The sequence below is a fragment of the Martes martes genome (assembly GCF_963455335.1).
Source record: "Martes martes genome assembly, chromosome: 10".
Taxonomy (NCBI): Eukaryota; Metazoa; Chordata; class Mammalia; order Carnivora; family Mustelidae; genus Martes; species Martes martes.
In genome coordinates, this window is record NC_137898.1 from 56869598 (window position 1) to 56941686 (window position 72089).

Sequence of the window (72089 nt, forward strand, 5' to 3'; positions counted from 1 at the left end):
CTTTGTCAGGGGAGTGGGATTCACAGCGAGAAAAGTGATAATATACTTTTTATCCATTCTTATTCAAAAGTTTCCTCAGAATGGCCATTTCAGGGGAGCCTGGGTGGCTCAGCTTCTTAACTGTCTGCCTTTGGTTCAGGTCATGATCCCAGTTTCCTGGGATCAAGCCCCATATTGGGCTTCCTTTTCAGTGGAGGGTCTGCTTCTCCTTCTGCCACTAACTCTACTTGTTGCTCTCTCTCACTCTCTCTCTCAAATAAGTAAATAAAATCTTTTAAAAAATGGTCATTTCTAAGATTCCATGTCTGAGGTCTTCCTGACAAGTTACCAGCCTAACTCAGGTACTAAAGGAATGACTTACTATTGGAAACATTGTCTTTTCAACTGTGTTCATCATGCAAATACAAAGATGTACCCCATCCCACATATGTTCCCTAAATTTTCAGCTTAATGCTGTCCCAAATGCAGTTTGGTCCCTTAGGCTGGACAAACTATGAAGCATTTTTACCTCTAGCTTTCTCAAAGGCATAAGGTTGATCTCTATAAATTGCAGAATTTTCACTAGGAAACATAAAATAATCTTAGGGAAATTCACTTTGAGTCTCTAAGACACCTACCAGGCTCCTGGGTTCTTTAACCAAGAACAAGGGTGAAAAGCCTTCAAAGTCGCCAGGTTCTGTAACTTCTCTGCTCCAGCACCATGTTGGGAATCCATATTCTTATATAGACCCTCATACTCCTCCCTAGCATAGGCATATCCTCCTGAGAATTAACAGGCACTTAATCCCCTGGCACCAAAACAAAACAAAACAAAACAAAACAAAAAAACCTATCTAACTTCATCACAGTCTGTCAATAACAGGCTCACCTAAGAAATGCAGAAAGCAGGCTCTGACTCACAAGTCCTAGATTAAATTAACTCTTGAGATCCTGTTCCTACATTAGGTACAGGATTTGAGGAGAGCCTATCTCAGACACTGGTAAGGTGGACTATACCCAACTATGTCTCCAACAATAAGTGTATGCCTTAATAGTCTCAGTCTAAGACTATCACAGACCTTATGTGGAATTCTGCCCAAGATGATAGGTTCTGTTTTGTCATCACAACATCTATTTTTAAATGTGAGTGGATTTAGGTAGGTCACAAGCTTTCAGATTTATCATTGACTCCTCTTCTTTGTTCTCTTATATCTAGTCCCCTCACATTTATTGGCCAGTGAAGGCATTTCATTTCATAAAACAGAAAGCAAGCCAGAATCACAAACATTCTGGTATCTTAGACTGTTGATGTCAGAATTACCAATTCTTATTCAGCCCTCAACTTTGAAAATTGGAAATAAAAAGTATAATTCTGGTAGTACATTCAGGAGGACATATGATTTTCAAAGACAGAATAGAAAATAAGATCTAGTTGAACACCATCAGCATGAAACAAGAAATAAATGAACCGATTTACATAAGACTATAATGATCACTTGGTCCTCAGGTTAACATAAAAGGAGATGTGCTAGAGGTGAGAGCTGGTAATCAGCATAAGTCAGGCAGAAAACTGGAGAAAAGAGGTTTATAATTTGACTGTGAAAAGTGATTTTCCATATTCTAGTATATACACATATTATAGTCAGAGCATTAAATAAAGGAATAAAAATTCTTAACCTGGATGTATTTAATCCAGCATCTGTCTAGGATCATAATGGAATTCTATGGCTCAATTATGACCATGCTACATCCTCCCAGCATTCCTTGACATATATCTGCATCATTCTGAGTTGAACATTCCTTGATCTCTAGATCCAGAAATGGCTTTAAGGTCACCAGGAGGAAAAGCAACCAGAACTATACACACAGACATACACACATACACACAAAACTGGTGTTCAGCTTTTTTTGTATTTCCAGGGAGCAAGACAGTAAGAATTGTGCTCCTAGAAGGGCTAAATTTAGATAAAAGGCAAATTCACCTAAGAAAATTAAGGGAAAAGATTAAATAAAATGTATTATCCTCTTCCTGTTTTCTTTCTCCTGTTCAAATTGCTGCCTCGGCTCCTCCTCCTCCATTTCTTCCCTTCCTTCATTCCTTTTTTTAATCTATTGTGAGTATTATAATTTTAATGTAAAAAGTACTGAATTTCACAATGACAAATACTCCTTATCAAAGGAGTTGCTCTCAGCAGCCCTCTCTGAGAACATGTCTATGTGCTTTATACGCTTATTGAACTTTCCCCATTGTCCTGAAGCTACCTCCATCTTTTCTAAAACACATGGCCCACGGAAACGTTTTCTGAACCATTTCTCCTCTATGAGGTTAAAAAAAAAAAAAAAGTGAAGAAATAGAAGTTGATAACTAAGCCACCCTAATTGATTTATGGAACTAAATGGGGAAGAAAGTTTGCACCAGAAAAGAACAAAGGTGACTGTTCAGGTCCACAGGAGAGATGGCCGAAACCTTACTTGGAGGCACCAGCCTTCTGTCAACCTATAGCCTCTCCTGGTGAGAACATCAGGGTTTGAGTTATGTCATGAATCAGCTTCATTTGAAGTGTACCACTCCAAATCTTGTGGGCTTATTGTCCAGTCAAGGTTGCAACAAACAGATGCATCACTCATTGGCTGGCTCCACAAAGGGAGAACATGGTAACCTCCTGCCTTAGGCCTGCACTGTGCTCCTCCTGCTTCTTGCCCCAGGGCTGACACTGAGGCATGACACATTCTCAGGTATTCACTTGGTATTCATACATGTGAGGAAGTATGGGGGAATGAACAACTCATAGGATAAATACTGACCAATGGTAAATGAGATCCAGTGGATTAATGGTTCCCTCCTTATTTTCCTGGATGGACTGTCATGAGATGTATTTGATAAGGCTTCAGAGTTGAGTCTGCAGGAGTGGTCCATAGTCACCCATAAAGGTGACTGGCTCATTATTGATTTACCATCTCTCAGCTCCAAATTCCTTTTTGCCTCCTCTACGATGATGGTGTTGGGACTCTGTACATATTTTCTTTTGTCAGCTGACACAATATTAAGATGTGTCAGTGGAAGGCAGTGGAGGAACACTGGAGGGAGGAGCTTTCTCTTCCTGGTTTCTGTGTGCTTTGTTGGCCAGACTCCCACAGAACATGCTATTTTTCCATTGTTTGGCACTGTGTGTTTCTTCAGTATTCAGTTCCAGCAGTGCACAGCTTCTTCCACTATAATCACTGAGCATGTTCTCTGTTCTTCACTGGGACAACAGGGACATAACCAGAGGCCCAGACAGTATGTAGCAGGTTTCCAGCTGAGGGAACATCTCCCACCTCTTCTTCTTAGCCTTGGGTATATGCATACAAATCAAGGCAGCACAGGGCTAGCCATCTAGTGAACTGGCTACCCAACTTTCATCTCAAAAGGGCAGCCTGGAGCTATTCCCATCTGAGCCTCACATGGAAATATATTATAGTCCTATAAAAGGCACTCTCTCTATATCCCAGTTTCAGCAGTGCCCAGCACTCATAAGCTTGTCTGGCACCCAGAGCTCAGAGACTTGGCACCTTTCTTGGTACTCCCAGAGGGCAGATTGGGTTTTGCAAGCTTCACCAAGAAAAACCTTAGGAACTTCACAGGCTTAAAATATACTTACAAAATCAAATGTGTCCACTTATAAATGTACTTTTTCATTGAGGAAAGGAGAATACCCAAATTCCTTGAGGACTCTTGGATATGAGATATCATCTCACACTGATAATAGGAAACCAAATATTCCATCATGTTCTTTTTTGATTAAAGTATTAGATTATTGGGGCAAGATGATTAATGGAATTATGGACAAATTTTATTTCACAGTGAAAACAATGATTTTTTACCCATAGCTAGTCTGCAGAGGCCTAAGTATATGATTGGTTACATCACACTTATGAACTGGGAAAATTTTCATGTTAGCATATCTGTGAAGTTGAAACCATTAGATAAAGTACAAAGTCCATGTAAGCCCAAATTAAGTTTGTGAAAAGTTATCCCAGAATCCCATGACATTTATCAATGTCTTATAGATGCATCCTCCATTAATTCACATTCATGGCCTCACTAAAGGTTCTGATAAGTTACTGGAAGAGAAAGAAAATATTCAGGCTTTGTTTATGGATGGATTGGTGGACAAGTTGGTACTAAGCGTTGGTACCAGACGTAGAATACAGTGGCACAACAGCCTCATACATGAATGACCATAAAGAGAAAAAAAAGTGCTCAAGGACAGTTTTCATAATGGACAGTTGTTGACTTTGTGTAGAAAGAGAGGTTGTCTAAAGTATGTGGTTACACATGGACTTCTGTACTTTGCCGAAAGGTTTGTCTAGTTGCTCAGTGAATGGAACTAGCAAACTAGAAAGAAGAGAGATAAGGAAGTCTGTAGAAGATGTATGCAAAATACATACTAAAGTGGACACAGAGGGTGAAAATCCTTGTATCTCATGCTAATATCCACAAAACTTTACCCACCTCAGAGGAGAAACAATAATAAGATAGAAAGAAACCACATGTAAACATCAGCAGGCTTTGTTATACTACTGCTGATCCAGTGGGCTCACAGACGGAGTCAAAATGGAAGAGATAGATAAAACATGAGTCAAAAGTATAAATTCCCATTTATCAAGGTTAGTTTTAGGAAAAATTGTGTAATCTTCATTTCTGGGAAATTCTGGGTAATATTATTACCCACTTTTTACATTCAGCTAACAGCAGCAGGACTGATCCTGAGCATTTGATATGGCATTTTGTATGCACATCATATATGATCCCACACATAAGAAAGGGCAAAATAACTACTTATATACAATCCAGTGTTGAACTACATTGATATGCTAGTAAGATACAATCTATAGAATGACTATTTTTAGAGTTAACCAAGAATTACAAGAAGAAAAAATTAATTAAAATGCCCTTTGGATATCATTCAGAAAAGAATTGTTTATTAACAAACTTTCCTACATTAAATCTGGACGTTTTGAATTGTATGCAGTCTGAATGAATACTTTATTCAGGTTCATACTACTTGCACATATGAATTGTTGTTTACATACATTATCTCACTTTACCTTGAAAACAAAGCATAATTTAAGTGATATTAATAGGGACTTACTGAGAAGGAACCTAAGCAAATATTATGCAATCTGTAAGTTACTTAGCTTAAGGTTGTTAGAAGAATATCTAGGTACAGAATGGGGAAAATTACCCCATTCTATGGAAGCACTCATTTACAAATGGCTTTCTCTCTATTCTGAGATAACTACTGATTAGATTTGTTGCTGCTTCTGAATTAAGACCTTGGTAATAGCCTTTCGAATCTGCTTAGTCTTCACACTGTAGATGATAGGGTTGAGCACAGGAGGAATGAGAAGGAAGACATTCGCCATGATGGTGTGGACAAATGGAGGTGCTGAATGGCCATAGCGATGGACAAGAGACAAGCTGATGAGGGGGATGTAGAAGATGGCAACAGCACTGATGTGGGATATGCAGGTGTTGAAGGCTTTTTGCCGCCCCTCTGAGGAGGCAATGCTGAGAACAGATCGGATGATCAGTACATAGGAGAGCAAGATGCAAGGGCAGTCAAACCCTGTTGTGGAGAAAAGTGCAAATAGACCAAGGATGCTGTTGATTCTATTGTCTGTGCAAGACAGCTGAATGAGATCAACATGGTAGCAGTAAGAATGTGAAAGGACCACAGCACTGCAGAAGGACAGCTTCTTAACAAAGAGCACCACTGGTAACATCACAGCAACATTCCGTACCGACATGGTCATCCCAATCTGGGCAATTCTGGCATTGGTGAGAACAGTGGTATATCTCAGTGGATTACAGATGGCTACAAAACGATCAAAGGCCATGGCCAGGAGAACCCCAGACTCCATGAAAGTAAATCCATGGAGAAAGAACATCTGGGCAATGCAGGCATTTAAGGTGATTTCTCGAGCTTCAAACCAGAAGACACCAAGGGTAGTGGAAAGGGTGCACAGGGATAAGCTCAGGTCTGTGGCTGAAAGCATAGAGAGGAAATAATACATGGGTTCATGGAGGTTTTGCTCACGGAGGACCACAAATAGGATCATGCTGTTCCCAGAGAGGGCGATGACATACAGGAGACAAAAAGGGATGGAGATCCAAACCTGGGCTGTTCTCAGGCCTGGGATGCCCGTCAGGAAGAAGGTCACAGGTTGAACATTGGTATTATTGAGGGCCAACATATTGAGGGACTGAGAAGACAGGGATATTTCAATAATCAAACATAACATGTAATAAAATCTTCCTGCCACTCTCACATTCAATGAATTACTACTGTTGATTCTCCAAGAATTTTTTTTTTTTTTTCTGAGCTTTCCAGTACTGGATGCTTCTCTCCATGCCTCTCATCACGCATTGAAAAGAGAGGATTCCCTGAGTTATGCCACATCAGATGTTCTTAGGTCTGTAATTCTCTTTGGTGATCATAAACATCACAATTAAGTCATCCTTGCATGTAAAAGTTCATAGTAGAATACTTAAACAATATGAGAAAATCGGTTTCCAGTACTCTTTTCCTGAAGTATAAATAACCTACAGTGTTGTATTAGTTTCAGATGTATGATATAATAACAATGATTTTCACTAATTTTTTAAAATAAATTATTAATCCTGAAATAAAGTTCTGAAAAATCAAGTCACATTTGAAATGTGGATATTATTAGTTATTCCTGGGCACTCAGAAGAATGCCAAAAACATCCCCAACACACAAATGTTTATAAATGTGGAGGCAAGGTGGTCCAAAGTACCACCCTAACAAAAATAATTATAACACCCATTTGTTGAAAGTTCTCTGTGCTATTGACATTTTATATGCATTATGTAATTTCATCCAAACACTAACTATAGGAGGTAGATAGTAGTATACTTTGCATATGAAAAAACAGACCTAAAAATTAATTGCCCAAGGTTAACTTTATAAAGCACTACCTAGTCCTTGAGAGAAACCATATATAACAAAAAGGTGCAGAAAGAAAAAGAGAGGGAGAGAAAGAGGGAAAGAAAGGAAAGAGGAAGGAAGGAAGACATGAAGGGAGGGGGGAGAAATTGAGAGACAGTGAGGAGAGGAAAGGAGGAAAGGAAGGAAGAAAGAGAGAAATGCAAACATTGCCATTATTTTAAAGTAGTGCAGTAAGCACTGCATTTTTTTCATTATTATTATTATTATTATTATTTATTTCTTCTCAGTGTAACAGAATTCATTGTTTATGCACCACACCCAGTGCTGCATGCAATACGTGCCCTCCATAATACTCACCACCTGGCTCCCCCGACCTCCCACCCCCCGCCCCTTAAAAACCCTCAGATTGTTTTTCAGAGTCCATAGTCTCCCATGGTTCACCTCCCCTTCCAATTTCCCTCAACTCCCTTCTCCTCTCCATCTCCCCATGTCCTCCATGTTATTTGTTATGCTCCACAAATAAGTGAAACCATATGATAATTGACTCTCTCTGTTTGACTTATTTCACTCAGCATAATCTCTTCCTGTCCCATCCATGTTGATACAAAACTTGGGTATTCATCCTTTCTGATGGAGGCATAATACTCCATTAAGGACTGCATTTTGATGTATGGTATAAGCTGCTCCTCAAACACAAAGAACCATACATAACCGCCATCATTTCTTGAACACATACCATGTGCCAGATGCAACCATCTTCATATCCCTAACCTCATCAAATCATCACAGTCGTCCAATGAAATACAAAAAGTTGTTATCCCTAATATTTTTATGAGGAAACTGAAAGTCAAAGGGATTAAGTAATTTTCCCAAATAATCAGAAAAGCTGCAGTCAGAACCTGCATATATGACTCCAACGCCTTCATTCAGTAATGCTGAAGAAACATGGGAGGAACCTCTACACCAGTCTGACAAAATGTCCCTGCCAAACATTTTTCAGATTTGTGCCTTCCAGAGACACATTTTGGTCAATGTGGCATCTCTGGAGTAGAATCTTAAGTTTCAGGGTAATTCCCTATGAATTATGTAAACACAAAGCTCCTTTGGCTTCTGGGGCAAGGAATTTTATCACTGATCGTCTCTGTGGGCAGATGGCCAGAGAATCAGGTGCCGAGTCTACACCCACTATGGAAAATAACAGCAAAATAGAATTGCCAGATTCGGTTGACTCGTTTTGTGACACATTCACACACTATGCTGAGGATACTTTCTTCCTGGAAATTTTCTCTCCTCACTTATTGGCACTAGTCTCTATTACTCCTCTCCCACCACTCAGCAATTTCTCTCTCTGGCTTCCCAACCTGCACGCAAAGAACCTTAACTTTGGAATCCTTCAGGCATCTGCCCTTTGCCCATTCTCGAGTCATTTAAATACTAATCTCACCCATTTTCACAGTTTCATCTTTCACTTATCTAATCAAAAAATTCAAATAGATATCTAAAGGCAGCTGTGGTTTCCAGGTTCTTAAAGATTAGACCTTCCTTCCAAACATTGCCATATGTGTTTCTCATGAGTAAATTAAATTCAGTATTTTAAAACCAAATTGATCATTTTCCCCTATAAGTGTTCTTACTCCTACATATTCTAAATAAAGCTTATAATTTTCATAAAAATTAACCAATTCTATAATCAGAACTCTGGGACTTGTCCTGTACATTTACATCTTTCCCAATCAATCATCAAGTCTCTCCACTCAAACTCTACTGACTTTCTTCTTCCACCTCTTCTTTATTTAAGCACAAACTAGTCTCTTTCAGATCATCATACTGTATACCCTAGTCTACTAATTAACCTACAAATAATAATAATGTATTATAAATACAAAATGACAAGGGCTTCAAAGCAATAACAACATCCATTTACTAAGCATCTTCTCTATGCCAGAAAAATAAAAATGAGAAAAACAATTCTTTAAACTGAATAAAAATGAGGTAACCACATATGAGAATCTCCAGGGCAAAATATCAGAGTGCATGTGTACTCTGAAGAATATACATTTATTAGAAAACAAGGATGTAAACTTTTTTTTTTCAATGTAAGATGCTTGGAAAATATGCACATAAATGTGAAAAGCAGTTAACAAAGATTAAGAGCACAAATGAATGAGTTAACAATGAACCAAACTTGATTACCTAAAGAGAAAATATGCGAACTTTTTCAAGAGCAGTCAAGAAAATTTTAGAAAAAGTGTCATTAACTGCATGAGAAATGCAATGGAAAACAAAAGTACGGAGAAACAAAACTTCAAATATAAAATCATAGTAGGCATAAGTACAACAATATATTTGGCAACAGATACAAAATGGGCAACTTTATAGAAAAACATCAACCACCAAACTAGTTCAAGAAAGCAAAGCCAACAGAGACGAAATGTCAATGATGAGGAAAACTCCCACAACCAAATTTGAAGAAAAATGAGGAAAAAAGAAGTAGAGTATTTCTATCCTTCAACAAATTCTAGTAGAGTGAAAAAGAGGGAATTCTGGTCCTCCAGATGCAAGGGCATTTGGCAATGCCTGGAGACAATTTTGGTTGTCACAACTGGGGAGCCAGTGCCACTGGCATCTAGTGGGTTGATGCCAGGGATGCTTACAGCCTAAAATACACAAGACGACAAAGAACTATCCAGCCCAGGATGTTAACAGGGCTGAGGTTCAAAAGCCCTATTCTCAAACATATAAACAGATGCAAAGCTAGTCATCTAATTACTTAGGATGACACATGCACACATTATAAATAACTTTTTAGCAGGTCAGATGTAACTGTGCTTTTAAAGAATACTGCACTTTGAAACAGTGGACTATGTCTTAGGAATAAAACAATTATTCCACTTAAGAAAACTATTAATCGTATGGCTGTACAAAAGATTAATGCAGGGAAAAACCCGATCGAGAAATGAGGAAAATACCAGAAAATTCAATGGCAATTCAAGATAAAATTCTTAATATTTAGGAAGGAAATGCGTTCCTGAATAAAAGACACCTTCTAGAAATTTGGAGCAAACAATATTTATTGGTGACCTATTAAAAACATTTCTATGAAAATCAGTGAAAGATAAACATATCTACTATCACAACTACTATTTGACATTCTACAGAAAAGTCTTAGTAAATGAAATGAGACAAGTAAAGTAGAGCGTTACTTTTGAAAAGAAATTTTTCAAGGACTATATTTAAGTTTTAATTGATTCTTTACCTTAAAAATGTGAAAGAATGGACTGCAAACTCTAAAAATAGAGTTCACCGAAATGATTATATAGATTAATATCATAAATTAATAGCTATTCCTGTTCAAAGAATTAACTACTGAGGAAATTTTGTAAAAATAATGGTTTATTTACAATGGCCATAAAACTATAAACCATATTGGTATACCACAATGTCTGTGTCTGGCAGGGACAGAAGAGGTCTCTAAAAATTTATGGAAGAACATACAGAAAGTCTTTTGTTTCTTTCTTGAAGATAGGAATGTTCAATAGTGAAAAGATGTGAATTCTCCCATGAATATTCTCATAAATTAAACCGTTCTCAATCAGTAACACACAAGAGTTTTTAATGCGTAGTGACAAATGCATCCTAAAATGTATTAGCTACAATAAATATGCAAATAAATTCAGTATAATATTGAAAGTGAAAAAGAGAGGTGACTTGTTCTTTGATACATTAAAATGTATTATTAAGGTATTATAATAACAAAATATAATATGGTCAAAGGTTTAAAAATATATATCCCCAGAAAAAATAACATTTCAAAAAAAATGTGTGAATGAGGATAAAAAATATGATGACAAGGGCCTCTTTCATCACTAGAAAAAAGAACTGATATGTGATACATGATGTTTGGTCAATTGGCTAACGAATTATAAAAATATTAAAATATCCCTATTTTACACAGATCTCTGTATTTGGATTAAGAACTTCAAGGTAAAACAAAAGCCTTACAATAATACGAGAATAAATAAGAGAAAAAAAATTAAAGCCATCAAGTAAAATGTGGATAAGGAACACTGCATCAAGATTTTAATGGTATTGATTGCAAAAGATGCCCGTGAACAAAATAAAAAGCATGGCATATCATACATGCATTAGAAAGCCAAAACCAAAGAATGCTGCTGCCTGCTCATCAAACTAGATTGTGTGTCTGTTGTTTGTCTGATGACAGTCTGTGGTTTGATCAATGCTGAGGGAGTTGGGAATAGCAAACATAACATTAAGTAGATTTCTGTGTCCAGAGTTTTTGGCCATGAAGGACATGGTGGACATTAGGATGTGTTATTCTGACCCAGTAGCATAAAGGTGAAACTAGGTGTCCTTACTCCTGCATTGATGGGAGGTAAGACCTTGGTGACCCATTCCCATTTACGATTCTTCATCTGTAAACCTTGAACTTTATTTAAAGCTATACCCTGATCTGCCTATTTCCCATTTGTCCGCAATAATTGGTCAAATTGTATCTGAAGTACTTCTTTCTCAATATAAATGGCTTCTGTGAAGACAGCTATTAGAAACCTCAGACTACCAGGGTCCAGTAAAAAGGTGGAGCTGATGCCAAGTAAAATAACTCAAAAAGCTTATTTTCTAGCAAACAGGGATATAGAAATCAGTCAAAAGCAAAAGCTGATTGAAACAATAAAATTTATAATAAATGTCAAATTGGGGACACACAGAATCACAATTCACTCCATTTCCTTGACCTAACTGAGTGTTTTTCTCCAGGGAGTAACTATTTGTTTGCAGACTTGTTGCTGATATCTCACTTAATTTCCTCAACAGTCAGCTTGCAGCTGCCACTCCGCACTGCTCTTCCCATTTTCTGTACTCTTGTACCTCTGATTTGCAGTCCTGTTCTTCTCAGTACCTGCCCAGCCCATGCCTCCCACTGCTCCGTTCCCTCCTGGCCCTCCAGATTAGCTCTCAACAGTCCCTCCCTCTCCCTGGGCTGCTCTTTCTGCTCCTGGCATCTTACCTGGCTCCCAGCAGAGGGAGAGTTGCCCTTCTCCCTCACTGCCCAGCCATGTATGCATGTGGATTGCTCATGGACCTGGGCTTCTATAAGGAGCTCAACATGTAAGCCAGCCCTGCTGCCAGGAGACCCCTGGGGCTTTGAGATGCTATAATCAGATGAGCAGCACGATTCTAGGCGCACGGAATAGGCTGTCCCAGGAGGCTCATCACACTAGACTGAAGCAGGTCTAAATAATATGTTTACCGTCTCTCTTGTAATTATTTTTAAAATTATTTGTAATGGGCACCTGGGTGGCTCAGTGGGTTAAGCCTCTGCCTTTGACCCAGCTCATGATCTCAGGATCCTGGGATCCAGTCCCGCATCGGGCTCTTTGCTCAGCAGGGAGCCTGCTTCCCCTCTCTCTCTGCCTATCTCTCTGCCTACTTGTGATCTCTCTCTGTCAAATAAATAAATAAAATCTTTTAAAAAATAAATAAATAAATGAAATTATTTGTAATGTTTAATTACTTACATTAACTTTTAATTATCTAAATATTTATAATATTTTCAATAAACATAAACATTCTTTTTTCTCCATTACCTGTATTTTATTTTTCATTACTATGTTCAATTAGCCAACATATAGTACATCATTAGTTTTTGATGTAGTGTTCAACAATTCGTAACACCAAGTGCTCATCACAACATGTGTCCTCCTTAACACCCATCAGCCAGTTACCCCATACCCCACCGCCCCCCTTCTCTTACCCTCAGTTCCTTTCCCAGAGTCCAGAGTCTCTCACAGTTTGTCTCCCTCTCTGATTTCTTCCTATGCAGTTTTCCCTCCTTCCCCCTATGGTTCTCTGCACTATTCCTTATGTTCCACAGATGAGTGAAACCATATGATACTTGTCTTTCTCTGCTTGACTTATTTCATTTTGCATAAGCATTACCTTTAGATCCTCTTTACTGCCATGTAGGCTGAGGGCAAGAAATACTCTCACACTTCCTCCTTCTATCCCTTCTCCATTCCCGAATTCAGTCACCTACAGCATAATCCTTGCCTGGTTAAGCTATATAAATTTACATTTATACATTTATACAGTCTTACAGCTATGAATAAATATTACCTATTCACATTTCAGTTGTTTGAACCTTAAAACAAATAAATTCTGGTTGAAAAGATTAAATACACATTATTCAACACAGAATCTAGACTACATGGTGTGACTAAAAAAGAATGGCGTAGCATCTTACATCACCAGCACATATTCATCAACATAAAATCAATTCTTTCCTTTTCCACTGATTCAGTTGCCCATAATTATGTCAAAGTTCCATTGACTTCACACCATACCATGGTTTTCTAGGACAACTTTCTGTTTCGCTGAAATTCAAATCATCTTCCATTTTGCAAGGCTTTAATACATTCTGCACTTTTTAAAGGCATATCAGATTGATGCTTTCCTGGGATTACGTTATGTGGCACCCCTGAATAATTTTCGCTTGTACTTGGTTGGCAATTGAATATTTACTTTATTTTACTGAAGTACACACTCTGGTTTTACTAAGAAAAAGGAAGGAAAAAAAGAAAAGAAAAGAATGCAGGGACACCTGGGTGGCTCAGTCAGTTAAGCCTCTGCCTTTTGCTCAGGTCATGATCCCAGGACCCTGGGATCCAGTTCTGCATTAGGCTCCCTGTTCAGTGGGGAGTCTGCTTTTCCCTCTCCCTTTGCTGCTGCTGCTCTGTCTCTCTCTGTCTCAAATAAATTAAATCTCTAAAGAAAAAAAAAAAAAAAGAAAGGGGAAAATGATAAATTTTCTTTGCTCCTGCCTGTCTAAAAAAAGTTACTTTTTGCTTTTACATTTTATTAATGTATTGGTTGTATGTAGAATTGTTAGGCTGTAATAATTTTCTCTAAACATTTTTAAGGTTTATTTTAATACAGTGAATAAAACTGGAGATAAAATTTTGGTTCTATATGCCTACAGTGTAAAAATGTAACTCCACAGCGCCTTGGTTTCTCTACCTGTAAAATGTTGATACCTATTTCATTGGGTTGTTGTATAGAATCACTAATTCAGTAGTTTTAAAACCATTAGAATACAACTTAGCATATAGAAACAATTAAACCTATCTCACCTATTCACAGATAGGCCTCTGTAAACCAAAACTGAACTTTCTTGCCTTTTTTGTAGGTCATCTTTTCTCTACTCTAATGCATTAAGCTCTACTTTTTAATTCTTGGTACCTTAAATTCCACAATGTTGTGTCTATATATACCTTTTTTGTTGTTCATTCTTTTTCCTTCTTCGCTCAGTAGTATTTAAATGGATAGAGGCAGCAAATTTGTTTAACCTCCAATTGACAGATTTGAGTTGTTTTTACATCTTAGCTATTATGTAGACAGCTACTACAAACACCCTTTGACATTTTTGGTGTGTATATAAAAAAAATAATTTGTGGTATGAAGTAGAGATGAGGTTGCTTGGCCAAAGAGATGCTCGCCTTTCTTAGAAATTGCCAAATGTTCCTGAAGTGGTTGTACTCAGTGTCTGAGTGTTCTAATTGACCCACAATTTTGCCAATACTTTTTTTTAAAAAGACTTTATTTATTTATTTGAGACAGAGAGAGAGAGAAAGAGAGAGAGAAAAGGAGTGGGGAGAGAGAAGCAGACCCCGCTGAGCAGGGAAGCCAACACAGGGCTCCATCCTAGGACCCTGAGATCATGACCTGAGCCAAAGGCAGATGTTTAACCATCTGAGCCACCCAGGCACCCCAATTTCAACACTACTTACTGTTATTAAAGTATTTGATTTTAGTTATATTAATAAGTTGGTATTGGTATCTCATTCTGATTTGATTTTTTATTTTCTCATGCAGTAAACATAGAGTACTTTTCATGTTTGTATTACCATTCATCTACTGCCTTTTGTGAAGTGATTGTGAAGTGCTTGTTTAAATCATTTGCATAAAATTTTAATGAGTTACTTGTCTTTCCATTAATTGATTGTGGAACTTTATTTTTCAGTTATATGCATCATGAATACTCTCTCCACCTCTTACTTGCCTTTTCAAATTTATAATGCTACCTTTTCAATTTGATTTTTTTACTTGGATGAAGTTCATCATTGATTTTCTTATTTTATAGTTATGATTTTTGTAGACTAAGAAATATTTGCTTTCCTCAAGTTCATGATAATATTATTCTATTTCTTCTTTTAGAATATTTATACTTTCAGTGCTCAAATTTAGGCTAATATTACAATTCAAAATAATGATTTTTCACATTGAAGTAAGAGTTCAGATTCATTATGTTTTATCCAGGCAATTAGTTTAGTGCCATGACATTTTTCTGTCCCTGAACTGCATTGATCTCCATTGAAAATTTACTGTGCTTGAAGCTATTTCTGCTTTCTTTATCATTTCTTGAATAATGTATTGATCTACCTACATAAATACAAGACCACCCCTAAGATATGCAAGACACTGTAGAATCCCTGTCTAGATAAAAAATTTATTAAAATTTTAGTTATTTATTAAAATGAGTGGGTGCTTCAGTCATTAAGCATCTGTCTTCAACTCAGGTCATGATCCCAGGGTCCTGGAATCAAGGCCCACATTGGGCTCCCTGTTTGGTGGGAAGCCTGCTTCTCCCTCTCCCATGCCCCCTGCTAGGGTTCCCTCTCTCTTTCTCTCTCTGTGTCTCTGGCAAATAAATAAAATCTTAAAAAATAAAAAAGAAAAGAAAAGAACATTATATTTAGAAATCCGTGGCTCATGTGGAATACAATTATTTACAGATGAAGACTTAAGATAAGGGATAAGAAATATATTTATTGTTGTATTAGGTTGCTAAAGCTGCCATAACAAAGTACCACAAACTGAAAAACTTAAACAACAGAAATATACTGTATCATAGTTCTGGAGCTTAGAAGGCTGGGATTGAAGTATCAGCCAGGTTGTTTTCTTCTCTTGGCTATGAAAGTGAATCTACTCAGTGCCTCTCTCCTGCCTTCTGCTGGTTTACTGGAAACTGACTTGCAGGCACATCACCTAGAGCTCTGCCTTCATGTCCTCATGGCATTCCATCTCTGCTTATGTCCCCATGTCCAAATTTGCCCTTTTTATATGGACACCAGTCATATTGGAGTAAGACCCACTCTGGGACCCTACTCCACCATGACTACATCTTAACTAACTACATCTTTAATGACCCTATTTCCAAATAAGGTCATATTCTGAGGTACTGGGGATTACAACTTCAACATATGAATTCGGAGGGGAGGGAGCAATTCAACTTTTAATAATTGTCCAGTCAGTGCACATACATTGTCTTGCTTTTTGCAGTATCTAGGACCTTCACTACCATGTTGACATCAGCAAGGTTCTCCCTGAAGTTTGAGGAAGCACAGCATACACCTAATTATTTCCCCTTTACACAGATTTGATTTCCTTATTTGAATGTGGAAATGAATCCTGCATAGTGGAGTGACTGGCAGTGAGAGCACCTTGTTCAGGTGAGTAAGAAATGAGGCAGGAAAAAGCCATCTAAAGTCAAAATAGAAGGAGGTTTCCTCTTCAGCATCATGGTGGGAAGTTCTGCTTTCTGAAGAGATGCAGAAAGTAATAAAAGGTTTTCACTATAATTAGGGGACAGCGTCTGAACAGTGTACCTAGTCAGGAAGGTCCATTATTATAGTTTCTTAACACCATGTATCAGCACAATGAAAGTGAGATAAATGTGAAAATAGTTGGATCTTTTTTGAAAGCTTAGGTAAAATCAGTCACCATGAACTTGTAATGGCTCCAATCTGATCATTTGTGTTACTCTTCTAGAGGTTGGTCAGTGGTAAGGGGGCATAGCAGGAGACAATTACACTGGGAGTAGTAGTTGTGATGGATTTATAGTTGTTGTGGTTATTCACATGAGTATGGTTGAAATGATGAACTATGAGGACTAGGTTTCACAGAAAAGAACTGTAAAGGAAAAGAGGGTTGAAAGGACTGGAAAAATATGTATATATAGGGCTTGAAGGAATTGATAATGTAAAAAACATGGAATGAATTTTTAAAAAAACTAGAAAGATATGGTGGTATAGTTAGATTGAGATTCTCAAGAATTCAGAGATTGAGTAGCTCTGAGTTGTGACAAGGTTCAGGCCATGTCCATGTGTGATTGACTGAGTATCTACAATGGAGATAAGGGCCAAAACAGTTGAGTATATAGGAGTTATGAGGTTATGAATGTGGATGAGCACTTGACATAGTAACATTGAAGTATCCCACAATTCTCATGCCAGTATCCTCAAAAACATCTTCTTCCATCAAAACTAATTTTCCAACCATTTTCTCTGTCTCTCCCCTCACAAACCTACAAAATACAAATCACATTGGTGTAGCAAGAAGACTATAGCAACTAACCTTAACTAGCTTCTCAATACAGCTCACAAATCTTTGAATGTTCTACTGGAGTCTGGGGTTAAGAGAAGAGCTGTGAACCAGGTACCCAAGTCCTTAATGCTATCCAAGCAGAGAGACCAGCTTTTGGAAGACACAAAAATGAGGAGAACTTTAGTAGGATAAATAAAGAGAGGACTGATCTGCCTCCTGCACACTCATTTCAGCAAGCCATGCCCACCTAAACTTGAAAAACAGTGTGGTTGGCCTAACAAGTAACTTCCACAAGAGCTTGGATATCATTTCTGTTTGGAGCCACCATGGCATTTGGGACTGTGGAAGATGCAAGAGAAGAGGAAACTCAGGTCTTATCCCAAGATGTCACATTTCATTTGGGGAGAAAATTCCCTCCAGTGAAGAAGGAGAAAGAGAGAGAAAGAGAGGGAGAGGAAGAGCAAGAAGGAGAAGAAGAAAGGAGAAGAGGAAGAAGAAGACAACAACGACTGTGATGATGACTAGGAGGAAGAGGAGGTAGAGAAGGGAAGGACAAGGAAGAAGAGGAAGGCAAGGGGGAGGTGGGAAAGAAAGACGGGATGGGGACAAGATGGGAAGGGGGAGAAGGAGGAAAAAGAGGGAGAAGAGGGAGAGGAGGTGAGCCTGGCACTTTTCTTCTACTTTCTTAATACCAAATGCTTAACTTACCAGAGCTAAAAGAACAAAGAAAAAGGAATTGCAGCCACAGATAAATCCAAAATTACAGTATTAACCTCATCCCCCAAATAAAACTTCGTGTCTGTAAACCTGGACTCCCTAACAAAAACAGTTCTAGCCCAGATTTTGTTATGGTGGTATCTTAAAATAAATCCTGACCTTTGTGAACATGATAATGGCAATTCACCATAAACAGATTATTGTAAACTTAATAGTCATGGTAAACTTTTGTGTAATTTGTTCCCCTATAAATGTATGTTGGTTGTGGATTCTGTGAGGCATAGCTTCTGAAGTCTGACAGCTTTAAACCCTACAAATAAATCCTTACTTTCTGTTTTCAAATACTTCATTTTCTCAAATCTTCATTTGACATGTCATATATCAAGGAAGCCTGAGGAAAAAAAAAAAAAGAGAATACCAGCAAGGACCTACATGGGGAGTGAGAGAAAGTTCTGCATAAGCTTAACTGTTCAGACTGAGTGAGGAGGGCCTTCCAGCTTCAACAAATTTCTTTTTACATTTTCTTTTTCTTTTTTTTTTTTTTTGAGTGTTAAAAAAAAATAATGATTATATTGCAGTATTTTATTTTTTAATGTGTTGTAATATTTTTTATGTTATGTTAGTCACCATACAGTACATCATTAGCTTTTGATGAGTGTTCCATGATTCACAGCTTCAACCAAATTTCAAAAACAACTGTGGCAAGACCTCAATCCAGAAGTCCTCCTGCCTCTCCTGATAAAAACTGGGAGGGCCTCAGAACCAGACCTACATAGGTACATACAAAAGCACCAACAGATTGTCAATACCTCCTCAAACCATACATTTTGCCTATACATACCCATCTATATACACACTGATGTACCATTTCAAACTATCAGCTTTGGAGCTCAACATATGCCTTCACAAAGCACATGTATGCAGTGCCCTTGTACTTACAGAGCCAAGTGACTCCAATAAATATAGATACTTAATGCAAATGGTTACTCACACCTCACAAACATGCAAGAATATACACACATACCATTCACACATACCATTCACATTCAAATCCTGTTCTTGCACACATGTATCTATTAACACATCTCTCAAATGCACACATCAACAAACATATCCACACACTTTCATGTTGTATAAAATATCTCTTCAATTGTAAATACTCTTGACTAACAAAGAATACATGCATACAGATAAGGTCACAATTGAGTATTCTTAACCACACACATTCTTGTCCATGCACTCAATTCCCCAGACTTTGCATTTGTGTATACAGAGGAGAGAGGCAAATTAGGGGTTAATGTTTCCAGCTTTAGTCTCTAGTCTCAGAGGAAACTAGAGATTGAGACAGGGGGAGCCTAGCAGTAAGAGGAGAATTATGCTTGGGGAAGGGAAAGGACAGAGTTGAACACATCTTTAAATAGGTCCTAATCCACAGGCTCTGCTAAAAGCTGAATCACAGGAGCCAGTTAGAGCTGCTCATGGTCAGAGATGAAGCAGAGCTCAAGGTGAGTGGTCTCCCTGTGCCCTACTCATCACTGCCAATCCCAGAGAACAGTAAGACTCACAGAAGCTCCAAGAAGCTGGGAGACAAGGCTATACACCGTGCAGAATCGCCTGACTCACAGGGGACTTCAGGTTCTGAGAACCCCGATGGCTGGATTTCTTTCTCAGATAGGGAGAAGTATCACTACTCACTGTATCCTCCAGGGAAATTCTAGAAAAGTAGGAAGGCTGCCTCCACACACAATCCCTCCATGAAGGACACTAGATCTGAACCCTCCATTGCTCCAGCATTATTGCTCTATGCTTAGGTTTTAGATACTCCAAAGTGAGGAAACTGTCTAAATATACCTGAAACAATTCTTATGAAGATCTCAGCCCTTTTTATACTCTCCCCTTTCGGGCTTAAATAACACAGTTAATCTGATAGACATAACTATTGTCACATAATGGTGGAGTAATTGAAGGCCAGCAGAGCCAGCAGTGAATTGAAACCCATACTCACAGATGAAAGCTGAGCCACATCAATGTGAGAACATTGGTCTTGTAATCATATTTTCTGAAAGAAAAAAAAAAAAAGCATGCCAAGTTCTCACAAGTTAGATTATACTTCAGAGAACAGAAAAATTGACTCCGATGTTCAGTGTGATCACCCTAGCTGCAACACTGAAAAAGATAACTTAATCTCTTCTTTCAATACCTAATAGTCTCACAAGAGGTCTAGTCCCTTGGAGGACAGGGACAGGGACATATTTAAAAGCAGGGAAAAGGGGATTTTTTCCCCTTGTTGGACAAGAAGGGAAATTCTATTGCTCTTTATTTTCTATTTTTGAGGGAATGCTCATATACTCTACCCACCCAGAAGGAAGATGATAACCTGTGCCACCCTCCAAAATATGATTGAAAACCTCACACACTTCACATAATGATCCAAGATTGGTTAACTCCCTGTCCATTCCACATGACTTATAACCTTCACTCTTCACAGGCTGAGTGCATAAGTCTGAGGGGTAAAGAGGCAAGGAAATTTCTGAGAGTGAGGACACCAGATGCCACGGGGTTGCAGGTATAGAAAAGAAAAAAGGCACCTGTCAAGAGCTCCCATCCCCTACATCAGACTTGGGCCCCGGGCCACCACCTGAGAAGAGTCACCACTCCAAAAGGAATATGGCGAACAGGTGAGTTCCCCATTAAGGCTCATGGGAAGAAACTTTATGAGAGTTAAAAACAATACAGTGTGAATGCTTCTGGTGTTATATTTACAAAAATAGCAATGTCTTCCACAATTGAGCAAAGAGATTATTGTGCACTTTGAGAAACTCTACGTTTAGCAGTCATCTTCACCAGTGCCCAGTACTAGAATGAGGATGATGTAAGGATGTTTTCCAGGTGCCCATGAGCCCCAGTGACCATGTCCTCACAAATGGAGAGTGACATACAGGAGGCAGAAGGGAGAGGGAAAGGAAGACTCTGGTTCAAAGAGCACATATAAGTGGAAGAACAAGCCGGGCAACAGAGGATAAAACTAGAGCCCAGGACCCCAGGTAATGTGTGGGTCTGAATTTTCACCACACCCTGGATAGGAGTATTTGTTTTAAGCAAACCTACACCTATTATCAAGGTAGGATAGTAATTTTTCCAATGCAGAGCAAGATTTATAAAGTCTGAGTCCCATTTCATAATGTTATAAAGCTTGGGAAAGTCAGGAAGAGGTTAGGTGTCTTTGGGATCTCAAAGAAACCCTTTTTAGGAACCATTAGGTCTGGTGGAATGAAACATTTGTTAGTCCCAACAGCTGATTTGTTAGGGGAGATTTGAAAAGATACTCTTCTTGTCTGTGTGTTTCTGTTATGGCAGAGACTCAAAGGCTCATCAACTGAGATGAAATAGTGAAAAGGTGGCTTTTAAGAATCAGGTAAGCATTTGTGTCATCAATCCTGGGTAGGTGTTAATCACCAGAGGGATCAAAGAAGAGCACCATGTAAAGCAAGTAGAGGCAGAGGAGGACATTCACGTCTTTCACTGGCCAGCACACCAGACGCTAGTATGAGAACTGTGTATAACTGTCTTGTGGCCATGGTGCCCAAGCAGTGTTTAAAAGGTTCCTCTAGGATTTTAAGATATGGCTAATTAGTTAAAAATCCATTGTCACTGAACAATGACATTTATTTGTTATTTGCTCCAGCAAATATTCATTAAACTCCTATCCTGTGCCAAGCACAGAGGTGCTAGGATGGTGTACTGTTCAGGGCTTACCTCATGAAAATTTACCACCAGGACAGGATTTAGAAAACTGTAGCCTGCAGACAAAATCCAGCTGGCAAGCAAAGAGAGTAATTATCGTATGGTTTCACTTACTTGTGGAGCATAAGGATTAACACGGAGGACATTAAGAGAAGGAAAGGAAAAGTGACTGTTTTTATAAATAAATTTTTTTTTATTTATAAATAAAATTTTTATAAATAAAATTGTATTGGGATGTAGTCACACTCACATATTCCTGTACTGACTGTGGCTGCTCTCAAGCTACATGGGCTAAACTGATCAGCTGTAACAGAGACTGTATAGCACACAAAGCCTAAAATGTGTATGATCTGACTTTTACAGAAATGAGTTTGCTGGCCCCTGACTAGGAGGACATACGCCAAAGATAATAGAATTAATTACAGGTGTACAATCGTCAGTCACCTATCTTCCAGCCCAGATTCTCCTGATAACTCCTAGAGTCAAACCTAACTCACCATCACACATACCTTCTTATGAGACTTTAAGCCAAAGTGTTTCCAACCTGGCTTCCTACCCTGAAAAGTCACTGAAGTGGCTTAAACAGAGGGCTGAAAAGAACCTATGGGAAGGGTTAGGTAAGTTAGTTAGTTCTGAAGAACAGAAGGGCAAGAATGACTATTACTGACATGGTTGTCAGGATAATTTTCCCTTGGCAGACTCTACGTTCATGGAAAATATTGATTCCTTGACAAAAATCAAACTTTCAGTTAGTATATGTTGATGTCATTTTGAATGATATAAATATGAATGAGAAATAAAGAGTAGCATCACTTTTTGTTGCAAAATTTTTTTTATTTAAACAGTTGAAATTCTTCCAGTTTGCCATTAAACCCTTTCACTCTATTATTAAATTGCCTTTTCTGAAAGAGTATAAATAATAATATTTATTTGATTATTATCATCTGTATAGAGTACATACCTTTTCAGGGGAGAACAACATACCCATTCTATGATGCTGGCTTCAGAGAATAGTTCTTCACAACCTGTGTTCTTCATCCTACTTGGGATCCCAGGACTTGAGAATTACCAATTTTGGATTGCCTTTCCATTTTGCGCCATGTATCTTGTGGCTACAGTTGGCAATATCATTGTTCTTCATATAGTCCGAACTGACCACACTCTTCACGAGCCCATGTACCTCTTCCTAGCCATGCTGGCTGTCACTGACCTGGCCCTGTCCTCTTCCACCCAACCTAAAATGCTGGCTATCCTCTGGTTTCATGCTCATGAGATTGAATACCATGCCTGCCTCATCCAGGTGTTCTTCATCCATGCCTTTTCTTCTGTGGAGTCTGGGTTGCTCATGGCTATGGCCTTGGACCGTTATGTGGCTATCTGCTTCCCACTCCACCACTCTACTGTCCTGACCCCAGCTGTGGTGGGTAAACTGGGGGCAGCTGTGATGATGAGAGGGTTGCTGTGGGTGAGTCCCTTTTGCTTCATGGTGTCCAGGATGCCCTTCTGCACCAACCATGTCATTCCCCAGTCATACTGTGAGCACATGGCTGTGCTAAAGCTGGTGTGTGCAGATACTAGAGTCAATCGTGCATATGGGCTCTTTGTGGCCTTCTCTGTGGTTGGCTTTGACATAATTGTCATCAGTATATCCTATGTGATGATTTTGAGAACTGTTCTGAGGTTGCCCTCTGAGGAGGCCCGACTCAAGGCTTTTGGCACGTGTGCTTCCCATATCTGTGTCATCTTGGCTTTTTATATCCCAGCCCTCTTTACCTTCCTCACCCACCGCTTTGGACATCATGTGCCCCAAGTGGTACATGTCATGTTCGCTAATCTCTATCTCCTGGTACCTCCCATGCTCAACCCCATCATCTATGGAGTTAGAACGAAGCAGATCAGGGACAGGGTTATTCAAGGATGTTGTGGAAAAGATCCCTGAGCTAAGGGTCAGGGCATCACAACCAACCCCACTGCCCCACTGATCTGGGATCATCGCATATTAGCACAAAGTCATCTCTGTGAACAAAAGGTCCTGAGATTAGCAACCCTTCAGAATAAAACAAACAATTTTCAAAATGCCCAGAACAAGAGCTCTCTGAGACATGTGATTGATCATAAATACTGACTTGATGAATCTTCATCATCACAAGGAAAGAGTAAAAAATATGTCCACCATTCAAATTAGTGAAGATTTGAACAGAATGCCATCTTCCACAAACCACTACACTGAAAATGATTTTTACCCTACCAGGAGAAGTCTAAGTTCTTATGCTTTGTTAAAAAGGAGATTAAAACTTGCCACCAAAACAGTTATAAAGTACATGTATTTTTCCCATCTTGGAACCTCTTTATAAAAATAGAATTTGTGGGGAAAAAACACAAAGAAATATGTAGATCCATTATTTATAAAAACAAAAACAGGAAAATATATATATTGATCTATATGAAGAATGATCAATTGAAGATCATCATGTATCATGTAACTAATATATTTGCAAAGAGAATGTAAAGATGTGAAAAATGATTGAGATATAATATGACATCTGTCCATAAGGCTGAAACCAACTCTAAAAGAAATACAGGGATGCGTAGGTGGCTCAGTCGGTTAAGCAGGTGCCTTCTGCTTAAGTCATGATCCCGGGATCCTGGGATCAAGCCCCATATCAGGCTCCTTGCTCAGCAGGGAGCCTGCTTCTCCCCTGCCTGTCATACCCCCTGCTTGTACTTGCACTCTGTCTCTCTCTCTCCCTCGCTTTCTCCGTCTCAAAAAAATAAACAAAATCTTTAAGAAAAAAATACATATGCATAGAAAAAGATTCTGGGACTACACCTAAATGCTAATAATTACAAATCAATAGTGAGATTTGTGGTATTTTAATTTTCTTTTTGCACTTTAATGTATTTTTTAAAATTATCCTTGATTCAGCAAGTAATTTTAATATGAGAAAAAATAACTCAGACAAGAGCAGAAGTGCACAGAAAAGGTTAATTCAGTGCCAAAGCCTAGGGGAATGGAGTAGGCAATCTGAGAAGATGAAGGACTCCAGAATACAGCAAGTTCCAGGAAAGCCTGAACATCTCCATGAAAACTGCTGCCAGAACCACAATGTTTGTTTGGTTTTTGTTTTTTGTTTTTTTCCCCACAACGTTTTGAGACTGGTAACAGGGAGCATTCGGTATGCTGAGTGTTGGTCTCTCCTTCAAGAAATTGCCTATTCCCTGATGACAATGGATTGCAGAGTGAAGAAATTTTGGAAAACAAATGGATAAGGAGATTCTCTTCTGAACATAGCTATGTTGTATGGTTAAAGGTAGTGAGAAAGTCACTAGAAATCTGAGTATTTGTTAATATTCAATTTCCTTTTCAAAAGTAAAATGTTAGGCTGTTTTAGAAAACCACATTTTTTCTAATTTTTTTCAACTTTATTGTGTTATACAAAAAGGTGCATGTATTTAATGTATTCATTTTGATGAGTTTGGGCATATGCAAACACACATGATATCATCACCAGAAACACGGTAAAATCATCCATCACAATTACTGCATTTGTGTGTTTATACTCCTTCACCACTCTCCTGTCAATGCCAATAGTGAAGAAGGTTCTAGAACTCAGGCTCTTAGGTTACTAAAGCCAACATCAGATGAAGGTGCTAGTAGAGGAATCGGGAACATGTTTGCTTCTCCCAGGAAAACACCTAACGGAGCCAAAATTGTCCGCAGAAATAAATGGGTATTCTGAAGGAGCATTTTCAAGATTCCCGGATATTAGAGACATAAAGGGGCTGTGATCTGTTATCAGCAAATCACTAAATGATTATGAGTCCTTCTTTTTCTATCACAGACTTTATGTAGAATTCTCCCCACAGATAGGCTCCGTTTGGTCATCACATCTTCTTTTAAATGTGTGTGGATTTAGGTAGGTCACAAGCTTTCAGGTTTATCATTGACTCCTCTTTTCTTCATGGTCTTATATCCGGTCCCTTCGCATTTATTGGCCAGTGAAGGCATTTCATCTCATAAAACAGAAAGCAAGCCAGAATTACAAACATTCTGGTATCTTAGACTGTTGATGTCAGAATTACCAAATCTTATTCAGCCCTCAACTTTGAAAATTGGAAATAAAAAGTATAATTCCGGTGGTACATTTAGGAGGACATATGATTTTCAAAGACAGAATAGAAAATAAGATCTACTTAAACACCATCAGCATGAAACAAGAAATAAATGAACCGATTTACATAAGCCTATAATGATCACTTGGTACTCAGGTTAACATAAAAGAAGATGTGCTAGAGGTGAGAGCTGGTCATCAGCATTGCTCAGGCAGAAAACTGGAGAAAAGAGGCTTATAATTTGATTGTGAAAAGTGATTTTCCATATTCTAGTATATACACATATTATAGTCAGAGCATTAAATAAAGGAATAAAAATTCTTAACCTGGATGTATTTAATCCAGCATCTGTCTAGGATCATAATGGAATTCTTTTTTTTTTTTTAAGATTTTATTTATTTATTTGACAGATAGAGATCACAAGTAGGCAGAGAGACAGGCATAGAGAGAGGAGGAAGTAGGCTCCCCACGGAGCAGAGAGCCCGATATGGGGCTCGATCCCAAGACCCTGGGATCACAACCTGAGCCGAAAGCAGAGGCTTTAACCCACTGAACCACCCAGGTGCCCCCATAATGGAATTCTATGGCTCATTTATGTCTATGCTACATCCTCCCAGCATTCCTTGACATTTATCTGCATCATTCTGAGTTGAACATTCCTTGATCTCTAGATCCAGAAATGGCTTTAAGGTCACCAGGAGGAAAAGCAACCAGAACTATACACACAGACACACACACACACACACACACACACACACACACAAAAACTGGTGTTCAGATTTTTTGTATTTCCAGGGAGCAAAACAGTAAGAATTGTGCCCCTAGAAGGGCTAAATTTAGATAAAAGGCAAATTCACCTAAGAAAATTAAGGGAAAAGATTAAATAAAATGCATTATCCTCTTCCTGTTTTTCTTTCTCCTGTTCAAATTGCTGCCTCGGCTCCTCCTCCTCCATTTCTTCCCTTCCTTCATTCCTTTTTTTAATCTATTGTGAGTATTATAATTTTAATGTAAAAAGTACTGAATTTCACAATGACAAATACTCCTTATCAAAGGAGTTGCTCTCAGCAGCGCTCTCTGAGAACACGTCTATGTGCTTTATACGCTTATTGAACTTTCCACATTGTCCTGGAGCTACCTCCATCTTTTCTAAAACACATGGCCCATGGAAACCTTTTTTGAACCACTTCTCCTCTATGGTGTTAAAAAAAAAAAAAAAAAGTGAAGAAATAGAAGTTGATAACTAAGCCACCCTAACTGATTTATGGAATTAAATGGGGAAGTAAAGTTTGCACCAGAAAAGAACAAAGGTGACTTTTCAGTTCAACAGGTGAGATGGCCCAAACCTTACTTGGAGGCACCAGCCTTCTGTCAACCTACAGCCTCTCCTGGTGAGAACATCAGGGTTTGAGTTATGTCATGAATCAGCTTCATTTGAAGTGTACCACTCCAAATCTTGTGGGCTTATTGTCCAGTCAAGGTTGCAACAAACAGATGCATCACTCATTGGCTGGCTCCACAAAGGGAGAACATGGTAACCTCCTGCCTTAGGCCTGCACTGTGCTCCTCCTGCTTCTTGCCCCAGGGCTGACACTGAGGCATGACACATTCTCAGGTATTCACTTGGTATTCATACATGTGAGGAAGTATGGGGGAATGAACAACTCATAGGATAAATACTGACCAATGGTAAATGAGATCCAGTGGATTAATGGTTCCCTCCTTATTTTCCTGGATGGACTGTCATGAGATGTATTTGATAAGGCTTCAGAGTTGAGTCTGCAGGAGTGGTCCATAGTCACCCATAAAGGTGACTGGCTCATTATTGATTTACCATCTCTCAGCTCCAAATTCCTTTTTACCTGTTCTACGATGATGCTGTTGGGACTCTGTACATACTTTTCTTTTGTCAGCTGACACAATATTAAGATGTGTCAGTGGAAGGCAGTGGAGGAACACTGGAGGGAGGAGCTTTCTCTTCCTGGTTTCTGTGTGCTTTGTTGGCCAGACTCCCACAGAACATGCTATTTTTCCATTGCTTGGCACTGTGTGTTTCTTCAGTATTCAGTTCCAGCAGTGCACAGCTTCTTCCACTATAATCACTGAGCATGTTCTCTGTTCTTCACTGGGACAACAGGGACATAACCAGAGGCCCAGACAGTATGTAGCAGGTTTCCAGCTGAGGGAACATCTCCCACCTCTTCTTCTTAGCCTTGGGTATGTGTATACAAATCAAGGCAGCACAGGGCTAGCCCTCTAGTGAACTGGCCACCCAAACTTCTTCTCAAAAGGGCAGCCTGGAGCTATTCCCACCTGAGCCTCACATGGAAATATATTATAGTCCTATAAAAGGCACTCTCTCTATATCCCAGTTTCAGCAGTGCCCAGCGCTCATAAGCTTGTCTGGCACCCAGAGCTCAGAGACTTGGCACCTTTCTTGGCACTCCCAGAGGGCAGATTGGGTTTTGCAAGCTTCACCAAGAAAAACCTTAGTAAATTTATGGGCTTAAAATGTACTTACAAAATCAAATGTGTCCACTTATAAATGTACTTTTTCATTGAGGAAAGGAGAATACTCAAATTCCTTGAGGACTATTGGATATGAGATATCATCTCACTCTGATAATAGGCAACCAAACATTCCATCATGTTCTTTTTTGATTAAAGTATGAGATTATTGGGGCGAGATGATTAATGGAATGATGGACAAATTTAATCAAAATGATTTTCATACCTATGAGATTACTGGGGCAAGATGATTAATGGAGTTATGGACAAATTTTATCTAATGATTTCATCCCCAGAGGCCTAATTATATAATTGTTTATATTACATTCATGAGCTGGTAAAATATTCATGTTACCACATCTGTGAAGTTGGAACCATTGTGGTAGGAAAGACAAAGTACAAAGTCAAAGTAAACACAAGTAAAGTTTGTGAAAAGTTTTCCCAGAATCCCATGACATTTATCACTGTCTTATAGATGCGTCTCCATTAATTCACATTCATGGCCTCACTAAAGGTTCTGATAAGTTACTGGAAGAGAAGGAAAATTATTTAGGCTTTGTTTATGGATGGATTGGTGGGCAAGTTGGTGATAACCAGCAGCAGAATACAGTGGCACAACAGCCTCATACATGGATGGCCATAAAATTAAAAAAAGTGCTGAAGTACAATTCTCATAATGGACAGTGGTTGTTGACTTTATGGAGAAAGAGATGTTGTCTAAGGTATGTGGTTATACATGGACTTCTGTACTGTGCTGAAAGGCTTGGCTAGTTGCTCAGTGAATGGAACTAGCAAACTCAAAAGAAGAGAGATAAGGAAGTCTGTAGAAGATGTATGTAAAATATATACTAAAGTGGACACAGAGGGTGAAAATCCTTGTATCTCATGCTAATATCCACAAAACTATACCCACCTCGGAGGAGAAACAATAATAAGATAGAAAGAAACCACATGTAAATATCAGCAGGCTTTGTTATACTACTGCTGATCCAGTGGGCTCACAGACGGAGTCAAAATGGAAGAGATAGATAAAACATGAGTCAAAAGTATAAATTCCCATTTATCAAGGTTAGTTTTAGGAAAAATTGTGTAATCTTCATTTCTGGGTTGTTACGAATGTTATTACCCACTTTTAACATTCAGCTAACAGCAGCAGGACAGATCCCGAGCATTTGATATGGCATTTTGTATGCACATCATATATGATCCTACACGTAAGAAAGGGCAAAATAACTACTTATATACAATCCAGTGTTGAACTACATTGATATGCTAGTAAGATACACTCTATAGAATGATTATTTTTAGAGTTAAGGAAGAATTTTAAGAAGAAAAAATCAAAGTGCCCTTTGGATATCATTCAGAAAAGAACAGTTTATTAACAAATTTTCCTACATTAAATCTGGACGTTTTGAATTGCATGCAGTCTGAATGAATACTTTATTCAGGTTCATTCTACTTACACATATGAATAGTTGTTTACATACATTATCTCACTTTACCTTGAAAACAAAATATAACTTGTACAGTTACTGACAAGGAAACTAAGAAAATATCCCCACAATCTATAAGTTACTTACTTTAACATTGTTGGAACATTATGTAGGCCTTTGGGGACAATCACCCCATTCCACCAAGGCACTCATTCATAAACGGATTTCTCTCTACTCTGAGATAACTAGTGATTAGATTTGTTGCTGCTTCTGAATTAAGACCTTGGTAATAGCCTTTCGAATCTGCTTAGTCTTCACACTATAGATGATAGGGTTGAGCACAGGAGGAATGAGAAGGAAGACATTCGCCATGATGGTGTGGACAAATGGAGGTGCTGAATGGCCATAGCGACGGACAAGAGACAAGCCGATAAGAGGGATATAGAAGATGGCAACAGCACTGATGTGGGATATGCAGGTGTTGAAGGCTTTTTGCCGCCCCTCTGAGGAGGCAATGTTGAGAACAGATCGGATGATCAGTACATAGGAGAGCAAGATGCAAGGGCAGTCAAACCCTGTTGTGGAGAAAATTGCAAATAGACCAAGGATGTTGTTGATTCTATTGTCTGTGCAAGACAGCTGAATGAGATCAACATGGTAGCAGTAAGAATGTGAAAGGACCACAGCACTGCAGAAGGACAGCTTCTTAACAAAGAGCACCACTGGTAACATCACAGCAATGTTTCTTATCAATATGCTCATCCCAATCTGGGCAATTCTGGCATTGGTGAGAACGGTGGTATATCTCAGTGGATTACAGATGGCTACAAAACGATCAAAGGCCATGGCCAGGAGAACCCCAGACTCCATGAAAGTAAATCCATGGAGAAAAAACATCTGGGCAATGCAGGCATTTAAGGTGATTTCTCGAGCTTCAAACCAGAAGACACCAAGGGTAGTGGAAAGGGTGCACAGGGATAAGCTCAGGTCTGTGGCTGAAAGCATAGAGAGGAAATAATACATGGGTTCATGGAGATTTTGTTCACGGAGGACCACAGATAAGATCATGCTGTTCCCAGAGAGGGCGATGACATACAGGAGACAAAAAGGGATGGAGATCCAAACCTGGGCTGTTCTCAGGCCTGGGATGCCCGTCAGGAAGAAGGTCACGGGTTGAACATTGGTATTATTGAGGGCCAACATATTGAGGGACTGAGAAGACAGGGATATTTAAATAATCAAACATAACATGTAATAAAATCATAGCTATCACTTAGAAGATCTTCCTGGCACTCTCACAGTCAATGAATTACTACTGCTGATTCTCTAAGAATTTTGTTTTTTTCTGAGCTTTCCAGTACCGGATGCTTCTCTCCATGCCTCTCATCACGCATTGAAAAGAGAGGATTCCCTGAGTTATGCCACATCAGATGTTCTTAGGTCTGTAATTCTCTTTGGTGATCATAAACATCACAATTAAGTCATCCTTGCATGTAAAAGTTCATAGTAGAATACTTAAACAATATGAGAAAATCGGTTTCCAGTACTCTTTTACTGAAGTATAAATAACCTACAGTGTTGTATTAGTTTCAGATGTACAATATAATAACAATGATTTTCACCAATTTTTAAAAAATAAATTATTAATCCTGAAATAAAGCTCTGAAAAATCAAGTCACATTTGAAATGTGGATATTATTAGTTTTTCCTGGGCACTCAGAAGAATGCCAAAAACATACCCAACACACAAATGTTTATAAATGTGGAGGCAAGGTGGTCCAAAGTATCACCCTAACAAAAATAATTATAACACCCATTTGTTGAAAGTTCTCTGTGCTATTGACATTTTATATGCATTATATACCAACTCTAGGAGGTAGATAGTAGTATATTTTGCATATAAGAAAACAGACTCAAAAATTAATTGCCCAAGGTTAACTTTATAAAGCACTACCTAATCGTTGAGAGAAACCATATATAACACAAAGGCGCAGAAAGAAAAAAAGAGAGAGGGCGAGAAAGAGGGAAAGAAAGGAAAGAGGAAGGAAGGAAGGCATGAGGGGAGGGGCTAGAAATTGAGAGACAGTGAGGAGAGGAAAGGAGGAAAGGAAGGAAGAAAGAGAGAGAAATGCAAACATTGCCATTACTTTAAAGTAGTGCAGTAAGCAATGCATTTTGATGTATGGTACAGGCTGCTCCTGAAACACAAAGAACCATACATAACAGCCATCATTTCTTGAACACATACCATGTGCCAGATGCAACCATCTTCATATCCCTAACCTCATCAAATCATCACAGTCGTCCAATGAAATACAAAAAGTTGTTATCCCTAATATTTTTATGAGGAAACTGATGGTCAAAGGGATTAAGTAATTTTCCCAAATAATCAGAAAAGCTGCAGTCAGAACCTGCATATATGACTCCAACGCCTTCATTCAGTAATGCTGAAGAAACATGGGAGGAACCTCTACACCAGTCTGACAAAATGTCCCTGCCAAACATTTTTCAGATTTGTGCCTTCCAGAGACACATTTTGGTCAATGTGGCATCTCTGGAGTAGAATCTTAAGTTTCAGGGTAATTCCCTATGAATTATGTAAACATAAAGCTCTTTTGGCTTCTGGGGCAAGGAATTTTATCACTGATCATCTATGTGTGCAGAGGGCCAGAGAATCAGGTGCTGAGTCTACACCCACTATGGAAAATAACAGCAAAATAGAATTGCCAGATTCAGTTGACTCATTTTGTGACACATTCACACACTATGCTGAGGATACTTTCTTCCTGGAAATTTTCTCTCCTCACGTATTGGCACTAGTCTCTATTACTCCTCTCCCACCACTCAGCAATTTCTCTCTCTGGCTTCCCACCCTGCACCCAGAGAACCTTAACTTTGGAATCCTTCAGGCATCTGCCCTTTGCCCATTCTCGAGTCATTTAAATACTAATCTCACCCATTTTCACAGTTTCATCTTTCACCTATCTAATCAAAAAATTCAAATAGATATCTAAAGGCAGCTGTGGTTTCCAGGTTCTTATAAACCTTCCTTCCAAACATTGCCATATGTGTTTCTCATGAGTAAATTAAATTCAGTATTTCAAAACCAAATTGATCATTTTCCCCTATAAGTGTTCTTATTCCTACATATTCTGAATAAAGTTATAATTTTCATAAAAATTAACCAATTCTCTAAATCAGAACTCTGGGACTTGTCCTGTACATTTACATCTTTCCCAATCAATCATCAAGTCCCTCCACTCAAACTCTACTGACTTTCTTCTTCCACCTCTTTTTTATTTAAGCACAAACCAGTCTCTTTCAGATCATCATACTGTATTTAATTAACCTACAAATAATAATAATGTATTATAAATACAAAATGACAAGGGCTTCAAAGCAATAACAACATCCATTTACTAAGCATCTTCTCTATGCCAGAAAAATAAAAATGAGAAAAACAATTCTTTAAACTGAATAAAAATGAGGTAACCACATATGAGAATCTCCAGGGCAAAATATCTGAGTGCATGTGTACACTGAAGAATATACATTTATTAGAAAACAAGGATGTAAATTTTTTTTTTCAATGTAAGATGCTTGGAAAATATGCACATAAATGTGAAAAGCAGTTAACAAAGATTAAGAGCACAAATGAATGAGTTAACAATGAACCAAACTTGATTACCTAAAGAGAAAATATGCGAACTTTTTCAAGAGCAGTCAAGAAAATTTCAGAAAAAGTGTCATTAACTGCATGAGAAATGCAATGGAAAACAAAAGTACGGAGAAACAAAACTTCAAATATAAAATCATAGTAGGCATAAGTACAACAATATATTTGGCAACAGATACAAAATGGGCAACTTTATAGAAAAACATCAACCACCAAACTAGTTCAAGAAAGCAAAGCCAACAGAGACGAAATGTCAATGATGAGGAAAACTCCCACAACCAAATTTGAAGAAAAATGAGGAAAAAAGAGTATTTCTATCCTTCAACAAATTCTAGTAGAGTGAAAAAGAGGGAATTCTGGTCCTCCAGATGCAAGGGCATTTGGCAATGCCTGGAGACAATTTTGGTTGTCACAACTGGGGAGCCAGTGCCACTGGCATCTAGTGGGTTGATGCCAGGGATGCTTACAGCCTAAAATACACAAGACGACAAAGAACTATCCAGCCCAGGATGTTAACAGGGCTGAGGTTCAAAAGCCTTATTCTCAAACATATAAACAGATGCAAAGCTAGTCATCTAATTACTTAGGATGACACATGCACACATTACAAATAACTTTTTAGCAGGTCTGATGTAACTGTGTTTTTAAAGAATACTGCACTTTGAAACAGTGAACTTTGTCTTAGGAATGAAACAATTATTCAACTTAAGAAAACTATTAATCGTATGGCTGTACAAAAGATTAATGCAGGGAAAAACCCGATCGAGAAATGAGGAAAATACCAGAAAATTCAATGGCAATTCAAGATAAAATTCTTAATATTTAGGAAGGAAATGCGTTCCTGAATAAAAGACACCTTCTAGAAATTTGGAGCAAACAATATTTATTGGTGACCTATTAAAAACATTTCTATGAAAATCAGTGAAAGATAAACATATCTACTATCACAACTACTATTTGACATTCTACAGAAAAGTCTTAGTAAATGAAATGAGACAAGTAAAGTAGAGCATTACTTTTGAAAAGAAATTTTTCAAGGACTATATTTAAGTTTTAATTGATTCTTTACCTTAAAAATGTGAAAGAATGGACAGCAAACTCTAAAAATAGAGTTCACCGAAATGATTATATAGATTAATATCATAAATTAATAGCTATTCCTGTTCAAAGAATTAACTACTGAGGAAATTTTGTAAAAATAATGGTTTATTTACAATGGCCATAAAACTATAAACCATATTGGTATACCACAATGTCTGTGTCTGGCAGGGACAGAAGAGGTCTCTAAAAATTTATGGAAGAACATACAGAAAGTCCTTTGTTTCTTTCTTGAAGATAGGAATGTTCAATAGTGAAAAGATGTGAATTCTCCCATGAATATTCTCATAAATTAAACCGTTCTCAATCAGTAACACACAGAGTTTTTAATGCGTAGTGACAAATGCATCCTAAAATGTATTAGCTACAATAAATATGCAAATAAATTCAGTATAATATTGAAAGTGAAAAAGAGAGGTGACTTGTTCTTTGATACATTAAAATGTATTATAAAGGTATTATAATAACAAAATATAATATGGTCAAAGGTTTAAAAATATATATCCCCAGAAAAAATAACATTTCAAAAAAAATGTGTGAATGAGGATAAAAAATATGATGACAAGGGCCTCTTACATCACTAGAAAAAAGAACTGATATGTGATACATGATGTTTGGTCAATTGGCTAACGAATTATAAAAATATTAAAATATCCCTATTTTACACAGATCTCTGTATTTGGATTAAGAACTTCAAGGTAAAACAAAAGCCTTACAATAATACGAGAATAAATAAGAGAAAAAAATTAAAGCCATCAAGTAAAATATTGATAAGGATCACTGCATCAAGATTTTAATGGTATTGATCACAAAAGATGCCCGTGAACAAAATAAAAAGCATGGCATATCATACATGCATTAGAAAGCCAAAGCCAAAGAATGCTGCTGCCTGCCCATCAAACTAGATTGTGTGTCTGTTGTTTGTCTGATGACAGTCTGTGGTTTGATCAATGCTGAGGGAGTTGGGAATAGCAAACTAACATTAAGTAGATTTCTGGTCCAGAGTTTTTGGTCATGAAGGACATGGTGGACATTAGGATGTGTTATTCTGACCCAGTAGCATAAAGGTGAAACTAGGTGTCCTTACTCCAGCATTGATGGGAAGTAAGACCTTGGTGACCCATTCCCATTTACGACCCTTCATCTGTAAACCTTGAACTTTATTTAAAGCTATACCCTGATCTGCCTATTTCCCATTTGTCCGCAATAATTGGTCACATTGTATCTGAAGTACTTCTTTCTCAATATAAATGGCTTCTGTGAAGATAGCTATGAGAAATCTCAGACTACCAGGGTCCAGTAAAAAGTGGAGCTGATGCTAAGTGAAATAACTCAAAAAGCTTATTTTCTAGCAAACAGAGATATAGAAATCAGTCAAATGCAAAAAGCTGATTGAAACAATAAAATTTATAATAAATGTCAAATTGGGGACACACAGAATCACAATTCACTCCATTTCCTTGACCTGAGTGTTTTTCTCCAGGGAGTAACTATTTGCAGACTTGTTGCTGATATCTCACTTAATTTCCTCAACAGTCAGCTTGCAGCTGCCACTCCGCACTGCTCTTCCCATTTTCTGTACTCTTGTACCTCTGATTTGCAGTCCTGTTCTTCTCAGTACCTGCCCAGCCCATGCCTCCCACTGCTCCGTTCCCTCCTGGCCCTCCAGATTAGCTCTCAACAGTCCCTCCCTCTCCCTGGGCTGCTCTTTCTGCTCCTGGCATCTTACCTGGCTCCCAGCAGAGGGAGAGTTGCCCTTCTCCCTCACTGCCCAGCCATGTATGCATGTGGATTGCTCATGGACCTGGGCTTCTATAAGGAGCTCAACATGTAAGCCAGCCCTGCTGCCAGGAGACCCCTGGGGCTTTGAGATGCTATAATCAGATGAGCAGCATGATTCTAGGCGCACGGAATAGGCTGTCCCAGGAGGCTCATCACACTAGACTGAAGCAGGTCTAAATAATGTTTACCGTCTCTCTTGTAATTACTTTAAAAATTATTTGTAATGTTTAATTACTTAAGTTAACCTTTAATTATCTAAATATTTATAATATTTTCAATAAACATAAACATTCTTTTTTTCTCCATTACCTGTATTTTATTTTTTGTTACTATGTTCAATTAGCCAACATATAGTACATCATTAGTTTTTAATGTAGTGTTCAACAATTCGTAACACCAAGTGCTCATCACAACATGTGTCCTCCTTAACACCCATCAGCCAGTTACCCCATACCCCACCGCCCCCCTTCTCTTACCCTCAGTTCCTTTCCCAGAGTCCAGAGTCTCTCATAGTTTGTCTCCCTCTCTGATTTCTTCCTATGCAGTTTTCCCTCCCTCCCCCTATGGTTCTCTACACTATTCCATATATTCCACAGATGAGTGAAACCATATGATACTTGTCTTTCTCTGCTTGACTTATTTCATTTTGCATAAGCATTACCTTTAGATCCTCTTTACTGCCATGTAGGCTGAGGGCAAGAAATACTCTCACACTTCCTCCTTCTATCCCTTCTCCATTCCCGAATTCAGTCACCTACAGCATAATCCTTGCCTGGATAATCTATATAAGTTTACATTTATACATTTATACAGTCTTAAAGCTATGAAAAAATATTACATATTCACATTTCAGTTGTTTGAAATTTAAAACAAACAAATTCTAGTTGAAAAGATTAAATACACATTATTCAACACAGAATCTAGACTACATGGTGTGACTAAAAAAGAATGGTGTAGCATCTTACATCACCAGCACATATTCATCAACATAAAATCAATTCTTTCCTTTTCCACTGATTCAGTTGCCCATAATTTTGTCAAAGTTCCATTGACTTCACACCGTACCATGTTTTTTTAATTAATTAATTTATTTATTTTAATAAACATATAATGTATTTTTATCCCCAGGGGTACAGGTCTGTGAATCACCAGGTTTACACACTTCACAGCACTCATCACAGCACATACCCTCCCCAATGTCCATATCTCCACCACCCTCTCTCATCCCCTCTCCCCCCAGCAACCCTCAGTCTGTTTCTTGAGATTGAGTCTTTTATGGTTTGTCTCCGTCCCAATCCCATCTGCTTTTATTTTTTCTTTTCCTACCCCCCGAACCCCCCGACATTGCATCTCCACTTCCTCATATCAGGGAGATCATATGATAGTTGTCTTTCTCCGACTGACTGATTTCGCTAAGCATAATGCCCTCTAGTTCCATCCACGTTGTCGCAAATGGCAAGATTTCATTTCTTTCGATGGCTGCATAGTATTCCATTGTGTATATATACCACATCTTCTTTATCCATTCATCTGTTGATGGACATCCAGGTTCTTTCCATAGTTTGGCTATTGTGGACATTGCTGCTATAAACATTCAGGTGCACGTGCCCCTTCGGAGCACCACGTTTGTATCTTTAGGTTATATACCCAGTAGTGCAATCGCTGGGTCATAGGGTAGCTCTATTTTCAGTTTTTTGAGGAACCTCCACACTGTTTTCCAGAGTGGTTGCACCAGCTTGCATTCCCACCAACAGTGTAGGAGTGTTCCCCTCTCTCCACATCCTTGCCAGCATCTGTCATTTCTTGACTTGTTAATTTTAGCCATTCTGACTGATGTGAGGTGGTATCTCATTGTGGTTTTGATTTGTATTTCCCTGATGCCAAGTGACGTGGAGCATTTTTTCATGTGTCTGTTGGCCACCTGGATGTCTTCTTTGCAGAAATGTCTGTTCATGTCCTCTACCCATTTCTTTTTTTTTTTTTTTTAAGATTTTATTTATTTACTTGACGGACAGAGATCACAAGTAGGCAGAGAGGCAGGAAGAGAGAGGGGGAAGCAGGCTCCCCGCTGAGCAGAGAGCCGATGTGGGGCTCGATCCCAGGACCCTGGGATCATGACCGGAGCCGAAGGCAGCAGCTTTAACCCACTGAGCCACCCAGGTGCCCCTTCTGCCCGTTTCTTGATTGGATTATTTGTTCTCTGGGTGTTGAGTTTGATAAGCTCTTTATAGATTTTGGATACTAGCCCTTTATCTGATATGTCGTTTGCAAATATCTTCTCCCATTCTGTCAGTTGTGATTTGGTTTTGTTAACTGTTTCCTTTGCTATGCAAAAGCTTTTGATCTTGATGAAATCCCAATAGTTCATTTTTGCCCTTGCTTCTCTTGCCTTTGGCGATGTTCCTAGGAAGAAGTTGCTGCGGTTGAGGTCAAAGAGGTTGCTGCCTGCATTCTCCTCAAGGATTTTGATGGATTCCTTTCTCACATTGAGGTACTTCATCCATTTTGAGTCTATTTTCGTGTGTGGTGTAAGGAAATAGTCCAATTTCATTTTTCTGCATGTGGCTGTCCAATTTTCCCAGCATCATTTGTTGAAGAGGCTGTCTTTTTTCCACTGGACATTCCTTCCTCCTTTGTCAAAGATTAGTTGACCATAGAGTTGAGGGTCTATTTCTGGGCTCTCTATTCTGTTCCACTGATCTATATGTCTGTTTTTATGCCAGTACCATACTGTCTAGATGATGACAGCTTTGTAATAAAGCTTGAAGTCTGGAATTGTGATGCCACCGACTTTGGCTTTCTTTTTCAATATTCCTTTCACTATTTGAGGTCTTTTCTGGTTCCATATAAATTTTAGGATTATTTGTTCTATTTCTTTAAAAAAAAAAAAGGATGGGATTTGGATAGGGATTGCATTAAATGTGTAGATTGCTTTAGGTAGAATAGACATTTTCACAATATTTGTTCTTTCAATCCATGAGCCTGGAATATTTTTCCATTTCTTTGTGTCGTCCTCAATTTCTTTCATGAATACTTTATAGTTTTCTGAGTATAGATTCTTAGCCTCTTTGGTTAGGTTTAGTCCTAGGTATCTTATGGTTTTGGGTGCAATTGTAAATGGGACTGACTCCTCAATTTTTCTTTCTCCTGTCTTGTTGTTAGTGTAAAGAAATGCCACTGATTTCTGTGCATTGACTTTATATACTGACACTTTACTGAATTCCTGTACAAGTTCTAGCAGTTTTGGAGTGGAGCCTTTTGGGTTTTCCACATATAGTATCATATCATCTGCGAAGAGTGATAGTTTGACTTCTTCTTTGCCGATTTGGATGCCTTTAATTTCTTTTTGTTGTCTGATTGCTGAGGCTAGGACTTCTAGTACTATGTTGAACAGCAGTGGTGATAACGTACATCCTTGGCATGTTCCTGACCTTAGCGGAAAAGCTTTCAGTTTTTCTCCATTGAGAATGATATTTGCAGTGGGCTTTTCATAGATGGCTTTGATAATATTGAGGTATGTGCCCTTTATCCCTACACTTTGAAGAGTTTTAATCAGGAAGGGCTGCTGCACTTTGTCAAATGCTTTTTCAGCATCTATTGAGAATATCATATGGTTCTTATTCTTTCTTTTATTAATGTATTGTATCACATTGATGGATTTGCAGATGTTGAACCAACCTTGCAGCCCTGGAATAAATCCCACTTGGTCGTGGTGAATAATCCTTTTAAGGTACTGTTGGATCCTATTGGCCAGTATTTTGGTGAGAATTTTCACATCTGTGTTCATCAAGGATATTGGTCTATAATTCTCTTTTTTGATGGGATCTTTGTCTGGTTTTGGTATCAAGGTGATGCTGGCCTCATAAAATGAGTTTGGAAGTTTCCCTTCCATTTCTATTTTTTGGAACAGTTTCAGGAGAGTAGGAATTAATTCTTCTTTAAATGTTTGGTAGAATTCCTCTGGGAAGCCGTCTGGTCCTGGAATTTGTTTGTTTGGAGATTTTTGATGACTGTTTCAATCTCCTTACTGGTTATGGGTCTGTTCAGGTTTTCTATTTCTTTCTGGTTCAGTCATGGTAGTTTATATGTCTCTAGAAATGTATCCATTTCTTCCAGATTGTCGAATTTGATGGTGTAGAGTTGCTCATAGTATGTTCTTATAATTGTTTGTATTTCTTTGGTGTTGGTTGTGATCTCTCCTCTTTCATTCATGATTTTATTTATTTGCGTCCATTCTCTTTTCTTTTTGATAAGTCTGGCCAGGGGTTTGTCAATCTTATTAATTCTTTCAAAGAACCAGCTCCTAGTTTCGTTGATTTGTTCTATTGTTTTTTTAGTTTCTATTTCATTGATTTCTGCTCTGATCTTTATGATTTCTCTTCTCCTGCTGGGTTTAGGCTTTCTTTGTTGTTCTTTCTCCAGCTCCTTTAGGTATAGGGTTGGTTGTGTATTTGAGACGTTTCTTGTTTCTTGAGAAAGGCTTGTACCGCTATATATTTTCCTCTCAGGACTGCCTTTGTTGTGTCCCACAGATTTTGAACCGTTGTGTTTTCATTATCATTTGTTTCCATGAATTTTTTCGATTCTTCTTTAATTTCCTGGTTGACCCATTCATTTTTTAGAAGGATGCTGTTTAGTCTCCATGTATTTGCATTCTATCCAAATTTCCTCTTGTGATTGAGTTCTAGGTTCAGAGCATTGTGGTCTGAAAATATGCAGGGAATGATCCCAATCTTTTGATACCGTTTTAGACCTGATTTATGACCAGGATGTGGTCTATTCTGGAGAATGTTCCATGTGCACTAGAGAAGAATGTGTATTCTGTTGCTTTGGGATGGAATGTTCTGAATATATCTGTGATGTCCATCTGGTCCAGTGTTTCATTTAAGGCCTTTATTTCCTTGTTGATCTTTTGCCTGGATAATCTGTCCATTTCAGTGAGGTGAGTGTTAAAGTCCCCTGCTATTATTGTATTACTGTCGATGTCTTTCTTTGATTTTGTTATTAATTGGTTATATATAGTTGGCTGCTCCCATGTTAGGGGCATAGATATTTAAGATTGTTAGGTCTTCTTGTTGGACAGACCCTTTGAGTATGATATACTGTCCTTCCTCATCTCTTATTATAGTCTTTGGCTTAAAATCTAATTGATCTGATATAAGGATTGCCACCCCAGCTTTCTTCTGATGTCCATTTGCATTGTACATTGTTTTCCACCCCCTCACTTAAAATCTGGAGGTGTCTTCGGGTCTAAAATGAGTTTCTTGTAGGCAGCATATTGATGGGTTTTGCTTTTTTATCCATTCTGATACCCTGTGTCTTTTGATTGGGGCATTTATCTCATTAACATTCAGGGTAACTATTGAGAGATATGAATTTAGTGCCATTGTATTGCCTGTAAGGTAACTGTTACTGTATATTGTCTCTTTTTCTTTCTGATCTACTACTTTTAGGGTCTCTCTTTGCTTAGAGGACCACTTTCAATATTTCCTGTAGAGCTGGTTTCGTGTTTGCAAATTCTGTCAGCTTTTGTTTGTCCTGGAAGCTTTTTATCTCTCCTTCTATTTTCAATGATAGCCTAGATGGATATAGAATTCTTGGCTGTATGTTCTTCTCATTTAGTGCTCCGAATATATCATGCCAGTTCTTTCTGGCCTGCCAGGTCTCTGTGGATAGGTCCACTGCCAATCTAATGTTTTTATCCTTGTATGTTACAGACTTCTTTTCCCGGGCTGCTTTCAAGATTTTCTCTTTGTCGCTAAGACTTGTAAATTTTACTATCAGGTGACGAGGTGTAGACCTATTTTTATTGATTTTGAGGGGTGTTCTTAGTATCTCCTGGATTTTGATGTTTGTTCCCTTTGCCATATTAGGGAAATTCTCTCCAATAATTGTCTCCAATATACCTTCTGCTCCCCTCTCTCTTTCTTCTTCTGTAAACCCAATTATTCTAATGTTGTGTCGTCTTATGGTGTCGCTTATCTCTCAAATTCTCTCCTCGTGGTCCAGTATTTGTTTGTCTCTCTTTTGCTCAGCTTCTTTATTCTCTGTCTTTTGGTCTTCTTTGTCACTAATTCTTTCTTCTGCCTCATTTATCCTAGCAGTGAGAGCTTCCATTTTTTATTGCACCTCATTAATAGCTTTTTTGATTTCAACTTGGTTAGATTTTAGTTCTTTTATTTCTCCAGAAAGGGCTTTTATCTCTCTGGAGAGGGTTTCTCCAATATCTTCTACGCCTTTTTCGAGCCCGGCTAGAACCTTGAGAATTGTCATTCTGAACTCTAGATCTGTCATGTTACCAATGTCTGTATTGATTAGGTCCCCAGCCTTTGGTACTGCCTCTTGTTCTTTTTTTTTGTGGTGAGTTTTTCTGCCTTGTCATTTTGTCCAATAAGATTTGCTTTCTCCTCTTGTGGAATTCCGCTGTTCTTGGTGAGTGAAGTTGGTTTTGGCTGGGTTTCTTGTTGATCTTCTGGGGGAGGGGCCTGTTGTAGTGATTCTCAAGTGTCTTTGCCCCAGGCGGAATTGCACCACCCTTACCAGGGGCCGAGCTAAGTAATCTGCTCGGGTTTGCTTCTGGGAGCTTTTGTTCCCTGAGCGCTTTCCGTAGAGTTCTGGAGGACTGGAATGAAGATGGCGGCCTCCCAATCTCCGGCCCAGAGAGCTGAGAGCTTGGGGTCCCGCTCCTCAGTGCGCCCTCTGAGAAAAGCACCCAACCATCCCGCTTCCCTGGCCTGCGGTCGCGCCTGAAGGAAAGCGCTCAATTGCCTGCACTAGGAGAATAGTGCCCAGTAGATTTTGTCTCCGTGGCCTCTGGCCACACTCCGAGCCCACCCAGCCTGCGACCGGCTCAAGGTAACCCTGAGCTGAGAGCTTACTCCTCGGCTCTGTCTCTGTAGCTGGCTTCCCCACTCTAATACCTGTGAGCTCTGCGATACTGAGACACCCCCGGTCCTTCTGTGACCTCACAGAACCTGGAGTTATGCTGACCCCGCCTGGGTTTCCCCCCAGTTTAGCCTCTGGAGCGATGTCCCTCCATGGAGCAGACTTTTAAAAGTCCCGATTTTGTGCTCCGTTGCTCCCCCACTTGCCGGGATCTGGCCCCTCCCCCCGCGGTCTGTCTTCCCGTCACTTTGGATTCACTTCTCCGCAGGTCCTACCTTTCAGAAAGTGATCGATTTTCTGTTTCTAGAATTGTTGCTCTTCTTCTCTTCAATTTCCCGTTGGATTTGTAGGTGTTCGCAATGGTTAGATAAGCTATCTAGCTGATTTCCTGCTACCCAATGTCATCTCAGCCTGCTACTTCTCCGCCATCTTCACTTCAGAATGGCCTGTACCATGGTTTTCTAGGAAAACTTTCTGTTTCGCTGAAATTCAAATCATCTTCCATTTTGCAAGGCTTTAATACATTCTGCACTTTTTAAAGGCATATCAGATTGATGCTTTCCTGGGATTACATTACATGGCACCCCTGAATAATTTTCACTTGTACTTGGTTGACAATTGAATATTTACTTTATTTTGCTGAAGTACACACTCTGGTTTTACTAAGAAAAAAGAAGGAAAAAAAGAAAAGAAAAGAATGCAGGGACACCTGGGTGGCTCAGTCAGTTAAGCCTCTGCCTTTTGCTCAGGTCATGATCCCAGGATCCTGGGATCCAGTTCTGCATTAGGCTCCCTGCTCAGTGGGGAGTCTGCTTTTCTCTCACCCTCTACTGCAGATGCTCTGTCTCTCTCTGTCTCAAATAAATTAAATCTCTAAAGAAAAAAAAAAAAAAAGGAAGAGGAAAGTGGTAAATTTTCTTTGCTCCTGCCCATCTAAAAAAATTACTTTTTGTTTTCACATTTTATTAATGGATTGGCTGTATATGGAATTGTTAGTCTGTAATAATTTTATCTGAACATTTTTAAGGTTTATTTTAATATAGTGAATAAAACTAGAGATAAGATTTGGTTCTATATTCCTACACTGTAAAAACTTAATTCCACAGCACCTTGATTTCTCTACCTTTAAAATGTTGATACTTATTTCATCACGTTGTTGTATAGAATCAGTAATTCAGTAATTTTTAAACCATTAGAATACAACTTAGCAACAATGAAACCAATCTCACCTATTCACAGATAGGCCTCTGTAAACCAAAACTGAAATTTCTTGCCTTTTTTGTAGGTCTTTTCCCTGCTCTGAGGCATTAGGCTCTACATTTTTGTCTTGGTACCTTGAAATTCCACAATATTGTTTCTATATATACCTATTTTGTTGTTCTTCTTTCTTTTTCCTTCTTTGCTCAGTAGCATTCAGCTGGATAGATGTAGCAAATTTATTTAACATCCAATCAACAGAATTAAGTTATTTTCACATATTAGCTTTTATATAGACAGCTGCTACAAACATTCCTTGACATTTTTGGTGCATAAATAAAAAACAATTGTGGTATGAAATAGAAATGCGGTTGCTTGGTCAAAAAGATGCTCACCTTTATTAGAAATTGCCAAAGGGTCCTGAAATGGCTATATTCAGTGTCTAATGACCCATAATTTTGCCAATACTTTTTTTTAAGGATTTTATGAAGTGATTACCTATTTTTTGGATGTTGAATTTGAGAAGTTCTTTATAGATCTTGGATATAAGCCCTTTTTCTGCAGTTCATTTGTGAATAACTTCTCCCATTCTGTGGGCTGCCTCTTTATTTTGTTGACTGTTTCCTTTGCTGTTCAGAACCATTTTATTGTGATGAAGTCCCAAAAGTTCACTTTTCCTTTTGTTTCCTTTGCCCTTGGAGACACGTCTTGAAAGAAGTTGCTGTGGCCAATGTCAAAGAGGTTACTGTGTATGTTCTCCTCCAGGATTTTGATGGATTCCTGTCTCACATTGAGGTCTTTCATCCATCATGAGTTTATCTTTGTGTATGGTGTAAGAGAATGGCTGAGTTTCATTCTTCTATTCATAGCTGTACAATTTTCCCAGCACCATTAATTGAAGAGACTGTCTTTTTTCCACTGGATATTTTTTTCCTGCTTTGTCAAAGATTATTTGACCATAGAGTGGAGGGTCCATATCTGGCCTCTCTACTCTGTTCCACTGGTCTCTGTCTTATTTTTTTTTGCCAGTACCATGTTGTCTTGATGATCACAGCTTTGTAATAAAGCTTGAAATCAGGCAACGTGATACCCCCAGGTTTATTTTTCCTTTTTAACATTTCCTTAGCGATTCAGGGTTTTTCTGGTGAACAAACCCTTCTCCAATGAAGACATACAAATGGCTAGCAGACACATGAAAAAATGTTCATCATCATTAGCTATCAGGGAAATTCAAATCAAAACCACATTGAGATGCCATCTTACACCAAGTTAGAATGGCGAAGATTAACAAAGCAAGAAATAACAAATGTTGGAGAGGATGTGGAGAATGGGGAACCCTCTCTCACTGCTAGTCGGAATGCAAGTTGGTGTAGCCACTTTATAAAACAGTATGGGGATTCCTCAAAAAATTAAAAATAGAGCTACCCTATGATCTGGCAATTGCACTATTGGGTATTTACCCCAAAGATACAGATGTAACAAAAAGAAGGCCCATATGTATCCCAGTGTTCATAGCAGCACTATGCATAATAGCCAAACTGTGGAAAGAGCTGAGATGCCCTTCAACAGATGAAAGGATAAAGAAAATGTGGTTCATATATCCAATGGATATTACTCAGCCATCAGAAAGTATGAGTACCCAAATTTTGCATCAGCATGGATGGGACTGAAGGAGATTATGTTGAGTGAAATAAGTCAAGTAGAGAAAGTGAATTATCATATGGTTTCACTTACTTATTGAGCATAAGAAATAATGTGGAGGACAGTAGGAGAATGAAAGGAAAAGTGAATTGGAGGAAATTGGAGGGGGAAACAAAGCATGAGAGACTGTGGACTCTGAGAAACAAACTGAGGGTTTTAGAGGGGAGAGAGGTGGGATGGGTAAGCCTGGTGGTGGGTATTAAGGAGGACACATATTGCATGGAGCACTGGATGTGGGGCATAAACAATGAATCTTGGAATACTGCATCAAAAGCTAATGATGTATTTTATGGTGACTAACATAACACAATAAAAAAAATGATTTTATTTGTTTACTTGAGAGAGAGAGTGAGAGAGAGAAAGAAGCACAGAGAGCAGGAGTGGGAACAGAAACAGATTCCTGCTGAGGAGGGAAGCCAACACAGGGCTCTATCCCAGGACCCTGAGATCATGACCTGAGCCAAAGGCAGACGTTTAACCATCTGAGCCACCCAGGTTCCCCAATTTCAACACTACTTACTGTTATTAAAGTATTTGATTTTAGTTATATTAATAAGTTGGTATTGGTATCTCATTCTGATTTGATTTTTTATTTCCTCAAGAAATAAACATAGAGCACATTTTCATGTTTGTATTACCATTCACCTACTGCTTTTTGTGAAGTGCTTGTGAAGTGCTTGTTTAAATCATTTGCATAAAATTTTAATGAGTTACTTGTCTTTCCATCAGTTGATTGTGGAACTTTATTTTTCAGTTATATGCATCATGAATACTTTCTCCATCTGTGACTTGCCTTTTCAAATTTATAATGTTATCTGGTTTTGGGTGCCTGGGTGGCTCAGTGGGTTAAGCCTCTGCCTTCGGCTCCGGTCATGATCTCAGGGTCCTGGATCGAGTCCTGCATTGGGCTCTCTGCTCAGCAGGGATGCTGCTTCCCCCTCTCTCTCTGCCTGCCTCTCTGCCTACTTGTGATTTCTCTCTCTGCGTGTCAAATAAATAAATAAAATCTTTAAAAAATATAATTTATAATGCTATCTTTTCAAAATGATTTTTTTTTTACTCTGATGAAGTTCATCATTGATTTTCTTCTTTTATACCTATGATTTTTGTAGACTAAGAAATCTTTGCTTTCCTCAAGTTCATGACAATATTATTCTATTTCTTCTTTTAGAATCTTTATACTTTCAACTTTCAAAATTAGGCTGATATTACAATTCAAATAATGATTTTTCACATTGAAGTAAGAGTTCAGATTCATTCTGGTTTTGTTTTTTTTTTTAAGATTTTATTTATTTATTTCATAGAGATTACAAGTAGGCAGAGAGGCAGGCAGAGAGAGAGGAGGAAGCAGGCTCCCCAATGAGCAGAGAGCCTGATGCAGGGCTTGATCCCAGGACTCTGGGATCATGACCCGAGCGAAAGGCAGAGGCTTAACCCACTGAGCCACCCAGGCGCCCCTTCATTCTGTTTTATAGAGTCAATTAGTTTAGCGCCATGACATTTTTTAGTCCCTAAACTGCATTGAACTCCATTGAAAATTAACTGTGCTCGGAGCTATTTCTGCTCTAACATTTTTTCAATAATGTATTGATCTATCCTTACATAAATACAAGACCACCTCTAAGATATGCAAGACACTGTAGAATCCCTGTCTAGATTTAAAAAAATTTTAAATTATACATAGGGCACCTGGATGACTTAGTCATTAAGCACCTGTCTTCAACTCAAGTCATGATCCCAGGGTCCTGGGATCAAGTCCCACATTGAGCTCCCTGTTTGGTGGGAAGCCTGCTTCTCCCTCTCCCATGCCCCCTGCTAGGGTTTCCCCCACACCCGTGTCTCTGGCATATAAATAAAATCTTAAAAAATAAAAAATAAAATTATATTTAAAAATCCATGGCTCATGTGGAATACAATTATTTACAGATGAAGACTTAAGATAAGGGATAAGAAATATATTTATTGTTATATTAGGTAGCTAAGGCTGCCATAACAAAGTACCACAAACTGAAAAGATTAAACAACAGAAATATAGTGTATCATAGTTCTGGAGCTTAGAAGGCCAGGGTTGAAGTATCAGTCAGGTTGGTTTCTTCTCTTGGCTACGAAGGTGAATCTACTCAGTGCCTCTCTCCTGCCTTCTGCTGGTTTACTGGAAACTGTGGCTTGTAGGCACATCATCTAGAGCTCTGCCTTCATGTCCTCATGGCATTCCATCTCTGCTTATGTCCCCATGTCCAAATTTGCCCTTTTATATGGACACCAGTCATATTGGAGTAAGACCCACTCTACTCCACCATGACTACATCTTAACTAACTACATCTTTAATGACCCTATTTCCAAATAAAGTCATATTCTGAGGTACTGGGGATTACTACTTCAACATATGAATTTGGAGGGGAGGGAGCAATTCAACTCTTTTTTTTTTTTTAAGATTTTATTTATTTGACAGACAAAGATCACAAGTAGGCAGAGAGGCTGGCAGAGAGAGAGGGGGGAAGCAGGATCCCTGCATCCCTCCCGATGCAGGGCTCGATCCCAGGACCCCAGGACCATGACCTGAATCGAAGGCAGAGGCTTTAACCCACTGAGCCACCCAGGTGCCCCAGCAATTCAACTCTTAACAATTGTCCAGTCAGTGCACATAAACATTGTCTTGCTTTTTGCAGTATCTAGGACCTTCACTACAATGTTGACATCAGCAAGGTTCTCCCTGAAGTTTGAGGAAGCACAGCATAGACCTAGTTATTTCCCCTTTACACAGATTTGATTTCCTTATTTGAATGTGGTAATGAATCCTGCATAGTGGAGTGACTGGCAGTGAGAGCACCTTGTTCAGGTGAGTAAGAAATGAGGCAGGAAAAAGCCATCTGGTGTTACACCTTCTAAAGTCAGAATAGAAGGAGGTTTCCTCTTCAGCATCATGGTGGGAAGTTCTGCTTTCTGAAGAGATGCAGAAAGTAATAAAAGGTTTTCACTATAATTAGGGGACAGCATCTGAACAGTATACCTAGTCAGGGAGGTCCATTATTATAGTTTCCTAACACCATGTCTCAGCACAATGAAAGTGAGAGAAATGTGAAAATAGAGCTGTTTTGAAAGCTCAGGTAAAGTCAGTCACCATGAACTTGTAATGGCTCCAATCTGATCATTTGTGTTACTCCTCTAGAGGTTGGTCAGTGGTAAGGGGGTAGCAGGAGACAATTACACTGGAACAATTACACTGGGAGTAGTAGTTGTGATGGATAGATAGTTGTTGAGGGTATGGTTGAAATGATGAACTATGAGGACTAGATTTCAGAAAAGTACTGTAAAAGAAAAGAGGACTGAAAGGATTGGGGAAAAAATATATATATATGGTTTGAAGGAACTGGTTATGTAGAAAACATGGAATAAGTTAAAAAAAAAACACTAGACAGATATGGTGGTATAATTAGAGTGAGATTCTCAAGAATTCAGGGACTAAGTAGCTCTGAGTTTTGGCAAGGTTCAGGCCATGTCCATGTGTGATTGACTGAATGTCTACAATGGAGTTAAAGGTTAATAAAACTGAGTAGATAGGAGCTATGAGGCTATGAATGTGGATGAGCTTTTGACATAGTTACACCAAAGTGTCCCATGATTCTCAACAACGTCTTCTTCCATTAAAACTAATTTTCCAAACATTTTCTCTGTCTCTCCCCTCTCAACATTACAAAACACAAATCAAATGGTATAGCTAGAAGACTATAGCAACCAACTTTAACTAGCTTCTCAATACAGCTCACAAATCTTTGAATGTTCTACTGGAGCCTGGAGTTTAGAGAAGTGCTATGAACCAGGTGCCCAAGTCCTCAATTCATCCTACAGAGAGACCAGCTTTTCAAAGACACAAACCATGAGGAGAACTTTAGGAAATTTAGGAGGGTAAATTGGGAATGGACTGATCTGCCTCCTGCACACTCATTTCAGTAAGCCATGCCCACGTAAACTTGAAAAACTGGGGTTGGCCTAACAATTAATGTCCACAAGGGATTGGATGTCATGCCACCATGGCATTGGGGACTGTAGAAGATGCAAGAGATGAAGAAACTCGGGTCATATCCCAAGATGTCATATTTCATCTGGGGAGAAAAGCTCTTCCAGTGAAGAAGAAGGAGGAGAAGGAGAGAGAAGTGGAGGGAGAACAAGAGGAAGAAAGAGGAGAAGGGGGAGAAGGTGGATGAGGAGGAAGTAGAGGAGGTGAAGGAGGAGGAGGAGGAGGAAAAAGAGGAAGAAGAAGGAGAGGAGGTGAGCCTGGCACTTTTCTTCTACTTTCTTAATACCAAATGTTTAACTTACCAGAGTTGAAAGAAGAAGACAAAGAAAAAGAAATTGCAGCCACAAATAAATGTAAAATTACAGTATTAACCTCATCCCCAAAATAAAACTTTGTGTCTGTAAACCTGGACTCCCTAACAAAAACAATTCTAGCCCAGATTTTGTTATGGTGGTATCTTAAAATAAATCCTGACCTTTGTGAACATGATAATGGCAATTCACCATAAACAGATTACTGTAAACTTAGTCATGGTAAACTTTTGTGTGATTTGTTCCCCTATAAATATAGGTTGGTTGTGGATTCTGTGAGGCATAGCTTCTAGGGTCTGAACTCTACAAATAAATCTTTACTTTCTGTTTTTAAATACTTCATTTTCTCAAATCTTCATTTGACATGTCATGCATCAAGGAAGCCTGAGGGGAAAAAAAAAAAAAGAGAATACCAGCAAGGACCTACATGGGGAGTGAGAGGAAGTTCTGCATAAGCTTAACTGTTCAGACTGAGGAGGGCCTTCCAGCTTCAACAAATTTCTTTTTTCATTTTCATTTTCTTTTTTTGAGTGTAAAAAAAATTTAATGATTATATTGCAGTATTTTGTTTATTTTTAATGTGTTGTAATATTTTTTATGTTATGTTAGTCACCATACAGTACATCATTAGATTTGATGAGTGTTCCATGATTCACAGCTTCAACCAAATTTCAAAAACAACTGTGGCAAGACCTCAATCTGGAAGTCCTCCTGCCTCTCCTGATACAAAGTGGGAGGGCCTCAGAACCAGACCTACATAGGTACATACAAAAGCACCAACAGATTGTCAATACCTCCTCAAACTCACACATTTTGCCTATACATACCCATCTATATACACACTGATGTATCATTTCAAACTATCAGCTTTGGAGCTCAGCATATGCCTTCACAAAGCATGTGTATGCATGTACTTTTTTAAAAAAGATTTTATTTATTCATTTGTCAGAGAGAGAGAGAGACAGAGCACAAGTAAAGGGAGTGGCAGTCAGAAGGAAAAGCAGGCTTGCCACTGAGCAAGGATCCTGATGCTAGACTTGATCACAGAATCCTGGGAGATGCAGATGCTTAACTGACTGAGCCACCCAGGTGTGCTGAGAACATCAATCTTATAATCATATTTCTTGAACCTAAATCTATGCCAAGTACTCAAAAGTAGATTATACTTTGGAGAACAGAAAAATTGACTCCAACGTTCAGTGTGTGATTACCCTACCTATAAGGTTGAAAAAGATGACTTAATTTATTTTTCAGTACCTAATAAGCTCACAAGATTTCTAGTCCACAGAGGGCAGGGACATATGTAAAAGCAGGAAAAGGGGAAGGAATGTTGGAGAAGAAGGGAAATTCTATTTCTCTTTTTTTCTTACTCTTGAGGGAATGAACTTATCACTCGTTCCGCCCAGAAGGAAGTTGATAACTCATACCTCCCTCCAAAATATGATTGAAAACTTTACACACTTGACATAATGATCCAGGATTGGTTAACTCCCTGTCCCCTCCACATGTCTTGTAACCTTCACTCTGCACAGGCTGAGTGCGTAAGTCTAAGGGGAAAATAGGCGAGGGAATTTCTGAGAGTGAGGACACCAGATTCCATGGGGTTGTAGGTGTAGAGAAGAAAGAAAGAAAGAAAGAAAGAAAGAAAGAAAGAAAGAAAGAAAGAGCTCCCACCCCCTACTTCAGACTTGGACCCCGGTCACCACCTGAGAAGAGTCACCACTGCAAAAGGAATATGGTGAACAGGTGAGTTCCCCATTAAGACTCATGGGAAGAAACTTCATGAGAGTTAAAAACAATACAATGTAAATGCTTCTGGTGTTATATTTACAAAAATAGCAACATCCTCCAGAATTAATCAAAGAAATTATTGTGCACTTTGAGAAATTTGACGTTTAGCCAGCATCTTCACCAGTGCCCAGTGCAAGAATGAAGATGATCTAAGGATGTTTTCCAGGTGCCCATGAGCCTTAGTGACCATGTCCTCACAAATGGAGAGTGACATTCAGGAGGCAGAAGGGAGAGGGAAAGGAAGACTCTGGTTCAAAGAGCACATATAAGTGGAAGAACAAGCCAGGCAGGAGGGGATAAAACAAGAGCCCGGGACCCCAGAAAATGTATGTGTTTCAGTTTTCACCATACCCTGGAGAGGAATATTTGTTTTGAGCAAACCTACACCTATTATCAAGGAAAAAAAAAAAAAAACATGAGAATACACAAAAATGCTTAATAAATGCTTGCTGACTGAATGGTTAAAAAAAAAAAGAGAGAGAGAGAGAGAAAGGATAGTTAATTTTCCAAAGCAGAGCAAGATTTATAAAGTCTGAGCCCCATTTCTCTCATAATGTTATAAAGCTATGGAAAATCAGAAAGAGGTTAGGTCTCTTTGGGATCTCAAAGAAATCCTTTTTAGGAACCATTAGGTCTGGTGGAATGAAACATTTGTTAGTCCCAACAGCTGATTTGTTATGGGAGATCTGAAAAGATACTCTTCTTGTCTGTGTGTTTCTGTCATAGCAGAGACTCAAAGTCTCAGTCAACTGAGATGAAATAGTGAAAAGGTGCCTAGTAAGAACCAGGTAAGCATTTGTGTCATCAGTCCTGGGTAGGTGTTAGTCACCAGAGGGATCAAACAAGATCTCCATGTAAAGCAAGTAGAGGCAGAGGAGGACATTCAGGTCTTTCACTGGCCAGCACAGCAGACCATAGTATGAGAACGATGTATAACTCTCTTGTGCCATGGTGCCAAAGAAGTGTTTAAAAAGTTCATCGGAGGATTTTAGGATATGGCTCATTAGTTAAAAAGTCCATTGCCACTGAACAATTTATTTGTTATTCAATCCAGCAAATATTTACTAAACTCCTATTCTATGCTAAGCACAGAGTTGCTAGGATGGTACACTATTCAGGGCTCACCTCATGAAAATCTATCATCAGGACAGGATTTAGAAAACCATAACCTGCAGACAAAATCCAGCTTTCACCCTGTTTTTACAAATAAAATTGTACTGGGATATTATCACACTCATACATTCCTATACTGACTGTGGCTGTTCTCAGGCTACAGGGGCTAAACAGACTAGTTTCAACAGACCGTACAGCACATAAAACCTAAAATATGTATGATCTTCCCCTTTACTGTAAGAAATGAGTTTGCTGACCCCTAATCTAAGAGGAAATGCACCATAGGTAGTAGAATTAATTACAGGTATACAATCATCAGTCACCTAACCACCAGTCCAGACTCTCTGAGTAACTCCCTGAGTCAAAACTAACTCAACATCACACATACCTTGCTATGAGACTTTAACCCAAAGTGTTTTCCAAACCAGCTTCCTATCCTGAAAAGTCACCTAAGTAGCTTAAACAGAGGGCTGAAAAGAACCTATGGGAAAGGTGAAACAAATCAGTTAGTTCGGAAGAATAGAAGGGCAAGATTGATTATTACTGACATTATTGTCAGGATAGATTTACCTTAGCAGATTCTACTTTCAAGGAAAATACTGATTCTTTGACAAAAATTACACTTGCAGCTAGTATGTTTTGATCCCATTTTGAATGACAAAAATATGAATGAGGAATAAAAAGGAGCATCATTTTATGTTGCAAACTTTTTTTATTAAAACAGTTGAAATTCTTCCAGTTTACCATTAAGCCCAAATGCCCTTTGATTCACTTGAAACTTTCCAAATATTTAAAATATTAATAATTATTTCTTGATTCTTGTCACCTAGAGAGTAGATTACCTTCACAATGGAGAACAAATTAACCATCCTGTGATGCTGACCTCAGGGAACAGCTCTTTGCATCCTGTGTCCTTCATCCTACTCGGGATCCCAGGACTTGAGAATTACCAATTTTGGATTGCCTTCCCTCTCTGTGCCATGTATCTTGTGGCTGTAGTTGGCAATATCATTGTCCTTCATATAATCCGAACTGACCACACTCTGCACGAGCCCATGTACCTCTTCCTAGCCATGCTGGCTGTCACTGACCTGACCCTGTCCTCTTCCACCCAACCTAAAATGCTGGCTATCCTCTGGTTTCATGCTCATGAGATTGAATACCATGCCTGCCTCATCCAGGTGTTCTTCATCCATGCCTTTTCTTCTGTGGAGTCTGGGTTGCTCATGGCTATGGCCTTGGACCGTTATGTGGCTATCTGCTTCCCACTCCACCACTCTACTGTCCTGACCCCAGCTGTGGTGGGTAAACTAGGGGCAGCTGTGATGATGAGAGGGTTGCTGTGGGTGAGTCCCTTCTGCTTCATGGTGTCCAGGATGCCCTTCTGCACCAACCATGTCATTCCCCAGTCATACTGTGAGCACATGGCTGTGCTAAAGCTGGTGTGTGCAGATACTAGAGTCAATCGTGCATATGGGCTCTTTGTGGCATTCTCTGTGATTTGCTTTGACATAATTGTCATTAGTATATCTTATGTGATGATTTTGAGAACTGTTCTGAAGTTGCCCTCTGAGGAGGCCCGGCTCAAGGCTTTTGGCACGTGTGCTTCCCACATCTGTGTCATCTTGGCTCTTTATATCCCAGCCCTCTTTACCTTCCTCACCCACCGCTTTGGACATCATGTGCCCCGAGTGGTACATGTCATGTTCGCTAATCTCTATCTCCTGGTACCTCCCATGCTCAACCCCATCATCTATGGAGTTAGAACCAAGCAGATCAGGGACAGGGTTATTCAAGGATGTTGTGGAAAAGATCCCTGAGCCAAGGGTCATGGCATCACAACAAACCCCACTACCCCACTGATCTGGGATCATCGCATATTAGCACAAAGTCATCTCTGGGAGACAAATGGATAAACAGGATGTGGTACATATATACAATGGAATATTCTTCATCTATCAGAAAGGATGAATACCTACCATTGACATTTATGGAACTGGAACGAATTATGCTAAGTAAAATAAATCAAGTGGAGAAAGACAATTATCATATGGTTTCACTCATATGTGGAACATAAGGAATAGTGTGGAGGACCACAGGGCAAAGGAGGAAAATCTGAATGGGAAGAAATCAGACAAACCATGAAAGACTCTGGACTCCAGGAACCTAACTGAGGGATACAGAAGGGAGGTAGGTGGGAGAATGGGGTAACCAAGTGATGGGTATTAAGGAGGGCACATGCTGGGATGAACACTGGGATTTCTAGGCAACTAATGAATCACTGAGCAACACAACAAAAACTTATGATGTACTATATGCTGGCTAACTGAACATAATAATAATAATAATAAGTCATCTCTGTGAACAGAGGTTAGCAACCCTCCAGAAAAAAGGAACAATTTTCAAGATGCCTAGAACATGAGCTCTCTGAGAGATGTGACTGGTCATAAATATCGAGTTGACCAATCTTCATCATCACAAGAAAACTGTAAAAAATATGTCCACCATTCAAATTAGTGAAGATTTTAACAGAATGCCATCTTCCACAGACCACTACAGTGAAAATGATTTTTACCCTGATAGGAGAAGTCTAAGTTCCTATGCTTTTTAAAAAGCAGATTACAACTTTCCCCAAAACAGTTATAAAATACATGTATTTTTCCCATCTTGGGATCTCTTTGTACAAGTAGAATTTGAGGGCAAGAGAAACAGTAAGGCATGCAGAGATTCATTATTTATAAAAACAAAAACAGGGATACTTATGCATATTGATGTATAAGATCCAGATGAAGAATGAGCAATTGCATATCATGTATCATGTAACTAATATATTTGCAAAGAGCATGTAAAGATGTGAAGAATGATCAAGATAAAATATTAAATAAAAAAGAAAAATGACATCTGTCCATAAGGCTGAAAGCTATTCTAAAAAGAAATACATATACACAGAAAAAGATTCGAATACATCGAAACGCTAACAATAGCAACAGAGAGTAGTGAGATTTATGCTATTTTAGTTTTCTTTTTGCACTTTCACATATTTGTAAAAATTACCCTTGATTGAGGATGTCATTTTAATATGAGAAAAAAATAACTCAGATAAGAACAGAAGTGCACAGAAAAGGTTAATTCAGTGCCAAAGCCTAGGGGAATGGAGTAGGGAATCTGAGAACATGAAGGACTCCAGAATACAGCAAGTTCCAGGAAAGCCTGAACATCTCCATAAAAATTGCTGCCAGAATCACGTTTTGAGACTGGTAACAGGGAGCATTTGTTGGTCTCTCCTTCCAGAAAATGCCTATTCCCTGATGACAATGGATTGCAGAGTGAAGAAGTTTTAGAAAACAAATGGAAAAGGAGATTCTCTTATGAACATAGCTATATTGTATGGTTAAAGGTAGTGAGAAAGTCATTAGAAGATTGAGTATTTGTTAATATTTAATTTCCTTTTCAAAAGTAAATTGTTAAGGTGCTTTAGAAAACCACATTTTTTCTGATTTTTTCAACTTTATTGTGGTGTACTTATACAAAAACTGGCATATATTTAATGTATTCATTTTGATGAGTTTGGACATATGCATACATACATGATAGCATCACCACAAACACAGTAAAATCGTCCATCACAATTATTGCATTTGTGTATTTTATCGTTCTCCACCACGCTCCTGTCAATGCCAATAGTGAAGAAGGTTCTAGAACTCAGGCTCTTAGGTTACTAAAACCAACATCAGAAGATGCTTGAAGAGAATTGGGAACATGTTTGACTCTCCCAGCAGAAACAGCTAATGGAGCCTAAAATTGTCTGCAGAAATAAATGGGTATTCTGAAGGAGCCTTTTCAAGATTCCCAGATATTAGATACGTAAAGAGGCTATGATCTCTTATCAGCAAATCAGTTAATAATTGTGAGTCTTTCTTTTTCTTTTTAAAATCAGCTCTATTGCTGTTTAACTTGTGACAATAAAATATAAGTGTTTTCACACACACTTGAAGAGTTCTGACAGATGCATGCCTCTGTAGCTACCAGCCTGATTAAGACATAGAACATTGCCCTCACTTCATGAAAGGTTCTCTTGCCTCCCTGGAGTCAATCATCCCCCTCTCCATACCAACCAGGCAAACCCTGCTCTGATGTGTTTCACTATAGACTGACTTTTCTCTCACTAGCACTTTTATAAATGAAGGAATAAATAATACATTGAGTCTGGTGTCTTTCACTCAGTATAGTTTTTCAGATTGAGCCCTACTGATGCATGTAAGATAAGCAGGTCATGTCCTATTATTGCTAATAGTATATTCTATTTTTTCAATGTACCTTTTGAGGTATTGGTACCATACCAATTGTTACCTTTTTGTTTTGCTTCAACCCTTTTAGCCTTATTCCAAACATATCCACTTCTCATCTGTCTAGAGCTTTACTCTAAATCTTCCCACTTCCCCAGTTTTTATTTTCTAGAACATTCTATATTCCTCTCGACATCCTTTACATCTCAACTAATAGCCTCCTTATGGGTGAGGTGTTTCTTAACCTATGTATCTCAACCAGTTCTCCCCCATATAATTTTCATTCAACATAAATATTTTATTTCCTCCCTCCCTAAACACAATGTGTAATTATTTAAATTACTTATTCACCATCTGTTCCTCTGTCTGGAATATAACTTCCATAAAAGTACAGCACAGGTGATCCTTATTCTTTTCTTTCTTTCTTTCTTTTTTTTTTTTTTTTTTTATATTGTGCTGATGTTAGTCACCATAAAATACATCATTAGTTTTTGGTGCTCACTATTCTATCCCCAAACCAGGCTTACTACAAAGAAAAACAAACAAACAAACAAAACAAAACAAAAAACTTCAGGAATGAAGGATTAAATGATTAGATGTGCTTGGTACCATTGTCACAACAATTCCATTGCTGACCACAAGATGCCAAGTGCAGGTCCATTTGAGTCTCATTCCATGCAAATAAAGTACCACACTTTTCAGTCCTAAAGCATTGCATTTTACCCATAGGATCTCTGGAGGATGTTTGTCAAAGCAGATAAATTTGATATATAAACAAGAATTCATCCCTCATTCACTTCATTTTATTAACAAATATAAAATATTTGGAACATTAGACATTGCTATTCAAGAAATATCTATTAGGCAACTATGTTGCTCCAAATATTCTCTAAGAGGATGGGAATAACAAAGAGAACAAGACAGACTGGCAATCAGAGAACCTAGTTAGTAAGAAATCAGCAAAAGAAGCACACTGGATACCGACAATCCCACCTCCAAAAGGAAAACTGGTTCCTTAAGCCAAGCAGCTCTGTCATGATTAGAAGTATCCTTCAGTATTCTGAATCACTGAAAACAGATGATTGCCTTCATTACAGCCTGTGGGCAGTGGGCACCAGTGGGCAGTGGGTCCAGGACATCAGATCTGTAAGTAACTGCAGCATGTCTGTACTCATTTCCCAAAACTATCAAGGGAGTACTTTGAGTGAGGAATTGGATTTCCCACTTGTGAGATGGGCAGTCATCACAGGGCCTCACTTCTCTTGGGGAGCATACACCAAAGGTGACCTGCTGACTAGGAGAGGCCAGGCAGAACTGAACAAAAACAGGTCAGCTTTGGGGCACCTGGGTGGCTCAGTGGGTTAAAGCCTCTGCCTTTGGCTCAGGTCATGATCCCAGGGTGCTGGGATCGAGCCCCACATCAGGCTCTCTGCTCAGCAGGGAGCCTGCTTTCCCTCCTCTCTCCCTGCCTGCCTCTCTGCCTACTTGTGATCTCTGTCAAATAAATAAAATCTTAAAAAAAACAAGTCAGCTTCTCCTGGGTTGTGAACATTACTCAGAGCCAATCTAAGGTATCTGGGGTCAGTTCTAGAGTAGTTAGTTAAGCTTTAAGAGGATACCTAGAGGCCAGCAAAGGACAAATCATGGCCACTATGGGAAAAGTCAGAGGCCTGCTATGGCAGCACTCCACAACAAGTCAGATCAAACCAGGCAGGCCCTGAGAAGGCCAGAGACCCTGACAAACTAAGGGAGAAAAGGCACTAACCTCCTCCCCAAGAAATAACTATTCCACCCCCTAGTCAACAACTGTCAATAAAAGACAGAAACCAAAACCTTGAGTTGCACACCTGTCCCTTGAACTTCCCACTCTCACAGCTCCAGAGTGTGCTCTCTCTTTCATAAACTCTTCACATAAATACCAACCAACCACTGTGTCTGCTCAGTCCTTGAATTCTTTTCTTGTAATAAGACTAAGCCTTCCCCTACTCCAACACCCTGACTCCCACCAGCTCTGCAATGCCCTTGTGATGGGGTGGGCAGAGGCCTCCCCAGTCTACCAAGCAACACAAGGAGAAGGATGGGCAAGACTCTGATGAACTGGGCCTCTCTCCTTCTTTGTCTGTCTCTCTCCCTCCAAATGGGTATTCTGAGACAAAATTCCCGTGTGTATAGGGATACTCCACACCAAAGAGCAATTCTTGGGACCCAACCTGGTATATCCTACAGTTCCCTTCAGGAGCTAGCATTAGATTCCACAATTTAAGGGTTCAATCCTACAAGAGTAGACCTCCCACCCCACTTCAGACACCTGTCACAAGGACAGGTCCTTGTTACCTGTGCTCCTAAACAACTGGCTATAAATCAGAGGTTCCCATGACCCACTCCTTGGGCTTGATTAATTTATTAGGGCAACACACAGAACTCAGGAAAACATTTTACTTCTTATAGTATCAGTTTATTATAAGGATATAATGCAGGAACAGTCAGGTGGAAGAAATACCTAGGGCAAAGGATTGGGAAAGGGCATGGAACTTCTATGCCCTCTCCATTATGCTATGCTCCCCAGTCTCCACATGTTGTTCACCAACACAGTCTCTGGGAACCTCGTCCTCCTGGGATTTTTATGGAGGCCCCATTACATACCCATGATTGATTGCTTAAGTCTTTGGCCCCTGGCAACAGGTTCAACCTCCTGCCCCTCACCTTTCTTGCTTTCTGGAGGTCTGGGTAGAACTAAAAGTTCCAATTCTCTAATCCAAGGTTGGTTCTTCTGACAACCAGCCTAGGTCCTTGGGTGGGGACCTAAGATCATCTAATTAACATCACAAAAGACATCTAATTGCTCTTACCATCTAGGAAATTCCAAGAGTTTTAGGAGCTCTGTGTCAGAAAGGGGGTGAAAAACCAAATACATATTTATTTCTAGTATAAATCATAACCTCATAACCTCCTTCCTTTTACACCTTCTCTTCATTTTTCAAAGTTATCTTAATTAAATCTGTATAAAGATCAGAATTTCAGATACACCCATAAGGATTATGAAGAAATTATTTCTTTCTTTAGATGCAATTGACTTTTCTGAGCAGAAAAGGATGAGGATCAACACAGCATTTATTGTAACTCCCTTCCATTTGGAACCTTAATGTTTGTGATGTTTATTCTTCACTCTATAAATCTGGGCCTCTGATTTATAAACACTGCTATCAGGAGAAACTGGCTATAACTCAGTGTTTTTTAACTTAGGTTCAGAGGAATAGGTATTATTTATCACATATGATATATGGGTTCTTATTAAGACAATTTCTGATCACTCGGCTCTCACAGTTCCCAGACTTCTCAAAAAGTGACTTGGTTTTGTTGACTGTTTCTTTTGCTGTGCAGAAGCTTTTGATCTTGATGAAGTCCCAAAAGTTCATTTTCGCTTTTGTTTCCTTCGCCTTTGGAGACATATCTTGAAAGAAGTTGCTGTGGCTGATATCAAAGAGGTTACTGCCTATGTTCTCCTCGAGGATTCTGATGGATTCCTGTCTCATGTTGAGGTCTTTTATCCATGGAATGGGAGAAGATATTTGCAAATGACAGTACAGACAAAAGGTTGATATCCAGGATCTATAAAGAACTCCTCAAACTCAACACACACAAAACAGACAATCATATTTAAAAATGGGCAGAAGATATGAACAGACACTTCTCCAATGAAGACATACAAATGGCTACCAGACACATGAAAAAATGTTCATCATCACTAGCCATCAGGGAGATTCAAATCAAAACCACATTGAGATACCACCTTACACCAGTTAGAGTGGCCAAAATTAGCAAGACAGGAAACAACGTGTGTTGGAGGGATGTGGAGAAAGGGGAACCCTCTTACACTGTTGGTGGGAATGCAAACGGGTGCAGCCACTTTGGAGAACAGTGTGGAGATTCCTCAGGAAATTAAAAATAGAGCTTCCCTATGACCCGGCAATTGCACTACTGGGTATTTACCCCAAAGATACAGATGTAGTGAAAAGAAGGGCCATCTGTACCCCAATGTTTATAGCAGCAATGGCCACGGTCACCAAACTGTGGAAAGAACCAAGATGCCCTTCGACGGATGAATGGGTAAGGAAGATGTGGTCCATATACACTATGGAGTATTATGCCTCCATCAGAAAGGACGAATACCCAACTTTTGTAGCAACATGGACAGGACTGGAAGAGATTATGCTGAGTGAAATAAGTCAAGCAGAGAGAGTCAAGTATCATATGGTTTCACTTATTTGTGGAGCATAACTAATACAGAGGACAAGGGTAGATGGAGAGGAGAAGGGAGTTGAGGGAAATTGGAGGGGGAGGTGAACCATGAGAGACTATGGACTCTGAAAAACAACCTGAGGGTTTTGAAGGGGTGGGGGGTGGGAGGTTGGGGGAACCAGGTGGTGGGTATTAGGGAGGGCACAGATTGCATGGAGCACTGGGTGTGGTGAAAAAACAATGAATACTGTTACGCTGAAAATAAATAAAAAATTAAAAAAAAAAAAAGGCGACTTGGTTAGTCCCTTCAGAGGGTAGGTCCCTTCCCCAACAGCAGTTACCTTCAGGAGTCACCACTAGGGGCTGGCTCCCACCTACTTCCTGCGACTTTCCAAGGTAGGAGGATTCTCAGTTCTGGATCTCTTTCCTGATCTCTATCAGCTAGGCTGTTGCTGTTGTGAAAAACAACTCCCTTCCTTGATGTGGCCTGCACATCATGTATTACTAGCCTCCATGGTAGAGGTCCTCTTATTTCCACCTCACCTAAGAGGTTTTCTATTTTATTGGTTGCAAGCCCATAAAATGAACTACTATAACTGCCTCTACTATACTGGTCTGCATAGCCATATTTTCCTGCTAGCCGTATTTTCCCCCTGTCAGTCAGAGGCAGCCACGTGCATTTACCTATTAGACGCGCCAATCTGCTTTCCACTCCGCCATGTTCATTTTGTTCCAATCATTGGCAGCTAAGCTGGGAAAAACTATGAAACCACAAAGCATACTCTGCGAGACCCCCCATTTCTTCATGATGTCCTGGTTGCCCTTCTGCCTCAGCCACATCATCCCCTAAGACCTACCGTGAGTGTGTGGCTCTGCTAAAACTGGCAAATGCTGACACCAGACCATACCTATGGGCTCTTACAACCTCAGTGGTTGGATTGGATAGATTAGTCGTTACTACACCATGTGTTATGATACTGTAGGCCATGCTGTAGCTGCCCTGGGGAGAAGCCCTGCCCAAAGTAGTTGGCACACATGCCTCTCACATTTGTGTCACTCTGTCCCTGGATATCTCAGTGCTCTGCTTCTTCTCCCATTGCTTTCACACCATATACCCAGAATGGCTTCACTCTCATTGCTCAGTGCCCCTATTGGTGCCTTCCATTTCAAAACAATTCCATGTTATCAGTTGAATTGTGAACCCCACGCCCCAGAAAGAGATATGTTGGAGTACCTCAGAATGTGATTTTATTTGCAGATACCATTTTTTACAGAGGTAGTCCACTTCAAATGAGGTCATTCTGGTGAGCCCTAATCCAAAATGACTAGTAAAGGAATATAAAACATGAAAATCTGAGCACAGAGATGTGCACACACAGAGAACAGTTGAACACAAGGCTAGAGTGATGACTCTAGAGAGAAGAAAGAACATTTCCTAACTATTTTATAAGGTCCAAAACTTAACCAGTACATCAAAACAAGAAAAAAAATGAAATCAAATCTCTCATTAACATAGAGGCCAAATTAACAAATAAACTATTATTTAAAATAATCCACCAAGAATATAGAACAATCATTTAATGTATTTCACCCATTAATAGAATAGAAAGAAATAACTATGTGAATCTGCAGTATATTTGAATAAAAGTGATGAATTCTAATAGATATTCATGTTAACTGGGTAAACTGGACAGAAACTTCCTCAGCAAAAACCATGATTAATGTTAAAAGGATGAAAATATTCTCTCTGAATTTGGGTACAGGATGATGATGCCCACCATCACTATTTCACGTAACTTAGCATCAGAGTCCTTAGTTAGTACAAGAAGGCAAGAAAAGTAAAGGACTGTAGCATTGTGAAGGAATCAAAACAAAACAAATTATTTACAGATGACATGATTGTGCATTTACATAATCAGATGGAACAAATAGGCATAGAATTAGATAAATTAATTGACGTAAGTGAGTATTAGTGATTAGTCATATTAAGGAACATAACTGAATATAAGAACAATATTAAAATACCAATTGTATTTCTTTTTTCAAAAGGTTACATGTTTATTTATTTGAGAGAAAGAGAGAACACACAGGTGTGTACATGAGGGGGAGTGCAGAAGGAGAAGCAGACTCCTCCCTAAGCAGGAAGCCCAGTTTGGGCTCCCTCCCAGGACCCTGGGATCATGCCAAGCCAAAGGCAGATGCTGAACTGAATGAGCCACCCAGGCACCACATCAATTGTATTTCTATGTATTAACCATTCATTAGAAAATAAAGTTCTCACATGATACCATATAATAAAATAACATCAAAAGACATACAACTTGGAATACATCAAAAAACTTTGTGAGAGGCATCACTAGGAAAATAATTAAACCCAGTTGGAAAAATTACAGCAGGTATACAAATGCAGGGATCTATCACTTTCATGAATTAGAAGGATCTATGTTTTAAATAAATAGGTTCTTCCAAAAATGGTCAACAGATCTTATTCAATCTCAATCAACTCCTAGGAGGTTTTCCTGTGGAAGTTGTGCTCACATTTACATGGAAACGTGACGGATCTAGAATGCCAAGGCACTATTACAGAAGAAGAAAACCGAAAGACATATGCTACCAGGCATAGGACACAACAGAAAACCTCAAAGCAACCATAGTCATTTGTCAAGTACTCAAAGGGATTCCATGGTGATGGCAAAAGAATGCTTACTTCAGTAACTGCTGCTGAACTATGGACAGCCATATGGAAATGAGTCATGAGAACAAAAGAACACCACTGGACAAAAATAAACAAAAGACTTGGGAAGGTCAGGCTTTGGTCAACAATCACAGAAACAAGGAACTTTCTATTGTGGGAGTAAGTTACAAGTAGCACCTATCTCTTTGCTTTGCCCACCATTCTAATGGTGTCATTTGAATTGTTTGCAAGTATTTCTTATAGAAAATTAAGCTTGCCATTAAAGAAACAAAGTTTGGAAAGGCATTTCCTAAAAGGAGGTAGCCCAACATACCTCCTTTGTATCAGAGCTTCTACCTGATTACTTCCAAAGAAGATGCAAATTAATGGGGCATTGGGTGAGCCTGGTGGTGGGTATTAAGGAGGGCATGTATGGCATGGAGCACTGGGTGTAGTGCATAAACAATGAATATTGGAACACTGAAAAAAAATACAATAAAAAAATTTTTTTAAAGTTAGCAAGGTACCAATACATCCACCAGAAAGACTAAAACAAACAAACAAAAAAACCCACAGCAATCCCACCTATAGAGAAAAAATGTGAATTAAATCAACTACTTTACCCTGCTATGGCAGGTACAAATGGCTGTAACTGGAAAACTTCTTGGTCATGTCTACTAGCACTTAAACCAAAAATTTCTCTCTCAGGCTTGCAACCATGGGCAGTGCATGCATGTGTTTCCTGAATGCCAAGGAAAATGATGCTCACAGCAGAATTATTGACAATAGAAAACAAAACCAGGAACACCACCTAATACCCAGTAACAACCAAATGGATAAATTAATTGAGGTGATGTACAGCCACGGGGTAGAACATGAAATGAATGAAATGAAAAGCAATGAAAATGAAAGACCTATAATTAAACATAACTATGTGGATGAATTCCACAAACCTAATGTAAACTGTAAAATAGGAATAAAAAATAAAAGCCAGATATAAAGATTACATTTAAATATAGCACTAATCCATTTACTTACACTTCAGAAACAGGCAAAATTAATGTGTTTTGATAGAAATCAGGAAAGGGTTTGCCGCTGAGGAGAGAGGAAGAAAGATTAAACGATCTGGAAAGGTGGCTTCTGGGGTGCTAGTAATTTTCTGTTTCTTTAACAGGGTTGAGGTCACACCAGTGTGTTCAAATGTGAAGATCAAAGGTGGACAATTATGAGTGGTGCACTGTAATGTATATTACACTTCCACAAAATGTTTACTTAATAATAAAACCTTGCCATTCACTTTTCAACCTGGGCAAACATTTTAGAATCATTAAACAAATCTATGTTCCAATTTTACCTCTGATACTATCTACATAAAATTTGACAGGAACCTTGACTTTTTGATTCTTCATCTCTTAGCATTGGAAGTGAAGATACTGCTGCTTACTTGCAGGCAGCTATGGGAATCGCTGAGAGAATTCAGCATGCCGGTGCTCAGTAAATGCAATTACTATACCCTCCCTTCACTTAAGAATGGGGGATCAAGAGAGGTTTATCAAGTTTTCCAGGAATTCCAAATAAGGAATTCTAAATCCTGATTTTTTTTTTTTTTGAAAAATCAGGATGGGATGTCTCTAGAATTCTATCCTAGGGCTGTTACTTTCAAGAGGAATTGTCTATCCTTCCTCTACATCAAAATCACGTAGAATGCAAGCATAAAAGTCCCAGCCTCCCAGTGGATGCTAATGTGCAGTGAGAAGTGAAGATGACTGCATTTGACAGTGTAGCGCAGTTATTATCGAATTTAGATAAGGACCATTTCTTCATTTGCAACCAAAGAAGAGTATCTTTATTTTGAAAACATTCACCTGAATTTGTTTTTACATTTAAAGTGTATGAATTAAGAATGTATTTCATAATTAACATATATAACCATTGTACGATGTCTCTTTTCATAAAACATACTAAAAAATCAATGTGTTTCTTATAAGTCATCGCATTAAAATCAAGTACCAATGTCATTGAAATAAATACAAACATTAAGTAGAAAAATGGTATTATATGTTTTTACATTTAAAAAATCTTTAATATATCTCTAAGAATCATGAACTTTTGCTTTATCCCCCTCCTAGAAAAAGAGGTGAGATTTGTGGTTGCCAGATTATATGAGGTATGGGAGGAGGGACTGGGGGAAGGTGGTCAAAAGCACAAACTTCCAATTACAAGATAAGGAACTACTAGGATGTCATACACAACATGATGACTATAGCTAACACTGCCGTATGCTATGTAAGAAAGTTCTGACAGAGTCAATCCTAAGAGTTCTCACCAAAAGGAGCATATGTTCTTCTTTTTACTGTGTCTGTATGAGATGGTGGATGTTAACAAAACCCATTATAGTCATTTCACAATGTATGTAAGTCAAACCATCATGCTATATACCCTAAACTTATACAGTGACATGTGTCAAGCATTTCTCCAACAACCCTGAAAAAATTGATAGTAACCTGAGCTTCAGTTTGTACTATAAGAAAGTGGTGATAGAGCTATGCCATGCTTAACCCTCTGCGTTCTCATTTGTGATCCAAAGAACAACAAGGAGCATTTTAGCTTGCAGATGTGTTCATGTTCCTTTGTGATTAAATCCCTCTACTGTTCTCTATTGTTGTAGAATAAAGATGAAAGGCATGCTTTCCTGGGCTCCAGCCACAGGCCTTCTTTCGGATTCCTTCACCCTCAGAGTCTTGACCATGCACACCTTTCGCTTGCACCTCATCTCTTCCTCTGACTCTCTCATTTATTTCCTGTTTACCTTCAGATCCAAGACCAAGTACATTTAAGTATATTTAGGGTATCTGTTTGCCTCATTATTAAGCCTCAGTGTCAGAACAGGGTAGCACAGAGTAAATATCCAACATAATTTTTTAAAATAAATTTGTTATCAAAATAGCCACAAGTCGAAGCATTAAGCTATAAAATACAGCTTACGTTAGGTGCTCAAAAAAATAAAAAATACAACAATAATAGGTATTCGTCAAAGCCGAAAAATTCTATTTATTGATGACTTGCTTTCATGCTTTCTTTTGGTCTCCAATTTTTTTTTCTTCCTTAATTTATGGAAAAATAATTACTATGTGCTTACTTCCTTCTGTTTACTGAGTCCTCCTTTTAATATAGAACAAAAGGAACGAGGTGTTAAATTAAGAATATTAGATGATGTATGTAACAAATCTGTCCCTGTGCTGGCCTTTGTTTCACTCAGTTACACTGCTTCCTTTCCCCATCATAGGCTTCGTCCCCAGCAGGAAAGATGTGGCTAATGTCCAAGCAAGAATGTTCCTGTAACACAGCAGGGATGTCCATTATCACCACTGCTATTCAACATAGTACTAGAAGTCCTAGCCTCAGCAGACAACAGAAAGAAATTAGAGGCATCCAAATCAGCAAAGAAGAAGTCAAACTATCACTCCTTGCAGATGATATGATACTATATGTGGAAAACCCAAAGGACTCCACTCTAAATCTGCTAGAACTTGTACAGGAATTCAGTAAAGTGTCAGGATATAAAATCAATGCACAGAAATCAGTTGCATTTCTTTACACCAACAACAAGACAGAAGAAAGAGAAATTAAGGAGTCAACCCCATTTACAATTGCACCCAAAACCGTAAGACACCTAGGAATAAACCTAACCAACGAGGCAAAGAATCTGTACTCAGAAAACTATAAAGTACTCATGAAAGAAATTGAGGAAGACACAAAGAAATGGAAAAATGTTCCATGCTCCTGGATTGGAAGAACAAATATTGTGAACATCTCTATGCTACCTAAAGCAATCTACACATTTAATGCAATCCCTATTAAAATCCCATCCATTTTTTTCAAAGAAATGGAGCAAATAATCCTAAAATTTGTATAGAACCAGAAAAGACCTTGAATGGCCAGAGAAATATTGAAAAAGAAAGTCAAAGTTCATGGCATCACAATTCCAGACTTCAAACTCTATTACAAAACTGTCATCATCAAGACAGTATGGTACTGGCACAAAAACAGACACATAGATCAATGGAACCGTAGAGGCTCACTTAGCCAGAGCAACTCCATCTCAGTTAAACAGCCATTTTGTTGTTTATGCAGTAAAACTTAAACTGACCCTACCCCCCTGCCCAGGGGAACTTACTTAAAAGCAAGTCTGGGAAACCAGTAAAATATGGTCGACCATTCCCTGATAACAGAGCCCAAATACAAGGACGGGTCAGGTCAGGTGGAGATAACAGAGCCCAGAATGCAAGGACGAGTCAGGCCAGGTGGAGACATCCAATCAGTAAAGCACACACACTATCTCCCTAACCACCAAAGAATGTAAACCCTGCCTTTTGGGCCCCAAACTAGGGCACCAGTTCTGACCAGAGTGATAGGCTAGTTCAAACAGCTACTATAGGGTAAATTGTAATTCAATTGGCCACCCGTGTGTGACCTAGCATGACTATGCAACTTTCTCTGTGTATTACAATCTCATTGTCCAGGCTCAACCACATGGCCTTTGCTCTATAAAAGCTAGTCTGTAAGGCTGGGGGTGGTGACGGCCCTGGCCAGTCGGTTTGATTCTTGGTGCTGGTGTGAAATAAAGCTTTGCTTGACCTTCACTTTGTATCAGTCTCCCTCCTTTGATCACGGACCCCATCAGAACAGAATGGAGAGCCCAGAAATAGACCCTCAACTCTATGGTCAACTAATCTTTGACAAAGCAGGAAAAAATGTCCAATGGAATAAAGACAGTCTCTTCAACATACCCAAAACAAATGTCTTACTTACCTCACCCTAGTTTCAGCCCTGATGCTCCTAGCATGTGCTAAGCATGGTGTAGTAGGAAAAGTGTCAGCTTTGTCTCAGAAAGACTTGCCCTTTATGTGTATTCAATGAATTAACTTAGCCTGGCTGAACCTCTCTGTCTGCTTATCTGTAAAATGAAGATAGATAATAGCAAACGCTAAAGTAGCTGTAAGGACTACACGATGTAGAATAATTAAAACAAGTATTAAGATGCCTGACAGTAGCTTTGACTCAGTGAAGTGTGTCATTGTAGGAATGTCCCGAAGGCGAGTGCCACCTCATGCAGTCCAGCAAGCTATCCATTGATAACCCCACTCCCCCAACTTTCTTCTTGACTGGAGTTCCAGGGCTAGAAGCTTTTCACATCTGGTTTTCCATACTTTTTTGCTGCCTCTGTGTGGTTGCCCTCTTGGGAAACAGTGCTATCCTGAGTGTGGTGATCACAGACTCCAGCCTTCATGAGCCCATGCACTATTTCCTCTCTATGCTCTCTGCCACTGACTTGGGCATCACTATTTCTTCTCTTCCCACAACACTGAGCATCCCCTGGTTCAATGCCAGGATCATCAGCCAAGATGCCTGTGTTGCGCAGATGTTCATTTTTGCCTTGGATTCACCCTCATGGAATCCTCTGTACTTTTGGCAATGGCTTTTGACCACCTTACTGCCATCTGCAACCCCCTAAGGTATGCTATGGTTCTCACCAACTCTAGAACCATCAAAACTGGCCTATTGATTTTTGTACAAATGCTGGTCCACCAGATGCCCTTGCTCCTGCTCCTTAAGCGGTTATCCTCCTGTGATCCTGATGTGCTTTCCCACTCCTATTGCTACCACCCTGATGTGATTAAGTGTTCTTGCCCAAGTATCAAGATTAACAGCATCTGTGGCTTTGTTGCTCTCATTCTGATATCAGGTATAGATATCACCTCTATTTTTCTCTCCAATGTGCTCATCATCAAGTCCATCCTCAGCATTGCCTCCCCAGAGGAGAGGCAAAAGGCTTTTGGCACCTGTGTCTCTCAAGTGGGTGCTGTTGCCATTTTCCACATCCCTTGGATCATTTTGGCTTTGGTCCATCGCTTTGGTCATAATGCTCCTCCCTATGTCCATACACTGATGTCAAATTTCCATTTCCTATTTCCCCCAGGGCTGAACCCCACCATACATAGTGTGAAAACCAAACAAATCTTCAAAGCTTTCCTGAGCCTTCTTCCAAACACAGACTAGCCAGTCTGACTATGCAAGACATGGATAAAGTTAGTCTTTCTTCATTCCTCTCTGCAACATTTTAATAAGTAATATTGGGCTTTCCTTAGTCATGGTAACACAAGATCCCCTAAGAAACATCCTTGACCTCTCAATTAGTTTATATAGTCTAGTAGCCAGCACATGAAACTAAATAAAATAACAATAATGAATAAGAAGTAGTATCACAGGGGCACCTGGGTGGCTCAGTCAGTTAGGCATCCAACTCCTGCCTTCTGCTCAGGTGATGATCTCAGGGTCGTGAGACTGGGAACCTCATGGGGCTCTGTCCTCAGCCTGATGGAGATTCTGTCCCTCTCCCTCTGCCCTTTCTCATTCATATTCCCTCTCACTCTCTCTCTCTCTCTCTCTCTCTCTCAAATAAATAAATAAAATTAAAGAAAAATAAATAAGTAGTATCACAGAACTATATGGACACTGAAGAAAATATCCTAATCATAGTGGAGACTCAAAGAATCCTTAGAGGAAGTGACTACTTGGACTAAAAAGCATGTGAAACAAATAAGGATGGAAAGAGCTGTTCAGGCCCCCAGGACATGGCACTGTGAGGAACTGAAGTATGACAGCACCTGAGACACCAAGAAATTGTATGTGATCAGTAGAGCTGGAGGAAAGGGGCTGTGTTATGTGGGCAGAAGGAGGAAGGTTATTAATGAGAGTATAAAATAACATTTTTGTTAGATAAAGTAAAGTGTGGAAACTGGAAAAAAAAGGATAATCAACTGAATTGGGAAGCTTTCTTAGATTCCCTCTTAGGGAACATCCACTGTGTTCTGGAGAGAAGCCTTCTTCCTTTAGACTCCTGATTTAAGACAATCATTATGAAATCTTATATTCTTCTCTTACCTTTCCAGAGTAAATTTGGATTACCTCATAATAACCTTCACTCCCTTAATGCAATCTCATAAGTTTTCCTCCATTTGTCCTGGTTTATATGTACGAGTTACTTCCGGTATTATGATCTACTATTTCTAGACTTGAAATGGATTCTAAGATTTCTAGTATAAGCTCCTTAAGTCCTCAAAGGCAGATCACTAAAATCATAAGAGTTCAAGAGGTTCAAGAATACAGAACTGAAGCAGTTTAGTGACTAGTCTTCCCTCCAAACAATATAATTTCCAAATACCTTCCACTTTTGCCCTCACAAAATCCTCTGATATAAGATATAAAAAATATAAAGTGATGGTCAAAATTGGAAGGAGAGTAAGAAATATTTAACTAAGGAAAGATAGTTTTGTGTCCTACATTGTACCTTTTAGAAAAATTTACATCTTCAAGTGATGAGTACCTCATTGGGTTTAAGAGGATTGCAGCATTTCTGAGCTTCCTGTAAACATTATTGATTTCCTTTTCCTTAGTTAAATTT

General features: G+C 38.9%; 5 protein-coding genes across 5 annotated transcripts; 3 read left to right on the top strand and 2 right to left on the bottom strand.

Annotated features, from left to right (window-relative positions):
* Positions 1-5268: 5268 nt before the first annotated feature.
* OR51F2 (olfactory receptor family 51 subfamily F member 2) lies at positions 5269-6219 on the bottom strand (the record flags this gene model as incomplete). Its single annotated transcript, XM_080815052.1, has 1 exon — positions 5269-6219. The coding sequence occupies one exon, from the start codon at positions 6217-6219 to the stop codon at positions 5269-5271; it is 951 nt and encodes a 316-aa protein (XP_080671178.1).
* A 16570-nt stretch (positions 6220-22789) lies between these two features.
* Positions 22790-23737, top strand: LOC308350072 (olfactory receptor 52R1-like; the record flags this gene model as incomplete). Its single annotated transcript, XM_080815072.1, has 1 exon — positions 22790-23737. One exon carries the CDS (start codon positions 22790-22792, stop codon positions 23735-23737), a length of 948 nt encoding a protein of 315 aa, XP_080671198.1.
* A 6367-nt stretch (positions 23738-30104) lies between these two features.
* On the bottom strand, positions 30105-31055 carry LOC308350063 (olfactory receptor 51F2-like; the record flags this gene model as incomplete). The annotated part of the gene is made up of 1 exon (XM_080815063.1): positions 30105-31055. The coding sequence occupies one exon, from the start codon at positions 31053-31055 to the stop codon at positions 30105-30107; it is 951 nt and encodes a 316-aa protein (XP_080671189.1).
* A 23245-nt stretch (positions 31056-54300) lies between these two features.
* On the top strand, positions 54301-55245 carry LOC308350086 (olfactory receptor 52R1-like; the record flags this gene model as incomplete). The annotated part of the gene is made up of 1 exon (XM_080815088.1): positions 54301-55245. One exon carries the CDS (start codon positions 54301-54303, stop codon positions 55243-55245), a length of 945 nt encoding a protein of 314 aa, XP_080671214.1.
* A 10097-nt stretch (positions 55246-65342) lies between these two features.
* On the top strand, positions 65343-70684 carry LOC308350885 (olfactory receptor OR51C1-like; the record flags this gene model as incomplete). Its single annotated transcript, XM_080816346.1, is given in 3 exon segments — positions 65343-65582; positions 69708-70064; positions 70067-70684. Coding segments are annotated over 3 exon segments (1215 nt in total).
* Positions 70685-72089: the final 1405 nt, after the last annotated feature.